Source organism: Papio anubis, chromosome 2, assembly GCF_008728515.1.
Source record: "Papio anubis isolate 15944 chromosome 2, Panubis1.0, whole genome shotgun sequence".
Taxonomy (NCBI): Eukaryota; Metazoa; Chordata; class Mammalia; order Primates; family Cercopithecidae; genus Papio; species Papio anubis.
The window spans coordinates 100281766-100353854 of NC_044977.1; the positions used below are offsets into that span (position 1 = coordinate 100281766).

Below are 72089 nucleotides of genomic sequence, written 5' to 3' on the forward strand. Positions count from 1 at the left end.
TAGAGGCGACTGAGTCACTTCATTCTGGCTGGTTCCCCATACACCTTCATCACCATCCTGGAGATTTCCTTCCCATTTTCTCCTCTATTGGATCTCCTTTTTTTCTGGAGTCCGTGCCTTTCGTTTTCTTGGGTTAGTCTCTTCTTTTGGTGGAACACACCCTCCAGTTAGCTCCCTGTAAAAGGAAGCTGTCAGAAAATGTCTCTTTTCTATTCTCACACCTAACTGATCATTTGGCTGGATACAGAACTCTAGCTCGGACATAATTTTCCCTCAGAATTTTGAAGGCATTACTCCATTGGCTTCTTGCTTCCAGAGTTATTGTTGAGAAAACTAAATCCATTCTCATCTTCATCATTTGTATGTGGCCTGTTTTTTTTTTTTTTTTTTCCCTCCCTCTCTGGAAATTTATAAGGGGTATTCTTTTTCTTTTAACGTTCTGAACTTTTATAGCATTGTACATTGGTGTAAAGTAATTTTTATTTATTGGACTGGGCCCTTTCAATCATGTCCATATCCTTCTGTTCAGGGTATAATTTTCCATGTATTTCATGGGTGATTCTTCTTTTTGAAATTTGTGTTATTCAGATGGGGGTTTCGGTGGGCTAGTCTTAGAATTTTGTTTTCTTACTCTTTTTCCCATTTCTTTGTGTTTTTTCTTTCCTCTCTGAGGGTTTGCCTCAATGCTATCTTTCAACCCTTCTAGCGAGTTCTTAACGTCTGCTATCATGTTTTAAATTTCCAAGAACTGTTTCTTTGTTCTGAATATCTAATCTTTCCTTTAAAAAATTGTTTCTGAGCTAGACGTGGTGGGGTGTGCCTGTAGTTCCAGCTACTTGGGAGGCTGAAGTGGGAGGCTTGGGCCCAGGTTTTCAAGGCCAGCATGAGCAACATAGCAAGACCCTGTCTTAAAAAAAAAAAAAAAAAAAGAGAAAAAGAAAAAAAATTGTTTCATTTCATTAATATAATGTCCCTTATTTTTCTCATAATATTAATGAGTTTCCTTTTATGTTTAAAATATTTTTTCCTTGCACAGTTTCTGTTTCTTCCAATTAATTTTTTTCTTTCAGTTTGTTGGGCTCTTTATCCATATACCCTTGCTGATGGGTTTTGGCAGGCTATTGAATATATAAATTTGGAGTCAAGGGGAGAGGTTGGAGAATAAAAATTTTATCCAACTCAGAAAGCTGTTATAAAAATTAAGTGATGTAATGCATATAATTTGCTTAGCACAGAGTCTGGAATATAGTAAGCATTCAAATGTTTGATGTTATATTTTATTTTATTATTTAATGGCTGTGTCATACTCTTTTAGCATACAGATGAACATAATTCACCTAGCCATCCCTCTACTGCTATTGAAGATCAGACTTACTTTTTACTTTCTACTATTACATAAATAGGGATGAGTATTTTTCTGAAAATGGCTTTAGTCACATATTTTAAAGCTTTCATTATGTAATATATATATTTTTTGAGACAGGATTTTGATCTGTCACCCAGGCTGGAGCACAGTGGCACAACCATAGCTTACTGCAGCCTTGAATTCCCAGGCTCAATGCATCCTCCCTCCTCAGCCTTCTGATTAAGCTGGGACTACAGGCATGTGACCCACACCTAGCTAATTAAATTTTTTATTTTTATTTTTATTTTTAGAGGTAGGGTTTCTTTATGTTGCCTAGGCTGGTCTCAAACTCCTAAGCTCAAGCAATTCTCCTGTCTTGGCCTCCCAAAGTACTGGTATTACAGGTGTGAGCTACTGTGCCCAGACTCATTATGGAATTTTCAATCATGTACAAAAGTAAAGAAAATGGTATAATAAACTCCCACATACCCATTATTTAGTTTCAACAATAGCCATTTTTGGTCAAGTATCCAAACATGTTCATGTTTAATGGACAATCTTGTTTTAACTATAGTATATGGATTCTATACCAGTGCTGTCCAATAAAAATATAATGTAACCTACAAATGAAAACCATGTTTGTAATTTAAAACATAACTTAATTGTAATCTAAAATTTTCTAGTAGCTACATTTGAAAAATATTAAAGAAGTGAAATTTATTTATTTATTTATTTAAGATAGGATCTCACTCTGTTGCCCAGGCTGGAGTGTAGGGGTGCAATCATAGTTCGTTGCAGCATCAAATTCCTGGACTCAACTGATCTTCCATCCTCAGCTTCATGAGTAGCTAGGACTACAGGCATGTGCCAAGAGGCCTGCTAAGTTTTAAATTTTTTATACAGACAGAGTCTCCCTGTGTTGCTCAAGCTGGTCTGGAACTCCTGGGCTTAAGTGATCCTCCCATCTCACCTCAGCTTCCCAAAGTGATGAGATTACAAGTGTGAGCCATTGTACCCCGCCTGTGAAATTAATTTTAATAATAGATTTTATTTTACTCAATATATCAAAATATTATTTTAATATATAACCAGTTTCCAAGTTATTAATGACATATTTTAATTTTTTTGGTACTAAGTCTTCAAAATCTAGTGTGTACTTTACATTTATAGCATATCTCAACTGGACTAGCTCAATAGCCGTATGTGCCTAGTGGTTCTCCTATAAGAAAGTGTGAATATGCTCACCAAACAGGATTAGTGTGAAGCAGATCCCAGACATTTTATCAGTGTGTCCATAAATACTTCAATATGTGTCTGTAATAACAATGTCCATATTTTTAAAAAAGGTTTCCTTAGAATTACTTTTTAGAAATACGGTTATTGGGTTGAAGAATATGCACTTTTAAAATCTTGCAGCATATTATAGCTACTTTTTCAGAACATTAGATTAATTTACACTCCCTTCAGGAGTGTGTGATGGAGCCCGTGTCACCCTCATAGTGTGTATTTGGATCACTGACCATGGTTCTGAAATCTAGAGAAAGGCAATAAGACTTCCCCTCTGTTGTGAGAGGTCAAATTTTGTTTTGTTTTAAAGGCTTAAAACAAGTTTTATTCTCTTACAGTTCTGAAGGTCAGAAGTCTGAATTCAGTTTTACTGGGCTAAAGTCAACGTTTTGGCTTTAGAGGTTCCTTTTGGGGGCTCTGAGGGGATAATTTGTTTCCTTGCTTTTTCAGCTTCTCATGGCCACCTGTGTTCCTTTACTTGCCCCTTCCTCCATCTTTCAAGTGCATCATCCAAATCTTTACTTGTATTCATCATACTGCCTTTTCATCTGTGAGAAGTCAAGTTCTAGTGATGATTCAGAGGTGACTTTTAAGCAGACAAGAGCAAAGAGACACAAGCAGGAACCCGCCAGGCATAGTGGTGTGCACCTGTTGTCCATGTGGGAGGCTTAGAAGGAAGGATTGCCTGAGCCCAGGGCTTCAAGTCCAGCCTCAGCAACATAGACCCCATCTCTAAAATAAATGAATGAATAAATAAATAAAGTAAAATAAAAACATGGGCTTCTTGGAACTCTACTTTTATTTAGAAAAGAAGAAAGCAGATGACAGAAGATAGAGGGAGGTAATAATAACAAGAGAGACAGACTTCTGGGTAAAAATGGCTGATAGAGCACAAACATCTAAGTGCATATCTTCCTGATGCCCAACTAGAACAACAATGGGGGCTGTCCTTAAATACTTGTTTGTTTTCTTCTTTCTTTCTTTTCTTTCTTTCTTTTTTTTTCTTTTTTTTTTTTTTTTTTGGGGTCTGCCTCTCTTTCCTTTGTTGGTTTGTTTTGGCGCAATCTCGGCTCACTGCAACCTCCGCCTCCTGGATTCAAGCAATTCTCCTGCCTCAGCCTCCCCAGAAGCTAGGATTATAGGCACCCGCCATCATGCCCAGCTAATGATTGTATTTTTAGTAGAGATGGAGTTTCACTATGTTGGTCAGGCTGGTCTCGAACTGCTGACCTCAGGTGATCCACCCGCCTCGGCCTCCCAAAGTGCTGGGATTTCAGGTGTGAGCGAGCCACCACTCCTGGCACCTCGTTTGTTTTCTATTTAAGGTGAGGGGATAAAAAGCTGATTGGAAGTTTGGAGTTATTGATTCAAGCTTCACTGTAGGATAATCTGACTAGTGAACTCCAAATGCCAGCACATTTGTGTCCTTTCTCCTGGACTACTTGGATTCCTCACAAAGGAAGAATCTTCTAAAGCCCTAACTAGAGGGTGGAGTTAACCTAGAACCTGGGAGTTGATGGAGTTAGAGGGCTTGGAGTCTATACACTGAATATGCCTTGGTTTCCTTAATCTTGTTGTTTTGGTATGACACCTCCACCCCTAACTGTGCCTTGTGCCTTCCAGTTCCTCTGCTTGAGTTGGGAAGAGGCAGTCATTCATCAGCAAGGAGTAGAACAGATCTCGGAATCACTATTTTTCTTCTTCTTCTTCTTTTTTTTTTTTCTTTTCAAGAAGGAGTCTTGCTCCATCACCCAGGCTGGAGTGCAGTGGTGCAATCTCGGCTCACTGCAACCTCTGCCTCCCGGGTTCAAGCGATTCTCCTGCCTCAGCCTCCTTAGTATCTGGGATAACAGGTGCTCCACCTTGCCTGGCTAATTTTTGTATTTTTAGTAGAGACGGGGTTTCATCATGTTGGCCAGGCTGGTCTCAAACTCCTGACCTCGTGAACCATCCACCACAGCCTCCCAAAGTGCTGGGATTACAGGCGTGAACCACTGCACCCAGCCAGAATAACTATTCTTAAACAGTTTAATTATCTTTATTTTGCGCTCACTAACCAACTTGCAGCTGTACCTGATGCCACAGATTCCTGAGCTTTTTGAGAACACTACTGTTTAAATTGGTTGATTTTTTATTTTCTCATTGATTTAGGACTGTACTTTCTTGCCTCTGCTAAGTCAGTTACCCCTGGTCCACCAGGCTTTCGAGTGCCAAAATGTTACTATTCTTTTCTTTTCTTCTTTTCTCTCCATGCTATGGATATGTGCTGGTATAAACAGTTTTTTTTTTTTTTTTTTTTTTTTTTTAGAAAATAGTCTGGATCTTAACCTTCCTCTTACTAAGCCCTCTCTCCCTGCTTTATTCACATATCATTTAATAGCAACTCTATCCTTTCAGTCACTCAAGCAAAACTATTGGAATAACTTTTAACCCCTCTTTTTCTCTCTCACTCCACATACATTCATCAGCAAATACTGTGGGCTCTACTTTCACATATATCCGGGGTCTGACCATTGCTCACAGCCTCTACTGCTACCAACCTGGTCCAAGCTATCAGCAGTTGTCATCTGGATTATTAAAATCACCCACCAACTGGTTTTCGTGTTTCTGCCCTTGTCTCCTTTATTTTTTATCACTGTAACAAGAAACAGAAGCCAGATACCCCTCCTTTGTTCAGAACTCTCAATGGGGTCCCCTTGCACAGTCTACTCCCTGTTAACTCCCTTACCCTATCTCCCCCATCTTCCAGTCATTTATTCTGCTCCAATCACAAGGGCCTTTGTATTTGTGGTCGCTTTTGCTTAGAATGCTCTTCCTCCAGATATTCAAATGGCCGACTCCTTCACATTCTCTAAGTGTTCGTTCAAATATCACCTTATCTGAAAAGACTTTTCTGACCTAATAGCAATCCCCATCTCATGCTCCTGGCACTTTCCTTTCCCCATACTCTTCTTTATTTCTCCAGATCACTTATAATCCCCTTGTACAGTGTGTATTTAGTTGGTTAGTGTATTTAGTTCTCCCTCACTAGAATGTTGGTTCCCTGAAGGCAAGGACTTTGTCTACATTGTTAATTGGTGGAGTTACACCACCTACACAGGATCTTACTCAGAGGATGAATTCAATCAACATTAGTTGAATGAACAAACGAACAAGCAGTTGAATTGAATGGCTATATTAAAGGAAACTGAGGCATAGAAAACCTAAGAATTTTAGATGAAGATCACACAACAATGAACAGCAGAACCAGGATGTGTGAACCAGGTTTTTGTGATGTCAAAGCCTGAGTTCTTAATCATTTTGTTTGACATTTGCGAATAATTTTTAATGAGATCTGAAAGTGCTAATAGTATAATGCTATGAAAGAATGAAATATAGCTTTGTAATTTCAGCATGATCTTAACTATGTACAAATGTGTAAAGAAAAAGATTTGGAAAGAAAAATATCAAATATACAGCGTGAGATTCTGAGTGTGTGTGTGTGTGTGTGTGTGTGTGTGTATATATATATATATATTTTTTTTTTGGTGACAGAGTTTCGCTCTTGTTACCCAGGCTGGAGTGCACTGGCATGATCTCAGCTTACCGCAACCTCCACCTTCTGGGTTCAAGCAGTTCTCCTGCCTCAGCCTCCTGAGTAGCTGGGATTACAGGCATGCACCACGATGCCCAGCTAATTTTGTATTTTTAGTAGAGACAGGGTTTCTCCAGGTTGGTCAGGCTGGTCTCAAACTCCTGATCTCAGGTGATCTGCCCGCCTCAGCCTCCCAAAATGCTGGGATTGTAGGCGTAAGCTACTACGCTCGGCCTCAAAATATACTTTTTAACTTTTATTTAGAAAATTGTAAACATACACAAAGCAGACAGAATACTATAATAAACCCCTATGTCTCATCACCCCAACCTCAAGGACCATCAAAGTATGGGCCAGTTCTACCCCTACATTCTCCCTCCTCTGTGATTTTGAATCAATTCACAGATGTAATGGTCAATTTTTTTTTTTTTTTTTTTTTTTGAGACGGAGTCTCGCTCTGTCGCCCAGGCTGGAGTGCAGTGGCCGGATCTCAGCTCACTGCAAGCTCCGCCTCCCGGGTTTACGCCATTCTCCTGCCTCAGCCTCCCGAGTAGCTGGGACTACAGGCGCCCGCCACCTCGCCTGGCTAAGTTTTTGTATTTTTTAGTAGAGACGGGGTTTCACCGTGTCAGCCAGGATGGTCTCGATCTCCTGACCTCGTGATCCGCCCGTCTCGGCCTCCCAAAGTGCTGGGATTACAGGCTTGAGCCACCGCGCCCCGCTGTAATGGTCAATTTTATGTGTCAACTTGGCTAGACTATAGCACCCAGTTATTCGTTAATCTAGGTGTAGCTGTGAAAGTATTTTGTGGATGTGATTACTGCCCATAATTAGTAGATTTTTAAGGGGACTTAACCTATATAATCTGGGTGAGCCTGATTAAATCAGTTGAAAGTTCATAAGAGCAGAACTGAGACTTCTCTGAGAAGGAAGAAATTCCATCTATGGACTGCAGCTTTAGTTCATGCCTGAGGGTTCCAGCCTGCTCTTCCTGACGGCCTGCCCTACGGATTTAGGACTTGCCTAGCCAGCCCCATAGTCTCACAAGCCAATTCCTTGCAATAGATCTCTTCATACTGGCTCTATTTCTCTGGTTGAACTTTGGCTGATATGCCAGACATATCATTTCATCTGGAAACAGTTCAGCAAGTATCTAAACCGGGGGTCCCCAACCCCCAGCCAGGCGGTAGACCAGTACTGGTCCGGGGCCTGTTTAGGAACCAGGCCGCACAGCAGGTGTTGAGCAGCGGGCAAACCAGCATTACCACCTGAACTCCACCTCCTGTCAGATCAGCAGCAACGCGAACCCTATTGTGAACTGCGTGTGTGAGGGATCTAGGTTGTTTGCTCCTTATGAGAATCTAATGCCTGATGATCTGAGGTGGAACAGTTTCATCCTGAAACCATCTGTGCCTCCCCACCCAGCTCCCCACCATCCATAGAAAAATTGTCTCCCACAAAACTGGTTTCTGGTGCCAAAAATGTTGGGGACCATTGATCTAAACAGCAAGGGTTCTTGAAAAAAAAATTCATGATACTATTATTATTATTATTATTTTATTTACTTATTTTGAGACAGAGTGTCGCTCTTCTGCTCAGGCTGGAGTGCAGTGGCATGATCTCTGCTCACTACAACCTCCACTGCCCAAGTTCAAGTGATTCTCTTGCCTCAGCCTCCTGAGCAGCTGGGATTACAGGCGCACACCACCACACCTGGCTAATTTTTGTATTTTTTGGTAGAGACGGGGTTTCACTAAGTTGGCCAGGCTGGTCTTGAACTCCTGACCTCAAGTAATCCATCCGCCTTGGCCTTTCAAAGTACTGAGATTACAGGCAAGAGCCACGGCGGTCGGCCGATTCCATTATTTTACCTAAACAAAAATTAACAGGAATTCCTTAATAATATTCAATGTTCAGATTTCCAATTATCTCCTTATTTTATACTATTAAAAGTATTTTTGAACTAATGATTTTTTTTTCTAATACATTTAGAGAGGTTAAAAAAAAAGGGCAGGAGGCTCAAGCTGGGAAGAATTTTTTCCATAGTTCCAACAGAGGGCATTCAAGTCTCATGTTTCAAGAGAAAAGACAGTTGTCTCATTTCTATTACACCCTTAGTCATTTAACTCATGGCTTGTCATACAGTAGACTTTTGGTGAAAGTGTGATGAGTGAATAATGAACAAGTAAATGAGTGAAAGAAATATGTTTTAAAACTTGTATTTATTGGCTACATCCATGCCGGGCACTGGCTAAGTGCTGTATTTTCTCTTAACTATCCCATGAGGTAGGTATTATGCCCGTTTTATATATGAGGAAGTCAAGATTCAAGGAGACTGAAAGACATGATGAAAACTGTAGAGGTAATAAGGAGAAAATTCTTGAGTTAACCCAGATCTGTGACTTTATATCGTAGTATAGGACATACAGATAATGTATAAATGGTTGAAAAAAGGAATATCTGTAGCCACTACCTAGTTGTAGAATAACGCTGTCATCCCAGAAGCCCTGTTGTTATGAACTGAATATTTGTGATCCCCCAAATTTATATGTTGAAGCCCTAACGCCCCAATATAGGATTTGGAGATAGAGCCTTTGGGAGGGGAGATAACTAGGGTTAGACAAGATTATGAAGGAGTGGCCCTCAAGATATCCCAGAGTGCGCTCGCTCTCTCTCTCGCTCTCTCTCTCTCTCTCTCTCTCTCTCTCTCTCTCGCTCTCGCTCTCCCTGCGAGCTCAGAGGAAAGGCCATGTGGACACAGCATAACGGCCGCCATCTGCAAGCCAGGAATTGAGCCCTCACCAGGAATTAGTCAGCTGATGCCTTGATGTTGGAATTCCCAGGCTCCAAAACTCTGAGAAGATTAATTGCTGTTGTTTAAGCCACTCAATTTATAGTATTTTATTATGGCAGTTCAAGCAGCCTAAGACACCCATTTATCCTTTTCCAGACACAGCCTCCATTTCCTCCCAAATTTCAGAGTAATAATTTTCTTGCTTTTCTTTAGCGTTTACCTGAACGTTTACTAAACAGTTTTGCCTGTTTTTAAACCTTGTATTAGGCCAGATGCAATGACTCATGCCTGTAATCCCAGCACTTTGGGAGGATGAGGTGGGCAGATCACGAGATCAGAAGTTCGAGACCAGCCTGGCCAACATGGTGAAACCCTGTCTCTACTAAAAATACAAAAATTAGCTGGGCATGGTGGCAGGTGCCTGTAATCCCAGGAGGCCAAGGCAGGAGACTCACTTCCACCCAGGAGGTGAAGTTTACAGTGAGCCAAGATCGAGCCACTGCACTCCAGCCTGGGCGACAGAGGGAGACTCCATCTCAAAACAAAAACAAAAACAAAACAAAAGACAAACAAAAAAAAACCTTTTTACTATGTAGTTCTTTTGTTTTCATTGATGTACAGTATTTTCTAGTATGGCTATATTGCTATTTATTTATTCATTTATTCCGTGGGATAGGCATCTTGGTTGCTGCTTAAAACATTCTTAGGCATGTATCCTGGTATATCTAAGACTATATATCACTAAGGTATATACTTTGGACTGGAATTTCCAGGTCATTTTATGTGCATATCTTCACCTTTATTAGACAATACCTCAGTTTTCCAGAGTGGTTGCATTAATTTACAGTCCCACAGCAGTATAGGAGAGTTCCAGTTCCACATCCTCACTAACACTTGGTATTGTCAGACTTTTAAGTTTTGCCAAACGAACGAGCATGTTGTACTATTTCTCTGTAGTTTGAATTTGCATTGTCCCAATAATGAGATTGCGCATCTTTTCATATGTTTATTGGACATTTAGATGTCTCCTTTTGAAAAGTGTATTTTCAAGATTATTGCCTGTTTAGAAAAATTAAATCATCTTCCTTTTTCTTACTGATTTGTAGGTGTTCTTCATATAATTTGGAAAGTAGTCCTTTATCAGTTATATGTGTTGTGAATACCTTCTTCCACTCTGTGGCTTGTCTTTTCACTCTTTTAATGATGTTTTTTGAGGAACAGAAGTTTTACATTTTAATGTATTAAGTATTTTCTTATGGTTAATGGTTTTTGTGTAGTGTTTAAGAAACCCTTCCCTTACCCAGGACCCTAAAACTGTTCTCCTACATTTTCTTCTAAACCTTTATAGGTTTTTCACACTTAGGTCTTTAAGCTACCTGGAAACAATTCTTGCAAGTGGAGTGAGGAAAGGGTCAAATTCATTTTTTCTCCATTAAGATATCCAACTGTCTTGCATTTTCCCACTGCTCTGATGTGACACCTCTGTTATAAATCAGGTGTCTGTATGTGAATGGGTATGTTAGACCACAGAAATCTAAAGCCAGATTCCTAACTACTATATGATACTGCCTTTCTGTGTGAAAGGAAAAGTTACGCAGTGGGTTTTAGACTCGTCCAGGCCCAAAGCTCAAGCCCCAATCCCTATCCCCCAAAGCACTCAGTGGCTGGGTAATGCTGGCATGTACTTTTACCTCTGAACCCATGCTTTTTTTTACATAGTTGTAGTTAGGAATAGACACTATTTGTGATACTCATCACTTTTATCTTCCCCACATATTTCACATCAAAAGACTCGCTTTGGTTGGAGCTTTGGGGTTTGGGGTTCCATAGTTGTATTAGTTCACTGTGACTGTGTAACAAATTACCACAAATTTAGTGGCTTTAAACATCATCTTTTTGTTACTTTATAGTTTTGTAGGTCAGAAGTCACGGTGGGCTCAACTGGGTTCTCCACTTAGGGTCTCAGTAGGCTGAAATCAAGATATGATCTGACCTGGACTCTTATCTGAAGGCTCTGGGTGAAAATATGCTTCCAAGTTCATTCAGGTTGTTGGCAGAATCCAGCTCCTTGCAGCTGCAGGACTGAGGTCTCTGATTTTTTGCTGATGCCAGCCAGGGATTGCTCTTAGTTTCTAGAGGCTGCACTTCGGGCCTTTGCACACGACGCCCTCCATCCTCAAGCTGGCAACTGCACGTGGAATTCTTCTCATGCTTTGAATCTCTGACTCCTTCTTCTGGAGAAAATGCTCTGCCTTTAAAGACCTCATGTGGTGAGGTTAGGCCTACCTGGATAAGCTCTCCATTTTAAGGTCAACTGATTTGTAATTACATCTGCAAAACCCTTTTGCCATGTGACAATGTAACCACATAATTGGAGTAACACCAGAGGGCGAAGGAGAATTCTGTTCACCACAGTAACAGTGCTAGATATGCTACTTGAACTACAGATTTCACAATGGTCTATCTATAAAAATTCTTGTGTGTGTGTGTGTGTGTGAGAGAGAGAGAGAGAGAGAGAGAGAGAATCAGAGAGAGAGAGAGAGAGAGTCTTGCAGTCTTGCTCTGTTACCCAGGCTAGAGTGCAGTGGCATGATCTCGGCTCACTGCAACCTCCACCTCCCAGGCTCAAGCACTCTTCCTACCTCAACCTCCCAAGTAGCTGGAACTCCAAGTGTGCCCACAACTTCTGGCTAATTTTTGTAATTTTTGGAGAGAAGAGGTTTTGCCACGTTTCCCAGGCTGCTCTCGAACTCCTGGGCTCAAACAATCCTGCCTGCCTCAGCTACTCCCAAAAGGCTGAGATTACAGGTGTGAGCTACTGCACCCAGTCAAAAATTCTTCGGTGTGTGTCAGAAAACCTAAAGTACCTCAGCTTATTCTAACTTCCTAAATGAGTTAGAAATGTTGACTAGGACTTGCCTTCTTGGAGCTTTGACTCTCTTTCTTGCACAGACAAGTTTTTTTTTCTTGCAAACTCTTGGTGATTTGGATGCTGTTTTTTCCCCGCTATCTCTATGGTTTATTGCCCATTCTTAGTCACTCATGGAAACAACCTCAATCAACAAATATGAATAAATACTATGTTCATATCATATGTCCAAATCCAAGATCACACCTAAAAGGCATCAGCCATAATAGGTGTTTTTAGATGTCTGTTGAATGAATGAGGAGTGATGCACAATAGGCTTTGCCCTTAAGAAGCCTACTGTCTCTTTTAGAAATAAGCTGTACACATACACCAAGATAAATGACAATATGAGGACTTATGTGGCTGGTTTTGAAAAAGTGGTCCAGGAGATACAGCATAGTATGTGTGTGCAAGGAAAGCTTTGTGGAAGACTTACAGGAAGGAACTGGATCTTGAGAAATATACATGATTGCTTCTCAATCATGTATTGGTGGGAGGATGGGAGGATGATCTAGCAATATAGTAGAGAGGATGGTGTGAGCAAAGGTACAGTTTGGGATAGGAGTAGCCATTCTGGATGAGAAATAAGATTTGAGTGTCAGGTTGTGGCCTCACAGAGGCTTAGAATTTCAAATAAGGTACAGAAATGCTTGACTCAATAATCTCAAGCGGTCAAAGGTTTATCGAAGTAAAAGCACTTTGAACTCTCTGGAATAAAGGTGATATTAATGAATGGGTTTCTTAATTCACTAGGGAAAACATTTTCTCTCATAAATATCACCTAGAGTCCTTAGGAGGAAGAGTACCATATGTAAGTTAACACACACACCCCCACTGCAAGTCAAAATAAAATAATAGTTCTTTATTCCATATTCAGCTAAGAAACAGCAATATGAAATAATGCTGATTTTTACTTTGTAGCCATTGGATTTGCTGGAGTTCTTTCTCATTCGACTTTGGAGATAAATATTCCTGCAGCTTCCTTTTCTTTCCCCAAAGTCAAGACCTATGACTACTATGCAGAGAGGTCTATGATCTAGGAAAGTAATTGGCTAGTAAATCATAAAGTAGGATGTTCTATGACAACATCAAGTATACTGTGGGAATGGTGACAAAAATATATACACCATGAAAACAATGGAAAGGCAGCCCTTTGCTAAACAAAAGCCTAGCAAAGGCAGTAAAATCTGGAATGCAACAATCTTGCTAGGGATAAATGTGTTTTTATGGGAGGGCATAGCAATACAGTGGTGAGATGAGGATGATGACAAACACAAAGGTTGCAATCTAGTGACCAGAGCCCTAAGTGGGAATTCCACTTGGAGAATGGCCTATAGTTTTCTGGGAGACCGTTTTTATGTTTCTGTGCTTCGGGATCCACCTGTATGACAGAAGCCTGGCTGTGGCCACTGCCCTGAGGGAAATAAGTCTTCTCCCCCAGATACTATATTCTACTGATCTGAGGGGTTCACTGCTTATGAGATTGCTACAAGAAAGTCTTAGTTAAAGACCAATGGGAAAAAAAAACTATAAAATGAGATATCTGATTGGGCCAAATGCTTAATGGGTATCCTGCCAGGAAGAATACTGAGGGAGGGAAATAGAAACTGAGCCCTGAGGTCAATTCTTCAACATTAAGCTGATACCCTCTCAACTTACTCTTCCTCTGGGGGACTTAAAATAAAGAGCCTGATCTTGGTGGCCTGTCTCTTCTCTGTTCCCCAATAGATCAGCACATGGGTAGTGAGGTCTCTGAAGAGCAATATGCACAGAATAGCCAAGGGACGCCCCAAGAGGTACTGTGACAGAAATCAGTATTTGAGAGGCACGTGACCTAGGTGTTTGATTTTAGTTAGTTGTATTTCCTGAAGGCAGCCACTTTACCTGTGTTGCCTGGTGCCACCCAGGCTGACTCTAAGCAGCCACTGGACTCCAGGAGCTGCTTTGAAGGCTCAGTCAGAATCCACTGCCTGGTCAAAGGCATGCTCGGAGTGCCTCTTTTTTCTGGATGCTGAACACAGGTATGCAAGAAATGCCAGACACAGCAAGGCTGCCGCTGTGAAGAAAGCAAGGGTGCCCACAAAGACAGGTGGTTCTATGGGCAGACGGATCAGAGGGCTTTCAGCTGGGATCTGGTTGGTCAGGCTGAGCATGTAGCCAAGAGACCAGGCTATGCTGCTATTCCCCACCTGTGGAGTAGAGGACAAGGCTCAAGGCTACAATTACATACCAGAGGCATACCACTATCAACCTCACAAAGCTCCCATGGGAAATTGTGGCCCAAAGAGGTCAAAGGACTTGCCCAAGTTAAGACACCACACTGTAGCCACAAAGACTTGGGGAATCTCACCTCCAGCACTGCAGAAGAAATAGTCAAAAGAACAAATCCTCACAATCTTGTCATAGCCAAGAGTGAAGAAGGCACAGTTAATAATAGTGAAAGTGTTCCTGTTGTCCAGGAGCACAAGAGTGTTTGTGGCTAGAGAAAGAGGCTAATGAGTGGTTTGCTGATCCCAGGACCAGTTTCTAAGAATAGGAAATCAGCCCAAATGGGAAGCTGACTGTCAATTTCTTCTGGTTGTTCTATCCATTTTTGCTTTACATGTTTTTAGGGTGTTTTATTTTTTTTTTATTTTTTATTTTTTTGAGACGGAGTCTCGCTCTGTCGCCCAGGCTAGAGTGCAGTGGCCGGATCTCAGCTCACTGCAAGCTCCGCCTCCCGGGTTCACGCCATTCTCTGGCCTCAGCCTCCCGAGTAGCTGGGACTACAGGCGCCCGCCACCTCGCCCGGCTAGTTTTTTGTATTTCTTAATAGAGACGGGGTTTCACCGTGTTAGCCAGGATGGTCTCGATCTCCTGACCTCGTGATCCGCCCGTCTCGGCCTCCCAAAGTGCTGGGATTACAGGCTTGAGCCACCGCACCCGGCCCCTTTAGGGTGTTTTATTAGGTGTATAAATGTTTCACCTTTACAATCTTCATAGTGATTGAACATTTTATCATTATGTTGTAACCCTTGCTGTCTAGAATGAGGCTCTTTGTCTTAAAGACAGCTTTGCCAGATATTAAATAGTTACACCAGCTTTCTTTTGGGTAGTGTTTGATAATTTAAAAAAGTTATCTTTCAATCTTTCCATGTCTTTATGCTTGAATCACGTTTCTCTTATAAATGGCACCTGCTTGATTTCTAAAAATTCAATCTGACATCTGTCTTTTAACTGGTAGGTTTAGTCCATTTATAATTATTGTGATTATTAATATATTTACACTTCTTTCTAATATCTTACTTTTAAATTTTCAATTAGTGCTTTTATAGATATATATATATATATATTTTCTTCTTTCCTGCCTTAAAAATGATATCTGTGGCCAGGCATGGTGGCTCACGCCTATAATCCCAGCACTCTGGGAGGCTGAGGCAGGCGGATCACCTGAGGTCAGGAGTTCAAGACCAGCCTGGCCAACGTGGTGAAACCCTGTCTCTATAAAAATACAAAAATTAGCCAGGCATGATGGTGGGTGCCTGTAATCCCAGTTACTCAGGAGGCTGAGGCAGGAGAATTGCTTGAGCCCAGGAGGCAGAGGCTGCAGTGAGCTGAGATCACGCCATTGCACTCCAGCCTAGGTGACAGAGCGAGACTCCGTTCTAAAAAAAAAAAAAAAAAGAAAGAAAGAAAAAGAAAAAGATATCTCTGTGTTCCCTTTGACAAGAAGAGAATTTGAATTTTAGGTTACTCTTATGTCCCTGTATCTTATAACTCCTTACCACACCCTTATCATGTTGGGTATTTTCTATACTTGAGTCATATGAATGGCGTTTATTTTTATAGTTTTCTTTAGTGTTTGTTTTCTGTTTTTTTAACATCTTTTTTTTTTTTTTTGAGACGGAGTCTTGTTCTGTTGCCCAGGCTGGAGTGAAATGGTGAGATCTCGGCTTACTGCAACCTCCACCTCCCAGTTTCAAGTGATTCTCCTGCCTCAGCCTCCTGAGTGGCTGGGAGTAAAGGCGCATGCCACCACATCCAGTTAATATTTTGTATTTTTAGTAGAGACATGGTTTTACTATGTTGGCCAGGCTGGTCTTGAACTCCTGACCTCAGGTGATCCATCTGCCTCAGCCTTCCAGAGTGCTGGAATTACAGGTGTGAGCCACAGCACCTGGCCTTTTTAATGTAAATTTTAAGCCACAACATCATTTATTCTTACTTCCAGTATTTTTGTAACATGTCCTGGATTTATTTCTCTTCTTATTTTATTACTTCCATCAAAAATATTTTCAATGTAAGTCTTTGTGCAGCAAATCTTCTTAAGTCTTTTTACACCTTAACATTTTTATTTTTATTTATTTATTTAGAGATGGAGTTTTGCTCTTGTTGCCCAGGCTGGAGTGCAATGGCATGATCTTGGCTCATGGCAACCTCCACCTCCCAGGTTCAAGTGATTCCCCTGCCTCAGCCTCCTGAGTAGCTGGGATTACACGCATGCACCGTCATGCCCGGCGAATTTCGTATTTTTAGTAGAGACAGTGTTTCTCCTTGTTGGTCAGGCTGGTCTCGAACTACCGACCTCAGGTGATCCACCTGCCTCGGCCTCCCAAAGTGCTGGGATTACAGGTGTGAGCCACCACACCCAGCCTACATCTTCACATTTAATTACTAATTTGGCTGGACATAACATTCTTTATAATTAGAAAAAAGGAACTTTTAACTTAGATACTATATCAACTCAAACTGGCATTCAAATGGAAAGTCATTCTCAATTCTTATAATATACTTTACTGGTAATTAGATTCATTAGAAGCAAAGCTTAGAGAGTACATGCTACCAACAGTCCTTGTGTCTCCAGACATCCTTATTTTTTTGTAGATGACTCAATTTTATTTATGTAAAAGTAGAGAGTCAGAGGCCTAATGCAGGATATTGATTGATTTAATCTAATTATTGCTGAAGCTGGTATTGAACAGGCTGACTCCAGACATCCTTCAGGCTTCATATCAGCTATTCCTGAAATGAGAAAATTCTCTGGAACCTGGGGAACATAGTGCTGGCTGAACATATTCGCAAGGCTGAGCCCTGCCTGAAACAAAGTATGGAGGTCCTTTCACCTGTCACCAGGTGACAGCTGTGATTCCAGCTTTGGACCATTCTGGTCACTTGACCATCATATATATATATGTATGTATTTATAGGTATCTATAAATATACATATTTTTAGATATATTAAACCCTGAGCTAAGAATATCTTCCCCATCCCCCAAATCTTTGTCAGTAAATGTAATGACTTCAGGTTCATTCAAAGAGAAAATGTTTATTTAATGCTAATGCAAATCCGTCAGGCTCTAAGGCCTGTATCTTACTCCGACATCTGCATAAAATGGAGAAGAATTAGTTGCTATCCTCTTTTGGGTTTTTTTTTTTTGTTTTTTTTGAGACGGAGTCTCGCTCTGTGGCCCAGGCTGGAGTGCAGTGGCCGGATCTCAGCTCACTGCAAGCTCCGCCTCCTGGGTTTACGCCATTCTCCTGCCTCAGCCTCCCGAGTAGCTGGGACTACAGGCGCCCGCCACCTCGCCCGGCTAGTTTTTTGTATTTTTTTTAGTAGAGACGGGGTTTCACTGTGTTAGCCAGGATGGTCTCGATCTCCTGACCTCGTGATCCGCCCGTCTCGGCCTCCCAAAGTGCTGGGATTACAGGCTTGAGCCACCGCGCCCGGCCGCTATCCTCTTTTAAAAATGGTTACATTTAAAGCTTCTTTTCAGGATGAAAAGTCTCATATCCTTAATTCATATTTATTTATGAATTCATATTTATTTACGAATTCAACAAACATTTACTAAGCACCTTCTAGGCTCTATCCCTTGTGCTGAGTGCTGGGAATATGAAGATACCAAGACAAGTCTCTGCCCTCCAGGACCTCCTAGTCCATTGGCCCTTGGCCTCCAGTCTTTTCCAGGAGAATGGACACCCATGAGCAACTCCACTAAATTCTCCACGACCTCTTCTGGGAAACTCACAAGGGATCAGTCTGATCAGCTTCCACCCAGTGAGTTTAACTCGTTAATACCCTTTTACCTTCTACATTTGTTCCACACACATACATACAAATCTCTCTGTTGGGAAAAAGAAGAGAAAATGATTTGTGCTTTGACTTACTTCTTTTTCAAAATGTATCTGGGGCCAAGTCTCCTCTGTGAATTTGTAACCATTCACAAACAAGTGGTAGATATAGTTGGCTGAGAAGCAGTAAGAGCGGGCGTATACCTCATCAAATTTGGGGAGCAGGAGTGGGAGCTGAAAGGAGGTTTAAAACATCTTAGAGGCAGGGCAGGCAGGTATGTTTTAAAATGAACACCTTGGATTAAAAGTCATGTTTTAAAGAATCTTATCATCCATAATTTCATAATAGAAAAGACTTTATAATACAATCATATAATTATTCAATATAATTATGAAGATATCACTATATAATTTCACAATATACTAATCTTTAAACTCATTGAGTGCTTATTATTATATGCCAAATATTGTTCTAACCATTGTGCATGTAGTTATAACATTAATTCACACCACAGGTGTGGGAGTAGATTCCCTTATTCTTTTTATTTTACAGATGTGATGGAAATAGAAGAGCATAAAGGCTAAATTCAGAATATACACACATAGAATAGATTCTACCATATATATATTTTTTTGTACTGACACTGATACTTTCTCTTTAAATACTGACCTGACTCCAATTCTGTGAGCAGAAATTCCAGGTGCTGGAGTTGAAGGTGTCCAGGGAAAAGCTACCTGAAAGATTTAAAGCACTGGCTGTGTAGTAGAATCCTGCAAAAGCCTGGAAATAAGTAATACAGAAGGAAATTAGTTCTCAGAATGGGTATAATAGAAAGGTTTATGGGTGAGGAATTAGAAGGTGGCTAACAGGTCAGCAGAGGAGAAACAGAAAAGTGAGAAATAAATATTCAACGGGGAAAGAAAGGAATCTTTCAGGTTTTGCTCTTACCACAAATGGCCCTTTAATCTTTGGCTGATAAACCCCATCAAAAGAACACGTTTCTTGATCATGGCAAGCTTTGAAGTCAAATAAGGAAGCCACCTTCTCCTTACACAGAGATGGGTCCCCAGTTCCCTCAAAAGTGATGATATCACTGGGGTTATAACTTTCTGGCCTCTGGTCCACAGTGCACAGGCTATCAAATACATGGCCCATGGTGAAGTTGATGCTATAATCCCGAGGGTAACAGGGATTGGTGAGATGGTTTTTGGTAGGAGAATTCTGTAGGTATAAGAGTAAGGTGTTAGAAACCACGTTTTTTGTGGATAGCCAAGTATCTCCCTTTTGCAAATTCTCTCTATCACTATCCTCCAATGCCAAGAGAAAAACAAAAAATACCATTCTATGTCAGCATGTCTTTGGTCATAGGTTGTCTAGATAATTCAAGTGGGGGTGGGGGGAAAGGGTGTGTGTGTGTGTGTGTGTGTGTGTGTGTGTGTGTGTGTGTGTGACAATTACCTTGTACCAGGCATAGCGCTAGGCTCTCTCTCACATTATCTGATCCAGCTCTTATGATAGCCCTGTGAACCAGGTTTTATGAACTTCACATGTTGAGAAAATGGATATATTTAATGTATCATTTTAAGTAGAATGTCATCTATCCACCTAGCAAAATAATCCAAAAGGTACAAATAAACATATGAAAGTGAAGTCTCCTTCTCATCCACTTGCAGCCATCAGGCCTCTCTCTGGAAACAATCACTATTGCCAATTTTTGTGTATCCTTCCAAAGATCTGGCATGCACAAGCAAATATATTTTTTTCTCCCACGCTTTTCTTTTTTTAAAGCCATAAATGGTAGCACTTTATATACCCCATTGTACCCGTTGCTTTTCTCACTTAAAAATGTATCCTTGAGATATTTCCATTCATTGTACTTACAGAGTGGCCTATTTATTTAGTAGCTGCATAGTATTCCACTGTACAAATAAATCATACTTTATTTAAGGAATATCATCTAGATGAACACTGAGGTCGTTCCCAATCATTTTGCCATTACAAACAAATAGCCTTGTCACATATAAATCTTTTATCCATTGCAATTTATTTGACTTAAAGATTCAGATAGAGACTTGGCTTTACTTTTTCCATATGACTATTCAATCTTTAATCTACTGGTGCAAAATACTCTATTTTATGCTAAAATCCTAAATGTTGTTGATTCAATTTATGAACTCTCTTTTTGAAGGAATTGGATTTGAACTATGTTCAACTTAAGCCACTAAGGCATACTGCTTCCCCTATAGTAAAATCTTTTCTTTTAGCTGGGTGTGATGGCTCACACCTGTAATCCCAGCACTTTAGGAGGCTGAGGCAGGCGGATCATTTGAGATCAGGAGTTTGAGACCAGCCTGGGCAGCATGGTGAAACCCCATCTTTCCTAAAAATACAAAAATTAGCCAGACGTGGTGGCATGCACCTGTAGTCCCAGCTACTCAGGAGGCTGAGGCAGGAGAATCACTTGAACCCGGGAAGTGGAGGTTGCAGCGAACTGAGATTGCACCGTTACACTCCAGCCTGGGTGACAGAGCAAGACTCTGTCTCAAAAAAATTAAAAAAAAATTTTTTTTTAATTAGTTTTTTTTTTTGGTAGAGGTAGGTTCTCCCTATGTTACCCAGGTTGGTCTCAAACTCCTGTGCACAAGAGATTCTCCTGCCTTAGCCTTCCAAAGTGCTAGGATTACAGGTGTGAGCCACTGCACCTGGCCACCCTACAGTAAAATCTTGACTCAGACATTTAGCCCAACCCTTTCATTTTACTAATGAGGAAACTGAGGTACATATTCAAGTAATGCAATTGTTTAACAAAGGTCAGTGACAAGATTCTGCAAAAATCCTATAAAAGCTTAACATTCATCAAATAGAACCCAAATGAGTGTTTTCCAGAAAGATCTTCATTTGACTGAGAAAGAGGCAAACAGGCCCCTTTCTGCCTCTATGGTATGAAAACAATTTATGATTTTCAAAAGCCGTTACATATAATTTATAGCATATCATACTTGGGTCACCCTATAGCTGAAATATTGGTTGAAAGAAAAAAATATCAAATCAATCAATTGGCTATTTAGTATCTACTTCCAAATCTGATTTATACTTTTTTTTCCTTTTCTAGTATAGTCTGAAGGGAGATTTATACTTTTTTTTTTTTTTTTTTTTTTTGAGACGGAGTCTCGCTCTGTCGCCCAGGCTGGAGTGCAGTGGCCGGATCTCAGCTCACTGCAAGCTCCGCCTCCCGGGTTCACGCCATTCTCCTGCCTCAGCCTCCCGAGTAGCTGGGACTACAGGCGCCCGCCACCTCGCCCGGCTAGTTTTTTTTTGTATTTTTTTAGTAGAGGCGGGGTTTCACCGTGTTAGCCAGGATGGTCTCGATCTCCCGACCTCGTGATCCGCCCGTCTCGGCCTCCCAAAGTGCTGGGATTACAGGCTTGAGCCACCGTGCCCGGCCGATTTATACTTTTAAAATGATTAAAACTATAAATTATTTCTGGCTTGGTCCAGAGAAGAAACAAGATAACATAAATTATTTCTGACTTAGTACATAGGAAAAACTTAGTAAATATTAGTTCTTTTCTTTTGTGTGTGTCTGAATTTTTGTTGTGGCATTCTTTACATATAATGGGCCAATGTGCCAAGTTCAGGCATTCAGCATTCAACAGTCTTCACCGAGCTTAGTGGCTGAAGGGCACTGTCATGAAAAAGTCAATCAGCGGGTTCGAGGGAGAAAAGTCCACTAGAAAACTATAGCATAATCTGATTTTAGAGTTAAACTGGTTAAAACTGGAAAAAACAGTGATAGAAACTATTCTCGTTAGTGACAGAAAGTTTAAAAAAATACACACAAAGAAAATACATTTAACAACAGAGGTACAGAACCAATGATGAAAACTATACATTTTATTGAAGGATACAAGCCAAGAATTAAATAAATGGAAATACACTGTATAATTCTGGATAGAAATTGTTGATGTCACTAATAAGCACATTTTAACCAAATTAATGTATGAATCAATGTAATTACAATCACAATCTCAACAAAAAACTTTCTTTTTTGTTACTGCTTCAAATGACTTTGAAGTTCAAGATAAACATCTGAGAGTAGAAAAATAGACTATTGCAGGTAGAACAACATGATATTGGTCCCAAAATAGAACAATGAATGTATCGAACAGAAAATCCAGAAACAGATCCTCATTATCTAAGTACTTATTATTAGAATGTTTTGGAATTCCTGAAGCTTATTTCAAAAAGTCATCACAACATGGGTGGTAATCTGCATGGTTTTAATTTTGTTGGAAGATTACCTATTTGTTCATTTATATAAAAAAAATACACCTGTCCTTTGAACCTATCCTACAGAAATAAAATCACTGGTTCATAAGGTTATATGGGTAAGAAGGCTTATTATATTATTGTCGTAGCAACAAAACAGGACACAGCCTGATGTCCATGAGGAAGGGAATGATTGATACATTATGGGATATTAAATAGTAAAGAAAATAAGTTAATATACTGACCTGGAAAGTGTAGAAGAACAACATATTAAGCTTTGACCAGTGATGGCATTCAGTAAATGGGATTGGAAGGAGGATCTTTCATTTTGACTTTAACACTCTTTGTATGGCTTTAAATTTTTACAATAAGAATGTACTTTCTTTCATAATCAAATGGTCAATTTCTTTTTCTTTTTAAGTTATGGTACTTGGAATACTATGCTCTCATAAAAATAATATTTTAAAAGGACATTAACAACACAGGAAATTGACCATAATATATGGTTAGGTAAAATAAAAGGTAAATATAAAATTATATATACCATATGAAGCCAAGTTTTCACACTTTCATACATTAAAAAAGTGGAAGAAAATGCAATAGTATGATTAATAGTGGTTAATTCTGTTTTTAAAGAAATCCTTTATAGTTTTTGGTGTGCATCTTCTAAATGTTTTTCACTGAACATATATTACATTAAAAACAGAAGACAAATTTCTTACTTAAAAATGGAAAGAAAGTGAATACATATTCCTAATATCCAACATGTTGTCAGAATGAGACTTCAGCTCCAAGGTGACTGGAGACTTATTAATATGAAAGTAATTTGCAAAGTACATATCCAGCTATCATTCTCACCACACTATGTAGTTCCTTATATTACAGATCAGGAAACAAGATCCAGACTGATGGAATTTACTCAGCAGTGTTTACGATGCAATAATTTGTGTGAACCTTCCAAGTGAAGGCTTGGCAATACATATTTGACCTATGAAACTGTTGGTCAGGCAGGTCTTGACATGAATTTGTCAGTAATCCTCATCTCATCTGAATCTCTCCTCTTGGATGAGTCAGAAGCCTCCGAGGGCAGAGTCACCCTATCAGGCATCTAGAGGTTACCAGGCAAATTGAAGACATGTGTCCCTGTTCCTGTGAGCTGACTGTGAGAGGATGGGTGCTCACTCCTCCACCCCCAGTGCTGGGCTCACATTTGGAGACTGGCATTCTCAAGCCTAAATCAGACCTCAGAAAGGTCTTAGTATTTACTTCTCTTCTGTGGACTGCTGGATATATAGATAATCATTCTTTAGTAAACATTGTATAAGTACAAAAACACACAGACACATGCAGACAGACAGAAACACACATTCCACAGGGCCAGCCAAATTTAGAAGATTAGCCTCTCTGATCCCCACTCACCCTGGAAAAAGGAGGATTTCACCTGAGCCTCCACATTCTACTCCTGCTAGAGTCAGAGCTGGAGCAAAGGACATTAAGCATTGCTAGAAGTAAAAGGAGCTGGAGAAAAGAGGATTTTCTAGAGCTTCTCTCCCAGAAAGAAAGAAGCATGTTGGTTGAACTACTTTGATGAGCAAGTGGGGATGAGTGATGAGTATTGAGACCCCTGATAGGGAGCATTGATTGAGTTACCTGTAGGGCTTGGTTTGGCTGACTGGGGAGGGAAGTGGAAGTTGGGGTGGGAGCCATGGAAGGTGACATAGTTTGGCTTTGCCTCATGTAAAATCGTAATCCCACTGTTGGAGGAGGGGCCTGGTGGGAGGTGATTAGGTCATGGGGGCAGATTTCCTCCTTGCTGTTCTCATGATAGTAAGTGAGTTGTCACAAGATCTGGTTGTTTAAAAGTGTGTGGCGTCTTCCCTCCTGTTCCCGCATGTGAGAAGTGCTTGCTTCCCCTTTGCCTTCTACTATGACTGTAAGTTTCCTGAGGCCTCCCTAGAAGCAGAAACCTGTACAGCCCACAGAACCATGAACCAATTAAACAAGCCTCTTTTCTTTATAAATTACCCAGTTTCAGGTATTTCTTTATAGCAGTGTGAGCACGGATTAGTACAGAAGGGTAGTTGAGGGCTGTCTGCAGGCTTCTCACATCTGTTCTTTCCAGGCAGTGCTCAGACACTCCTGACAATAAATGTCCCATGCGTGTGTCCCAGGGCCTCAGCTGTTTCAGGGAGGATTGGGGAGAGGTTTGGAGGAGGGGCCAGAAGTGGAAGCTGAGTTCCCACAACCCACCCTGCATGAACACTGGGTAAATGCAGGGGTCTGAAGTTGTGAGTCCTGCTGAAGATGCACTTTTGTGATCCCCCTCAACTCTTCTGCAGGATAGAGTCTGCTCCTGTCTTCAGTTATCAGAGTAGGTTGGAGGAATGTGGGTTAACCTACTGATGTTGTGTCCATTTTGTTCCTAGGCTAATTCCCCTGCCTTCGAGTCCCGTAAGAAGCCAGAATCTGTGGCTAAGATTGATGTCCCCAGAGCAGTAGCGTTTGGGTCTGGGGTCTCACCTATGGAGTTAGTGCCCTCATGAACACACACTACATAATGTTGAATTTAATATCAGCAACAACTTTCTAGCTGATGCCTGAATTAGCCTTCTGGGCTCTGAAACACTTACCAAATGAATTACTGATCAACATGATGGAATGTAGTTGCTCTAAAGTTCCACCGTATAAAGGGTATCAAGCCTGCCTAATATAGACCCATCTAAAAGGAGGCTAAGCCTGGGAAGGCTCTGCCCTCTCCCTCTTCAGCACACATTTCTCTTGTGACCACTAATATTATTTTGTCTACACCCAGGGGAGTCTCAAAATTCTCAGGCTTATTTAGCTCCCGGTTTAAAACAGTTTGTGTCCATAAAGGGATTCCAGGTCTTGAGTCATTTACAAAACATGTGAAGCTCTGGAAATTCCCTAGACTTCTTACTCAAATTCACTGGGAGTGGGCAACATGAGAGGGAGAGGGAGGGGAAGAAAGAGAGAGAGGGGGGAAAGGGACTTGGACCCCCAGGAGTAAATTGGAAAATGGGGTTATTTCCATCTACCTTTCAACTGAAGTGGAGAGGACAGACCCCAGAAGGCAGGGCATTCTCCCCTCAGCTCAAACCCTCAAGACAACACCTGCCACCCCCTACCGCCGACTCAAGTACCTGCAGGAGCATTGCCAGAAACTTCTTCTCAGCCTCATTCCGGCCATAGCACTGGAAGCTGTGTGTGTAGAGCGTGTACACGTAGCCATACAGGGACACCTGCATGATGTCGCTGGTGTTCAGATCCACCTTCTCTCCTGCCACGAAGGATATTTGGGTGGAGGCACCACCTAAGTCCAGGGCACCCGTGGTTTCCACTCCATGCGGGTGCACCCACATATGCCAAAGGTTCTTCTGCACAGTGGGAAAAGGAAGTGAGAAAGAAAGCCAAAGGCACCATCTCTGTTTGCCCAAAGTTCTCCACCCAAGCCTCGTCTCCTATTACTAAGAAGTAGGACAGAGAGAGCATGTGAGGCCAATTCTCTCCTTTTCTTTTTTTTTTTTTTTTTTTTTTGAGACGGAGTCTTGCTCTGCCGCCCAGGCTGGAGTACAGTGGCCGGATCTCAGCTCACTGCAAGCTCCGCCTACCGGGTTCACGCCATTCTCCTGCCTCAGCCTCCCGAGTAGCTGGGACTACAGGCGCCTGCCACCTCGCCCGGCTAGTTTTTTGTATTTTTAGTAGAGACGGGGTTTCACCGTGTTAGCCAGGATGGTCTCGATCTCCTGACCTCGTGATCCGCCCATCTCGGCCTCCCAAAGTGCTGGGATTACAGGCTTGAGCCACCGCGCCCGGCCAATTCTCTCCTTTTCTTTCAGAGGTGGTGAATTCACGTGCTTACAAGAGCTGGGCAAGTAACATAGGTAAGTAATAAATGAGTGAAGTAGATTAGGTGTATAACAGGGAGTGGTGGGGTCTGTGGCAAACTGGAGAGTCCACGAATTACACTCTGTTCCCATTACCATGCAGGAATGTGCGTCTACTGTGACCAGTTCCTCCGATTTTTGGGAGGAGTGAGGAGGTCAGAAGAAGCTAGAAGTATGGATTTTTATGTGAAATTTCCCAAACGTTAATTATTGGTAACTATTTAAAAATTTAAAATACATTTGAAGGGGAACAAAATAGGTCTTGGGCTGGATATGCTCTGAGTAACTCCCGTTTTGTGCCCCCTGTAACATGGCAGTTGTCTCTTGGAATCAACTTTCCTCTGCACCAAGGGAGCAGGGAGTGCAGGGACTGGACTGTGAGGAGACCTGGGAACACAGAGTGAAGACTTCCTCCTGTCTCTGGGGACTTAGGGATGCAGACTTCCTGAGGGCTTTGTAAATTTCAAATGGTCATGGAGCCTCTCTGAAGGATTATTCAACTGCCCTCCCAAAGACCCATAGCCTAGTGTTAAATTTAGATCCCACCCCCTTCAATTTCTTACAAGCTAGTAAAGTGATGAGATTCCCTCCCTCCCAAGCATTTAGTCCTATTTATGACCATGTTTTCTCCCCAGCTATATAGGTCTTTCTTAGCTATTGTCTCATAGGTATTTCCCTAATGCATTACATGATAGGAGTGATACAGGACAGATATCCCTAATGGTATGTACCTCTACTTAGGCTATCACTCACAAGAGATAGGATAAACAGTAAGATTAAAAACCATGCATTTGTTTCCACACACCTCCAGGAAATTTCCCATTAAATAGTTGGCCGTAATCCATCCATATACCCCTTCCTCTTGCCCAGAAATGATTTGAGCACCCCTAAAGTCAAAGGGCTGGGACTTGAAGTAGCTTTGGATGCTTTCAAGGACTTCATTAGCTGCTGTTTCATTTTGCAACCTATGCAAGGCACAAAACAAACAAGTCTGAGTGCCCAGACAATACAGTCTTAAAATATATAGTCTCACTCAGGTGAAAATGCAAACTTCCCCATCTCCCTGCTGGTGGGGATGAATGATTTTCCAGATGTGTGCTGTACACCACAATCCCTTTTGCAAGTTGAAGTCTTCTGGGGCAACTGTGAAGGCAGGATCCACTTGTTACCTGTCAAGCTGCCAAGTAGGAAAATTGCTTTCAGTAAAAGTACAATTTGTTCTCCCCACCTATATCATCTGTTCATGTATCAAAAGAGCCTCCTATTTAATGCCATTGCTCTCTCAGATCAGCAGAGGAAAGGAGATTGATGAAGGCATAAAAGTGGCATAAATAATCTCTTGAAGGCACCACACAAAGGAACCCTCATCTGACAAGAAGGAAGGGGAGCTTAGTAGGTAGGGAGAAAGGAAGAACATTGAGTTTTCAGCTGTTTCTGCTTCAGTCTTTGGGAGGGCTTTAGCATGAAGGGATATGACAGTCATCATGGCTGCCACTGGATTGAAAAACCACTGGTGTGCTGACTCTTAGACAAGTGGCAACACAGCATTCTATCCCTAGTGACAGAATGTTATGGCATCCATCGCTGCCATTTTACGCTATGAAAGAGCTCGCTTGGGAGATTATTTCCTCTTTCATCCGTGGGTTAAGAAAGCCAGGGGCACTGGCTGACAATCAGGAAGAAGAAAGAGCAAGGCTATAAGCAGGATCCATTCCAATTCAGTGGCCAGTTATCACTGCTTGGAAAATAATTCAGAGTTTTCCCAGTTTCATCAATTCTCATCCCAGCTAATTCTCATTAATTGTTTTCTTTTCTGTTTTACTTGTCTAGTAATTAAAATATCAGCTAGTTCCTCAGAAGAAATAGATCATCATCAGAAAACAGTTTTACAAGAAAAAGTTAGTACTTAATTTATTCAAAGGAGACATTCACTTTTTCCTAAGGGGTGAGTTTTCTGTTCCATGGTTTTTGTCATGAGCTGTAAATTGCAGAGCCTTTTAATTATTTCTCACTGAAAGACTGGGGGAGGGAGGGGAAGCAACCAAGAAAAAGTCAGGTTCTTAAGAGCTATTTGTTTGTTTGTTTGTTTTGTTTTTGTTTTTAGAGTAGTAGAAGTCTACTTAAGTCATAAGGTCAGAGCCAGTTCAACCAAGAAGTTTACATAGGTACAAACACTACTGGTAAAGCAAAGATATTTTAGAGTAACTTCTACAGACATTTAATGGAATTGGACCAGTATTTCTCCCTGACTATAGTCACTTATCCCATTCATATTGTTGGTATTGCTCAGGTCCTGTGCTGAAACTTGTTACCTGAAGTCAAATCCCAGGGAGGGTAAACAGCATCCTAATGTATTCTGAAATGGGAAATTCAGCCTGAAAATGTGAATTGAGTAGAGTGAAAGCAGAAGGATTTCACAAACTAAGCCCTAAGCATTCAGTCTCCAAGTTGAAAACTTCATGAGCACATCCTGCAGCTGACTTTTCTATAAGTAGCTCCACACGTGTCGTGTTAAGGAAGCATCCACTACAGCAGATGAGGATTTTAGGTCCATGGAATTAAGAGCCTGTAAAGGGGCTGCCTTGCTGTGTTCTCTGAGATTACAAGGTTTCAGTTCCACCCTTGTTGAAAGAACTGTTTTTATAAGAAAGAAAAGGCAAAAGGAAGGAGTTTTTAAGTCATTTCTATTACACGTAAATGAAATAATTTAGAAATACACTGCAGATTCCAAGAGTGAGCAAAGAAATCTGACTTCTTTCCACATTCAATGTGGTCAACCAGGAAATCAGATTAGAAATGAGAATTATGAGACTACAAGGAAAAGGCCCAGTCTAACGGAGAGCACGTCATGATTTCTTTTCATTATCATGTTAAAGGAGCTCTGTTTGTTCTTTTTTTATTTTCTTAATACTCCGACATAGATAATTTTGCATGCTTGGAATCATAAAGTGCCTTTGAAGCAGAATAAGTGATGTCTTCTTGTGATAAAACCTTATTCCAACACTTGGAGTAGCCTCTACTCTGAGTAGATTTAAGTTTGATGTTTATTTTTGGAAACTGTTTTTTTTTTAAAATTTCAAGGTCAAGGAAATGCTATAATGGAGAAAAAAGAGAAAAGACATTCAAAAACATGCAACTGGGCCAAAAGCCATGACTACAAATTTAGAAGTAACTAATTGAGTGAGTGAAATGAGATGCTTGTTTCATAACAACTCCAAAAGCTTTGACTGATTTGAGGTGCAGACATGCCATTGTTTTAAAGCAGATTTCAGTGGTATTTTGTACACAAGCAGAAGCTACATAGCTATGGGTTGTACTTACTACCAAACTTAGCTGGTTGTCCACAGGTGTCAAAATACCAAGTGTCAAAACAGCTACTTTTCCAAAGCAGTAGAGTTATATCCCATGAGCGGATTTCATATTACCTCTCTCTTTTTCAAAGTTCCCAGTAAAATCACCAAGTGAGAGGGAAACAATTTTAGAACTATTTCTTTCTGGGTATTAAAATAAAGACTAAAAGTTTCCCAATCTTTAAAGCCCAAATTTATGGCAGAATATGGCTTCTTTTTGGGGGGCGAGGGTTGTTCCCAGAAATAGACTTACATTCTTGGCAAGGTTCAACACATTCTTGGTTATTTTGGTCAAATGGGCCCCTTTGTGCCACTTAGCCTTTACCTCAGCAAGCGCATCCCAGCTGTGGCTCCCAGGTGAATGGGGGTGGAGCCGTGGAGGTGAAATGGAACCTGCCCCTTGACTTTTTCCATACAATCCTCAAAGGCTTTGGGGACATCTTGGGGGTTATTTCCATAGCTGGAGATTCCAGAGCCTGAAAAGCAAGCAGTCAGCATCTGTCAGCATTTCCAGGAACCAACAGCGGTAATACAACCTTTAAATAAAAAACAGACTGGCTTTGAAAATTATTGGGGTTTGGTAGGGGGTTGAAAACAGCTGGATGTGGTAAGTCCTATATGGTCACACTGATCAGTCTACTTGCAACCTCTAAAGGAATGAATTACAATTGTGAAAAAAGTAAGCCAGGGCCTACTTTTAAAAAATGTTTTCGGCCGGGCGCGGTGGCTCAAGCCTGTAATCCCAGCACTTTGGGAGGCCGAGACGGGCGGATCACGAGGTCAGGAGATCGAGACCATCCTGGCTAACACCGTGAAACACCGTCTCTACTAAAGAATACAAAAAACTAGCCGGGCGAGTTGGCGGGCGCCTGTAGTCCCAGCTACTCGGGAGGCTGAGGCAGGAGAATGGCATAAACCCGGGAGGCGGAGCTTGCAGTGAGCTGAGATCCGGCCACTGCACTCCAGCCTGGGCGACAGAGCCAGACTCCATTTCAGAAAAAAAAAAATGTTTTCATTATAAAAATTTCAAATATAAGTAAAAGTAGAGAGAATAGTATATTGAAACTCATGCATCTATCTCCCAGCTTCAACAATAATCGACTCTTATTTCATCTGTACAGTCTTCCACTTGTTCCCCACCAAGCAAACTGCAGATGTGTCATTTAATTCCCATATTTCAGTGTGTATCACAAAAAGTAAAAATTCTTTGAAAAAGCCCTAACTGCAGTTGAATTATTATACCTGTACAAATTAAAAATAATTTATTTTTCTTTTCTTTTTTTTTTCTTTTTTCTCTCTCTTTTTTTTTTTTTTTTTGAGGCAGTCTTGTTCTGTCGCCCAGGCTGGATTGCAGTGGCATGATCTCGGCTCACTACAACCTCCACCTCTCAGGTTCAAGTGATTCTCCTGCCTCAGTTTCCTGAGTACCTGGGATTACAGGTGTGCACCACCACACCTGGCTAATTTTTGTTTTTTTTTTTTGTAGAGACACGGTTTCACCATGTTGCCCAGGCTGGTCTTGAAGTCCTGACCTCAGGTGATCCACCTGCCTCGACCTCCCACAGTGCTGGGATTACAGGTTTGAGCCACTATGCCTGGCTAAAAAAATAATTTCTTAATATCATGAACTATCTAGTCATGGTTCACATTGCCTCCATATCCATTCTCATTCTCATCCTCTCTGTCTCTTTCTCTTCCTCCTCCTCCTCTTCCTCCCTCCTTCTTCCTCCATCCACCACCCTTTCCTCATTTGTATGAGTCAGGATCCCAATAAATTCCGTACAATGCAATCTTAAGTCTCTTTCTGTCTATTGGTTCTGCCTTCCCTTTCTATTTTTCCTCCTAATTATTAAAAGTTTTTATTGCAATTTCTCTGTCCTGAAGAATTTCCACAGTCTTGAGTTTGTCGATTGTACCCTCATAATTCAATGAACATCTTTCTTGGTTCTTTGTATTTCTATAAATTGTTAATTGACTGTAGAGGCTTGATCAGATCAGGTTTGAATTTTTTAAAAAATATATAGGGATTAGTGTGGACTTATAATAGGAGGCACAGTGTCTGGTTGTCTCTCTTTTTGTGCTGTTAGCATTATCAATGAAAATGGCTTAGATCCATTATTTCATTAGGGGTTGCAAATGGTGATATCTTTTTTTTTTTTTCTGAGATGGAGTCTCGCTCCGTCACCCAGGCTGGAGTGCAGTGGTGTGATCTTGGCTCACTACAACCTCCGTCTTCCAGATTCAAGTGATTCTTGTGCCTCAGCCTCCCAAGTAGTTGGGATTACAAGCGCATGCCACCTTGCCTGGCTAATTTTTGTATTTTTTGTAAAGACAGAGTTTCGCCATGTTGGCCAGGCTGGTCTCGAACTCCTGGCCTCAAGTGATCCACCCTCCTCGGCCTTCCAAATTGCTGGGATTACGGGTGTGAGACACCATGCCTGGCCTGTTGCATTTTACTTTTGAGTTTTAGGAATTACTTTTTAAAAAGCGATATTGTTTTATAGTTATTAAAATAATTACATAGTTCTAACATCAGATCTACAAAACTAGGTATATTCAGAGACATCTAGATTCTCTCCTTGTCTCCTCTTCCTGTAAGTAGTTTCTTTTTTTAAAAAAGTTTAACCAATGTTTGTTTAAAATAAGCAAGTACATATATTTTTAATCACCCCAGCTTCTAGATAAATGGTAATTTACTATATATACCTTTCTCCACTTTTTTTTTTTGCATTCAACAATACTTCCTAGTAGCCACTCCATAGCAGTATATAAATATTCTTCATTTCTTTTTACAGTTGCATTGCATGCCATTGCATGAACGTAACTTAATTTGTTCTCCCAGTCCAGGCTCTGAGTTTAAATAAGTCCTACTTGAAGGAAGACTAAGTATAGGACAGACAAGGAAGATGGAGGGAATATGGTCCCTCTGTAAACTTCCTTCTTTGGAATTGGTAGAGCCACTGCCTCCTTCAACGGCCCTTTCTTAACCTTTCCCACCCATCTTCTAACTACCACAAACCAATTAAAAAACCCTGAGCTCTCTAATTACAAGTTTTACTTGGATGTGTCCATTAAGATGCACAGACGTGGATTTCATCGACAGTGCCAGAGAAGCAAGGACAGGCTTTCCCAACCTTGGCCAAGGAGAGAGCCTCTAATGTAATCTTCTCTCCTGGGGGAATGACCTCCTACAACAGACAAATGACAGCACCATAAGCCCTGGGCTTGATGAGCTTGGTAGCTTGATCTCAGGAGTTCAGAACTGAAGTAGCTGTAAGAAACACTAATAACAACAATTAAATAAATATATATATATTTTTATGTGTGTGTGTGTGTGTGTGTGTGTGTATTTTTTTTTTTTGAGACGGAATTTTTTGCTCTTGTCACCCAGGCTAGAGTGCAATGGCATCATCTTGGCTCACTGCAACCTCCACCTCCCAGGTTCAAGTGATTCTCCTGCCTCAGCCTCCCAAGTAGCTGGCACTACAGGTATGCAGCAACAGACCCGGCTAATTTTGTATTTTTAGGAGAGACGGAGTTTCACCATGTTGGCCAGGCTGGTCTCAAACTCCTGACTTCAGTTGATCTGCTTGGCCTCCTGAAGTGCTGGGATTATAGGAGTGAGCCATTGCACCCAGCCTGTATGAATAATTTTTAATACAAAAATATATTAATCCTAAAAAAAGAATTATTTTCCCCTCTGGTGTGAAGGATTATGGATGATCTTACTTCCTTTTCTACTTTTAGATGAGGACGAGGTCTTGCTATGTTGCCCAGGCTGGTCTCAAACTCCTAAGCTCAAGTGATCCTTCTGCCTCAGCCTCCTGAGTAGCTGGGAATATAGGTGCACACCATTGTGCCTGGTTCCATTTTATTTACCTATGTTTTCTGATTTTCACACAATGAAAATATATTATTTTGTAATTAGAAAGTTATTTTTAAAAAGACACAACTCTCTCAGTAAATAAAATGTCAGATTAAGCTCTCAGGCATATTCTTATGTGACAGGTTATTTAACAGGGTTTTCTTTCCACAATGCCAATAAAAACAACAAAACTGTGCTGAACATCACAGGTAAGTGTTCACGTTCCTCATAATTCTTTTCTGTGAAACTAGTAAAATGAATCCCCATACACTGATCATTCAGCTTCAACAGTTAATCAATACACAGCCCACCTTATTTTCATCTATATGCTTTCTTTTTTCCATCTCTATGAATTATTGTAAAGAAAATGCCAGGCATTATATTAATTCATCTGCAAACACGTTAGTATATGTTTTGAAGAGGGAAGGACTCTGAAAAGTATAACCATGATACCTAAGAAAAAAATCACTCCTAAAAAAGTTCTTAATATTAAAGACACATCAGTGTTCAAATTTCCCAGAATAACTAACATTTTCTTTATAGTGTGATGCAGAAACCGAAGTCCATACCTTGTATGTGCATTTGGATGTTTTTTAAGATTCTTTATTCTGTAACAGTTTTCATGACCCATTTTTTCTTGCCATTTATTTATTAAAGAAATAATTTTAATGGAGTAGCTCTCTCATTTTGGATTTCGCTGATTGGATCTGTGAGGTGTCATTGAACATGTTCCTTTATCTCCTGTGTTTTTTATAAACTGGGAGTTAATTTCTAGAAATGTGATCAGATTCAGGTTTGATTTTTTGGCAAGAGCACTTCCTAGGTGTGCTAGGTTTTTCTTGCTGTACATCACCACACTGGGGGCATATCATGTCTGTCTAACTTCTTAGGTTATAAGCTCCCCATCACTTTTTACCTAATTGTGCACTTCCTCTTTCTTCAAATACCTTGGATTTGGGTTCTGAACTTCTTCTCCCCTTACTGGCTGCCATTCCTCCTAAGTTCATTTGCTGGATCCTCCTCCTCTTCCCAGTCTCTCAGTACTGGAGTGTGTAAGGCTAAGTCCTCAGATCTCTTTTCTTTAGTATCTACTCACTCCCTAGATGAGCTGGGGCTGGATATCATCTGTATTATGATGACCCTCAGCTTTATTTCTTCAACCTCCTCCTCCCCTGACTCCTGACTTGCCTATCTGACAACCACACAGCACTATATAGATCAGGAGTGAGCAATGTATTTGACTCAATACCTGTTTTTGTATGGATTGCGAGTGAAGAATAATTTTTACATTTTCAAGTAGTTGGAAAAAAATCAAATGAAGAACAGCATTTCATGACATGAAAATTATAAGAAATTAAAATGTCAGTGTCCATAAGTAAAGTTTTTTTTTTTTTTTGAAATACAAACATGCTAATTCATCTACACATTGTCTATGGCTGTTTTCATGCTAAAGGGGCAGAGTTGAGCAGTTATGACAGAGACCATATGGCTCACAAGTCTAAAATATTTATCGTCTAACTCTTTACAGAAAAAAGTTTGCTGTCCCCTGACTCACATGATTTATAGCCATCTCCAACTTAATATGCCCAAAACCAAACTCTTTAAGTCTTGCCCTGCCCCTAGTATGCTCCATTCCCAGTGTTCCCCAATCTCAGTAAATGGTGTTGTGATGCACACAGTTGCTCATATCCAAACTCTTGCTCATGTATTATCAACTCAGATGCCTCACATCAAGTCCATCATAAAATCATGTTGGTCCTACCTTCAAAATACCTTGCAAATCTAAGCACTTCTCACCCCCTTCCCCAGAACCTCGTAAACCAAGGTTTCTCAACCTTGGTGCTACTGACATTTTGGGGTAGATAATTCTTTGTTGTGGAGGCTGTTCTGTGCATTGTACAATGCTTAGAACATTGTAGAATGGCAAGGAAAAAGGCCAAGCATGGAAGCTGCTCAGTATTTTCTAGGAAAAGCCAAGGGGCCAGTGTGGCTGGAAGAAAGATGAGAAATGTCCTCTATGCACTAGATGCTAGCAGCACCACGGACCCAGTCATGACAATCAGAAAGATCTCCAGACATTGCAAAATGTTTCCTGGGAGACAAATTCACCTTGTGTTGAGAAGCACTAGTCAAGGACAAATTGACCATCACCTAATCTCTCACCCATACTGATTTAACAGCACTTAACTGGTGTCCTTGCTTCCAATCTTAGCCCCTGACTACGTGTTCTATATCAACTGAGCGATCCGTTAAAAACCCAGAAGTCATATCATATTAGTTCCCTGGTTAGAATCTTCTAATGGCTTCCCAATATACTTTGAAGAAACTTCATCTGAGTCACAGTCAAACCCTTATGACACCTCAAGGCCCTCCAAGGAGCTGGCCTTGGTATAGCTTCAGTCTCATTTCTCATCTTTCTTCCAGCCACACTGGCCCCTTGGCTTTTCCTAGAAAATGCTGAGCAGCTTCCACGCTTGGCCTTTTCCCTTACCACGCCTCTGCTCAGCATGTTCTTCCCCCAGACATTTACATGGCTCACTGTCTCGTCTCACTTTTGTCTCTGCTTAGCTGTCATATTCTTCATACTTCCCTGACAGTCCTGTTCAAAACAGCATGATCACTTTCTATTTCCCACCCTGCCTGATTTCTCTTCACATCATGTCTCCCTGACACTCGTTATATGCCCTTTTTTTTTTTTTGGTCTATCTTCTTCATTGGAATGCAAGTCTCATAACACATAACCACAGATTTTGTATATATTGCTTATTTCTGAATTCCTGGTGCCAAGAACAGTTCGTATCAAACAGCAGGCACCTAATACATATTTATTAAATCAACCAATCAATGAGACTTTCAAACCACCATACATCTCTATAGTAAGGAGATTGGCTAGTCCAATCTGGGCTAAACAAAATATAATCTGCAACAGCTGGTCTCTGGATAGCGGCTAGCGAGAGGCAAGATAGAATGGTGAAACCTTGGGAGTATGTCACCAGAAAGCCTGTTTGCATAAGGTCCATTAAGCCTCCCAGAGGGAAAAGGAGATAGGATTCACAGGCTCCTAGGATACTTGGACTTGGATACTTGGTCCCATGAGAGTAGCATGGAAATTGCTATTTCAATATGGGGAGAGAGGGTTAAACAGATGGCACAAAACTTACTTGAGGGGAAACAGAAGCCAAAGACACGCGCCTCAGCTTGAGCTCCGGCCAACTATTGGCAAAGGATTTTTTTTTTTTTTTTTTGAAATGGAGTCTTGCTCTGTCACCCAGGCTGCAGTACAGTGGTGTGATTTCCACTCACTGCAACCTCTGCCTTCTGGGTTCAAGCAATTCTCCTGCTTCAGCCTCCCGAGTAGCTGGGATTACAGGCGCCCACCACCATGCCTGGCTAATTTTTGTATTTTTAGTAGAGATAGAGTTTCATCATGTTGGCCAGGCTGGTCTCAAACTCCCGACCTCAGGTGATCCACCCACCTCAGCCTCCCAAAGTGCTGGGATTACAGGCATGAGCCACTGCACCCAGCGGCAAAGGATGTTTTTTAATGCTATGGTGACCTGGTTTCTGATGCAACTCTTTGAGGGATTTTAATGTAGGAGATAGTTAAGTTTAGGCTCTAGTGGAGCTTAAGTAATTTTTAGTTACTGGTTTAAAGGAAAGACATTGTGAATGTCCCTTGTGGGGAAAGGCAGCAGCAGGCATGAGTACTGCAGATGAGATGAGACACATGCAGAGAACCCAGCACCTCCAGGGGGTGGCTTCGCCACAAGCAGCCAGAGGCACAGACACCAGCACAGAAACCGCCAGCAAAGGCAATGAACTCATGGAAAACAGTAGCAACTGGGGGTTGATACCTACCAGAAAGAAATTTCTGAGGGCCTAGGCATCTGGGAATCCCTGCTGGGTGAGCAAGCATTCATCACCCGCTTCTGTTTGGCCAAGACAGGGGAGTCCTGGGAAGTTTGCAACAGAGGAACCAGAAACCCAAATTATCCTTGGAGAAGCCACAAGTCTTGGAGGGGATGACACTTGCTGAACTTCAACTCGTAATTTAAGCTTTAGTTTGTGGTCTTCTGTTCACTCAGAGTATATATGGATCCCTGAGGCTACTGTGATCAAAGAAGGGAAGATCATGATGTGCTGTGGCCTCCATGACTCTGTGCCTCCTTAAATCACATATGCCATCTAGGGTGGGCCAAGGAACCCTTCCCCTGAGGGACTGCTGTAACACCTCCCCACGTAAGTCTTATTTTTCCCCACAGTCGTAAGGCTGTCAGGACTAACTTGATTGAATTGCCCTCCTGGGTCTAAAAACAGAGATCTTGTAACTGTGGGACAGAGTAACAAGTGGCAAGAGGATCCACCAGGAGCTCTGGATTGTGGTGCCCCATGAATAACAGCTAATGCTTATTGAGCACTTACTGTATGCCAGGCATTTCTTTGACATATATTATGTCATTTAATCTTCAAATCACTCCTATGGGGTAGGTATAACTACTATTACGTTTTTTACTTTAAAGATGAGGAAGTCGAGACTCAGAGAGGTTAGATAACTTTCCAAGGTTCACACAGTAGGGATGAGGTGAAGTCTTAATCTCGATCTTACACTCTCTTCTCTTTACTCAGAGCACATAGTCTCTTTGAAAGGAGCAGCCTGCTGTCCTATTTCATGGTTGAAGGTGAGGAAATGGCTCAGGAGTTACCCGAGCAGATAGAGGATTGCTGGTTGAGGTCACAGCAGGGCTACAGCTGCCTGTGTCTTGTGGATAACAGTGCAAGCAACACTCAGAAAATATCTGCTGTGTGCAGTGGCTCACACCTGTAATCTCAGCACTTTGGGAGGCTGAGGCAGGAGGATGGCTTGAGCCCAGAAATTCAAGACCAGCCTGGGCAACATAGTGAGACCCCATCTCTACAAAAAATAAAATTAGCCAGATGTGGTGGCACTGTCTGTAGTCCCAGCTACTCAGGAGGCTGAGATAGGAGGACTGCTTGAACCCAGGAAGTCTAGGCTGCAGCAAGCCATGATTGTGCCACTGCACTCCAGCCTGGAAGACAGAGTGAGACCCTATCTCAAAAAGAAAAAAAAAGAAGGGAAAATATCCAAGTCCCCTGTGTGGTGAACCCAAAAACATGCCGTGCAAATACCCCTTCAAATAGACTTATTGTTCCAGCTGTCAGCTTCTTCAGGGTCTGCCTGAGCTGCAGAGAGCTGCCTTGCTCAAGATCTTGCTCTTTCCAGGGTGGCAAACATCCGATGAGTGGCAGCAACAGGGGTATTACAGCCAAGCCACTTCACATCATTTCAACCCAGTGCAGCATAACAGATCAGTTGAAGCTTCATCAGGCCTGAGTTGAAGTTTGACTTCTTTTTTTGTCCAATCCTTCTCTCTGCCTGCTTTCTGCTATAATGGTGCATCTCTAATAACCACCTTGCATTCCATAATCTGTCTCTACATCTGCTTCTGGAGAGCCTAACCTGGAACACCTGTGCATCAGGGTAGGCAAGCTCCTGGCTGCCCTCCTCAGAGGGCGGATGATCAGAATTCACTCTGATTATCCAAATAAGACTCTTGGTCTCCCGGTGAGAAAGACTAACTCTGCTCCCCAAGTTTTTCAATGCCATGATCCCCATGAACTTACAATGTTTTGGCAGCTCACTGAGGGAAACAAAGGAGGTTGCTGGGCTGGGAGGACAGGTCTGGAGTCTCTAACTTGTTGTCCTGTGGGCTCAAGGATACACTGGGCACATTCAGAACACCCTGGTTGGGAGGCTACAGGCCAACTCAAAAATCCTAATGCTCAAATGAGGAAGATAAGTGGCTTTGAAAAAGACTTACACATATACACACTCCCTAACTAGGCTCGATTACTTGGACTAATTATACACACTCCTAATTATACACACTCCCTAACTAGGCTCGATTACTTCGACTAATTACTTAATTGTAAAAGGCAAAATTATAACACTTTTCATAGAAAAATATCTGTATGACCTCAAGATAGGAAAGGATTTCTTAAATAAAACATACAAAAAAGCAAGCCACAAAAGGGAATATTGATGGTTGTATTTACATAAGAATCAAGAACCTCTATTCATCAAGAGACATCACAAACTAAAAAGACAAACTACAAACTGTGAGAAGATATTAGCAATAATATGATAATATTAATGGCAAAGAATTCATATTTAGAATATTTATAAAGAATTTCAATGAATTAGTAAGAAAAATTCAATAATTCAATAGAAAAATGAACAAAAGACATGAACATGCATTTCACAGAAAACAGAAATTGCTATAAATATATGTAAAGATATTAAGTAACCAAGAAAATACAAATGCCTATCAACAAGGAAAAATGAGGCTGGGCGCAGTGGCTCATGCCTGTAATCCCAGGGCTTTGGGAGGCCAAGGCAGGTGGATCACTTGAGGTCAGGAGTTCGAGGCCAGCCTGGCCAACATGGTGAAGCCCCATCTCTACTAAAAATACAAAAATTAGCCAGGTGTGGTGGCAGGCACCTGTAATCCCGGCTACTTGGGAGGCTGAGGCAGGAGAATCGCTTGAACTCAGGAGGCAGAGATTGCAGTGAGCCAAGACTGTGCCACTGCACTCTAGCCTGGGCAACAGAGGGAGACTCTGTCTCAAAAAAAAAAAAAAAATGAGCAAGATAGTTACTCATATCAACACAGATGAATCTTAAAAATCCAATGTTGTTAGTGAACAAAGCAAATACAGCATAAAATATGTTGATTACATTTATATGAATACATGTTTGATTTTGTTTTAAAAAATAGAAACACTACATACATAAGACGAAACTATAAAGAACAAGGAAACAGTTAATATAAAACTCAGAATATGCTGTGGAAAAGGCAGGGAGCTGCATGGAGGATCATTTATTATCATTGCTGCTAATACTCCGTTTCAAGGGCTGGCACCCCATGGGCCAAATCCAGTATACCACCTTTTTTTTGTACAGCCTGTGAGCTAAGAGAGTTTTTACATTTTTTAATGTTGGGAAAAAATTTACAAGAAGAATTACATTTCATGATGTGAGAATTATATGAAATTCAAAATTTCAGTGTCCATAAATAAAGCTTTACTGGAACAGAGCCATGTCCATTTGTTTATATATTGTCATTCTCTCTCTGCCTGCCCGTCAGTACACACGACTACTCCTTATCACTGTTGGAAGACAGCTTTCCATGTGTTCCTTGTGTTTCCCTCCACAGCAAAAGGCAGACATGCTCACTGCCCATTATAAATGCTTCTCTAAAATCCCAGACTTCCTTTCCTATGACAGAACCTATTGCATGAGTGCATACTCTCTGTCCCTCTTTCCATCATCCTGGGCAAATTGGGAATCAGTACCAGTGTAAGAAAATGCTGATACTCTGGGCTACTCCTGTGAGTAACAAATTATCCTTTGTTTCTGAACCAGGAGTCTTATGTCTTCCAGCACCCATGAAAATATGGCAGGGTAAAATCTCAGACCATCCACAGTTCTTGACGCCACCCCTTCCCATGTATACAGATTAAAAAACTGAGGCCCAGAGAAGGGAAGTGACTAGAGCAAGTTTATTCCACTGATGAGTAGCAGCACTAGCACAAGATCTGCTATTTCCTGACTCCCAGTCCAATGCTCATTCCCTGCCTCCCAGCAACATCTAAGGACCTCTCCAGGCCTCCAAGACACTTAGAACTTCACCTTGCTTCCCATTGCAACTCCCAGACACACTTCAGTCCTTACCTTTCACACTACATTTGAAGGTTTGACTGACCACTCCGGTATTATTCTCTTTCTCTGCTGGCCATTGATACACGTAGACTGTGGTTCTAGAAGACCCGGCATCCAGCACAATACCATACTGAATAAAAAGGGAAAGGGAGAGTCAGAAATGGGCGGGACTCCTCTGATCACTGCTTTCTCGGTGGGCCACTGAAAACCCTGAGTACCTTAATCCGCACTGCTTCACTTAGGGAAGGACTGATCAATAAGAAAAACTATTTCCTCCAAACCAATTTTGTCTCCTTGGATTGTGGAGGAAGAGGATGAAGAAAGGTAGGGCAGGTTCCAGGAAATAATTATCACTTTGCCATGCATTAGAATCACCTGGAGAGCTTAAAAAATCCCCCAGTGCCAAGGCTACACCCCATACCAATTAAATCAGAATCTCTGAGAGTGGACTCAGGCATCAACAGGTTATAAAAGTCCCAGGTGAGTCCAACACTCAGCCAAGGCTGAGAATTGTACTTCATAGATCTTGTATACAATCGGGTTGCCTGGTTCTTCCTCATTTAGACCTCTGGGGGGAGGTACAAAAGCCATCTTCATCTCAGAAGGAAAATGAATAGTCACCTGGATGCCCTATATTTCCAAACTTCTAGGTTTATCAGTCTAAAAATAAACAACCAAAATGAAAGCGTAGGAAGAAGCTATAGGAAGTTTTTCACATGGTAGAGGCATTTCTTTTTTTCTTTTTTTGAGATGGAATTTTACTCTCGTCACCCAGGCTGGAGTGCAATGGCACGATCTCAGCTCACTGCAACCTCTGCCTCCCAGGTTCAAGAGATTCTCCTGCCTCAGCCTCCCAAGTAGCTGGGATTACAGGTGTCTGCCACCATCCCTGGCTAATTTTTGTATTTTTAGTAGAGATGGGGTTTCACCATGTTGGGCAGGCTGGTCTCAAACTCCCGACCTCAGGTGATCCACCCGCCTTGGCCTCCCAAAGTGCTGGGATTACAGATGTGAGCCACTGTGCCCGGCTGAGGCATGTTAATACCTGCATCAATGCTCAGAATTAAAGTATTCATAATTAAGGAGAAAAAAAGCAAAATAAAATAATATTGACATATTGATCCCACTTTGGCAATGTGTATGTCAACAAACGAACAGGCAGGTGTTGCTGGGCAGTGCTGGGGCTGCCTGTGTGCAGGAGAGTAGGCTGAGAGTCCTGGACCGATTTGCCCAACTTGAGCAGGCACTAGAAAGCTTCACCTGCAGGTTTGGCCCAGCCCAGGCTCTGGACCAAACCTGACCAGGAAAGAGCATGTATTAGTAGCCTATAGAGTTTGGAATTAGCAATGCATACCTAAGCCGAGTATCTGCTTGTGCTCACAGTCATCCCAGGGCATCCAGAGGCCTTCAGGGTGGCCTGAAGTCCCCCACTCCACCACCTTTGGGTTAACCTAGCCTGTCCCACAGAAGATGATGAAGCTGGGTCTGGAGGCAGGCTGACTCAGATAGATTCTTGATTTTATGATGCTGGCCTGGGTAAGTTGCCTGACCTTTCCGGGTTCCCTCATTTTTAGAGGACTTATTTGCAGAAGTAAATAGAAGGCTGTATGCCTGATGCTTAGTGGCTACTCATAAATACAGGCTATTAGCATATATAGAAAAGCCAGTCAAACAAAATAAACAAATAAAATCACAAAACAAGAAAAACAGAAAAGAAAACAAAGTATCCCTCAAATCCAGATATTGCGTTAGCCCTTGTTATATCTTTTCTAATGATATATGTATATATGTATCTGGATATATACATATATCATTGTATATATGCAGTGGTGCCATCATGACTCACTGCAGCCTCAACTTCTCAGGCTCAATCGATTCTCAGCCCCGGCTTCTCGAGTGGCTGGGATTACAGGCGTGCACCATCACACCTGGCTAATTTTTGTATTTTTTGTAAAGACAGTTAAGTCATGTTTCCCAGCCTGGTCTCGAACTCCTGGGCTCAAGTGATTCACCCACCTCGGCCTCCCAAAATGCTGCTGGTATTACAGGCATGAGCCGCCGCATCTGACCATGCAATGCTCTTTTCTTAAAAGTATATCATGAACATGTCTTCCTGACAGTAGAAACAGATTCATATCACCATTTTCATACATTCATTGTATTCACTGTTAGATACAGAGTAATTTAACCAATTTCCTGATCCTATACATTTAGGAGGTTTCCAACTTTTTATTATCTATATTACAAATGCTTGTTTTGTTTGAAATGGGACCAATTTTTTAAAAAGTTGCTCCAGCTCCTGAATCATAGCCTCTCCATTATTTTGAAATAGAACATCTGTGCCCACTGGTATGCGAATTTGGACAGTCTCTTAATCTCAGCCCTTCAGAATGATGAACGTTGATCGGGATCCTGACCTGACATCCCTCATGGGGAACAAGGGTGGCATTGTTCATAATCTGTCACAGGCAGCAACTCACAATGAGATTAAAGCACAGGTTGAAACTGAAGGCAAGAAGGAAACCAGGCACTAAATTAAAGAGGTCCGGGCCTCTATATTCTTGGTCTGCTTTCTTTCCTCCCTCCTGATCACCACCACTCCAACTGGCCCTGCCACGCCTGGTGCTGACCCATAAAACAAGAGGAGAGAGAGAATAAGTGAAAAACTATCACCTTCCTTTCCTCATATCTTTATTCCAACCCTTCTAAAAGGGTGCATGTCTTCCCTGTGTGTGAAGCTCAGGGCTGCTGGGCCAAGATCAGAGAAGAAGCGTATCCATTATCATTTGTAACTCCAGCTGGGATCCAGCTTTCACCAGGATCTGCAGCACCCAGACTTTGCTCTGTGAGACTGGAGAAACAACTGTCCCTCTGGCACCTGCTGATGTAGGCCCACCTCTACTGACTCACACTCTTCTAGCCCTACCATCATTCACTCACATTTTTGAAAGTGGGAAAAATGGTCTTTAACCAGTTTTCAGAGCTCTTTTGCCTAAACAGTGAAACTCAGTGTGATTCTTTTGGGGGAGAGGGGATGGGAATCAATTTCAGTTCAGCTAGCCAGTTGATGTTTGGATAAAAAGTAATAAGTAATCTTCTGTCTAATGCAGTGTCAGAAAAAATCATGGCTTGAATGTGGATCTGAAGCAGTGGGTTAACTAAAAGGAAACAGTCTTTCAGTTTAGAAAGGTATAGAATCAGGAAATTGGCTAAATTACTCTCTATCTAACAGTGAATGCAATTAATGTTAACTGAAAGGGCCAGTCTCCGTGGTCCAACACCTAAGGATTGGGTGGTCTGTCTAAAGCAATAGCAAAAGCAGAGTCATAAGGTCAACTTTCTTAGATTTGTTTATTATTATTATCATTATTACTATGATAATAAGAATAGTAGTAGTAATAAATCTTGTCCGGCACTTATTCTAGGCACTGCAGAAAGTGCTTTGTGTTATTGCCTGTATAAGACATATGTCATGTCATGTCATATCATATCATATCATTCGACACATGGGCAAACTGAGGCTTACAGTAGTACATAAATGCCCAAGATCATAGACCTCGGATCAAGCCTGAGTCTAACGGACTCTAAAACTTGTACTCAGAGCCATGATGTTTTCACTGAGCTCCAAGGAAACCAAGTCTAATGGTGTGACTGTTCAGTAATCAGGCGCTTTGCAGACTTTCTTATTTAAACAAAAAGTCCCTTGAAAGTAAACTCTTAGTTAAGGGGTGTGCAGATCTGGCTGGAAAAGAGGACCCATTTTTATAAGGAGCCCGAGTTTTTCTGAAAAAAAAAAGAAAAGAAAAAAGAAACTAAGTATTCAACTCTTGCTCTCCAAGAAATAGACCAGGGTGGGCTACAAGGCACCAGAAATCCACGCTGATGAGCAAGGCTCAATGAGGGAATGATTTCAACACAGACTGGGCCAGTGGTTGTGCTTTGGAGAGTAATGGCTGAGCATGGGAGTGTAGACTAAAATGGCTTATGATCTTGAACCTAGTGTGGGGAACTAATGTGGGCTGAGCAGGTCACAGTGGAAAAGCCCATCCTTAAAACTTTAAGACTGTGCAGAACCCATCTTCAGCAGTGACATCACATGGCTGCAAGAGACAGTTCAATAGTATTGATCACTGGGCTGAGAAGCTCTAAAGTTCTAAAGGGTAGGGAGGGCGAAGCCTCAAGAGGGAGGTGTTGGACTTCATGATGATAAAGCGCGGGAGTGGGGGCTGAGTGAAAATTACAAGTGATGGCATCATGTTTACTCTTCAAGCTTGTGGAGCAAGTCAGACCAGTAACACAAGAGACTTGGACATTTTTGCCCCTTGACTGCGTTTTAATAGTTCTGCCCATAACCTCACATAAGCCAAGGTTAGATTTAATAGCCAGGTATGACCTTGCATGAGAATCCCCTGTAACATTTCAGAGCCCTCCAGATAGGCTGTTGTAGAGCTGGCCCTTTAGAACCAACTGTCAGCTGCACACAAAAGCAAAACAGGGCTCATGGTATAAAAAAATAAACATAACAAATAATGTAAAATCCCTCGTATTTGCTCAACTTCATCACCTGCAATGCTCTTCAAAACAAAAAAAGACAGATCTCTCCATATCCTGAGAAAAACTGCATGTGGAGCGCTCTCTTCCAAAGCTGTCATTCTGTTTCTGGTTCAACTGGCCCAGAACATCTGTCTTTTCTTACATTTAATCCACCCAATTAAGCAGAATGGACCTTCCGAGCTCATCTTCCCATGTTTTACAATTTCCTGCCCCTCGCAATGGTGGCTAGGGTCTGTTAGCAAGATTCAGAAGAGATTTAAAATCCCCTCTTTGAACTGCCTGCTAATTGGTGGAGGGTGTGTCTCCTGGTTCCTCCAAACCCTTGTTTAAGACCACTGTTGTCTGTTCTCTTTTCTTTCCTTTACACCAGTTCTGCTGTTTTCAATCTGTGTAACTACGGGAAGCTATTTGCCCTTTCTTTTCCTGTTTTCTCATCTGCAATACAGGGATAGTAACAATATTATTTACATGGAGTAGTCACTGGCAATTCTCTGCCCACATCCCCTCAGACCTTACTACTGTGATGTACAACCATCCATCTTCCACCTGCCTGAAGGCTTTATCTAGTGGCCCGAGTCTACCTGATCACAAAATATGCCAGAAAGACTAGAGAGTTAACATCCAGGGAGCAGCCTCTCAGCTAATGACTGATGGAAGTTGGTAGATAAATATGCCCTTGAGTGGGATATCTGGGAGGTACATGCCTGTATGCCCCTTGATATGGGACAACTTTGAGGTCTCTGTACCATCTCACAGGGTCCCAAGCAGGACTGAGTCCCAGTTGCCCACAGTGCTGACCTGCTGCATAACAGGCCCTCTCTTGGCTGCCTGCCCATCTCAGCTCCCTAGTCCCACACCAGTGTTTCCCGGGATCATCCCCAGATGATCTACTTGCATGTATGTCTTTGACTTGGAGAGCCCAACCTAAGACACTAGCATTCAACGTGTGTAGTCTTCTCCTTCAACAGTGCCCTCTAGACTGCCCAGGGATCTATTTTTCTCTACTCATTTTACTAGTCTTCCATCTGATTTTCTCTACTCATTTTCTAGTCTTCCAGCAAGAACAGAGGGCTTGCCTGTTACTGTCCAGAACAAGTAGAAGCCATCAACTGGCAACTGCCTTAACCAGCCCATTTCTAACATTTGTAGGATTAGAGACAAAATTTTATGAATAGAGGTTTCTGCCCTGTCACTTTCCCAAACCTGTTCTCTTCCCACCCCTGGCAAATCTACAGAATAAAGAGCCCATGCATCTGTGTGGGAACAGTTCAGACCACACAGCTATGCTCTGTTTACACTCCCTGTAAGCAGCTGCCTCTTGGCCACCCCTCAGACCACTGGTGATGTCCACCTTCTGGAGGCCCATGAAGACCCTAGATTCTGAAGTCTTGGGCACCACAGTATGTTCTAGAAGGGGAAGTATGGGCTCTGGGTAAGCATATTCCTTTGGGTCATAGAGAGAGATAAGCCTGAAGTGCAGCTAGAGCTGGTCTTTCTGAAATGTGGGGCCCAGGGCAGGCAGCCCAGCTATCAGGGTCTAAGGGTGGTATTAGGCTTAACTCCTCGCCCTCAATTCAATAAACCTTCCTGCATCTGCATCCAGCCTCCCTACCTTCACTCCTGTGCAAAGCAAGAAGTGTTCTCCTATCTGAGGTCAATCCCTTCCCTCCACTTGGATCTCCATTCAGAACTCAGGGTCAGGGAGAAGTGGGAGGCAGTGAAGAGAGCCCTGGCCTTGGGAACAGAAAGGACCAGGTTTCAGTTCAGGACCTGTCATTCACTGACCAAACCCGGCCCACCTTCTATGGTTGGCATAAGACCTAAGTGACATAATCAGGGACAAGTGCTCACTTAACTGAATAGCACTATACGAAGTGTAAAGAGATATTACTCTTAGTTGCAGCTGGGCGCGGTGACGCATGCCTGTAATCCCAGCACTCTGGGAGGCCGAGGTGGGTGGATCACCTGAGGTCAGGCGTTCAACACTAGTTTGGCCAACACAGTGATGTACTAACATGGTCTGTACTAAAAATACAACAAAAAAAATAGCTGGGTGTGGTGGCGGGCACCTGTGATCCTAGCTACTTGGGAGGCTGAGGCAGTAGAATCACTTGAACTGAGGAGGTGGAGGTTGTGGTGAGCCAAGATCGCGCCACTGCTCTCCAGCCTAGGGGACGGAGCAAGACTCTGTCTCAAAAAATAATAATAATAAAATAAAAAACATATTACTCTTACTTGCAGTCCTTTTTTTTTTTTTTTTTTTGAGATGGAGTCTCGCTCTGTCACCCAGGCTGGAGTGCAGTGGCACCATCTTGGCTCACTGCAAGCTTCGCCTCCCAGGTTCATGCCGTTCTCTTGCCTCAGCCTCCTGAGTAGCTAACTGGGACTACAGGTGCCCACCACCAGGCCTGGCTAACTTTTTGTATTTTTAGTAGAGACAGGGTTTCACCATGTTAGCCAGGATGGTCTCAATCTCCTGACCTCATGATCCGTCTGCCTCGGCCTCCCAAAGTCCCAATTTTATATGCGGTAGTTTATAAAAGGCAGTGCCTGGAGCTTGGGAAAACAGCTTCTTTTAGGCCTTAGCTAGTATCTTTGGACAATCGGGTAATTTGCTTTCTTCTCATTATTGGGTGATTGCATAAGGTTGTTTTTTTTTTTCTCTTTTATTCATGTTATTAATGAGGGCTGAGATTCTTAAATAAAATATCTTATCAAGGAACTAAATGCTATTATATTATCTACTGGAGATTTTACTCTAATCTTTTAGAAAAGCCACCTTAGAATGTTAGCTCAAACCCATCCTTAGAGTCCAAAACAATATTAGTTTCTTTTCTTTTAAAAAGTCTATGTATTTCAAATATTACCTTTGAATAGTCACTAACAGTAGGAAGATATGGAAAAGACTTGCGAGGTCAAGTGTAAAGGTTAAATGAGATTCAAAGAACATGGCTGAATTACCTGGTCCCTACGGCACAACTAAGAAGGGTTTGTACAATTTTAATGAGTCAAAAAACAAAGAAGAGTTATAAAACAGAGACTATAAATGGACTTCAAAGCCTAAAATATGTACTATTTGACCCTTTGTGAGAAATGTTTGCTGACCCCTACCTAAAATGATTGAAGGACTCATCAACTCGCTTCACCTTTCCTTTATCAGCCTCTCATGGAATCACCTCCCGTCTCCAACGGCATCCTCAGAGCCAAGCTTGGGGGATGTATTATGATTCTGAGCCTAAAGATCATTTGGTGATGGACTTATTGAGAGCTAAGAGGGGCCTCTGGGATTAAGCACAAGGTCCTGAGTAATTTTTTTTTTGGTGGGGGCGGGGTTGTTGAGCGAAGTATTGGAAGGATCACAGCACATGTTCTAGACTCAAGAGTAGCAGCACAAATAGAGCTCAAGGAGACCTTCTCAAGTTCTTGATTTTTTTGTTCACTCAGCCTAGGCCAGAAGAGGTGCCTTGGTCTCCTGGTCTTGACTTGTTTTTTCCTTTTTTTGGAAATTTTTTTTTTTGGTAGAGATGGAGTCTCTCTAATTGCCCAGGTTGGTCTTGAACTCCTGGGCTTAAGCAATCCTTCTGCTTTGGCCTCCCAAAGTGCTGAAATTGCAGACATGAGCCACTGTGCTCAGCCTTGGTCTTTACTCATTATCAGGGTTGTGTGCTTGGGAGAACAAATAAACTGGTCAAAATGGAAACTGTACTAACCAGTAAATTTTTTTTATTTTTATTTTTATTTTTTATTTTTTTGGTAGAGACGGGTTTCACCATGTTGCCCAGGCAAGTCTCGAACTCCTGGGCTCAAGCGATCCACCTGCCTCAGCCTCCCAAAGTGCCAGGACTACAGGCATGAGCCACTGCACCTGGCTGAACTGGTAAATCTTTGATAGCCATCTGCAACTTTTGGTCACAAATTTTAGCTTTGGAGTCACAAGTCAAAGCAAGACAACACAGTCTTTGGAGAAGGTGTCACTACCCTCAATTTGTAGCCTCAAATATCACAAACCCAGCATGTCCAGACCTTCTCCCTTGAGTCTTACACTGCCTTCTCCTGGCTGAAGCCAGAAATGAGGGTGGGGGAAAGGATTTTCTGCTCTTCTAACTCATGGTTTTGGAATAATTGATTTCTTCCCCTTTGTGCCCATTTCTTCCCTTTGTTGCCAGTCCCTTCACACTTACCTTCAGTCCTGGAGGGAGGACCTCTTGTTTGTGGATCTGGATGACAGTGATACTCACAAGCACCACAATACTCACAAGCAAGACCACCAAGGCAATAATGGTTGGAGTTCGGTAGAGGGCCTTGAGGCCTAAAACGAGAAGACCCAGAAGGCACTTGAGGGGAAGGTAAAAACCAGGCACTGGTATTCTTTGTGGAATCGATGGACTGGCCCCATAATCACATGCATAAACCACTTTCTCTGGTGTTAGCGAGACCCACACTTCTAAGACGGAGTAGCAAATAAGCTCCCCTTCTCCCCAGTTTTGGGGGAAGGACAAACAGTACGCATTTGCCCTTCCTCACAAATTGTGTACTAAAACAGTGTTGCAGGGAAGGTATGCATGGTCTAGTTTTCTGATATTGTGGTTATCCCTGAGATGAATTACAATAACATTCGTTTTACTTTCTTTCTTTCTTCTCTTTCTTTCTTTCTTTCTTTCTTTCTTTCTTTCTTTCTTCTCTCTCTCTCTCTCTCTCTCTTTCTCTCTTTCTCTCTTTCTTCTCTCTCTCTCTCTCTCTGTCTCTTTCTCTCTTTCTCTCTTTCTTTCTTTCCTTCTTATGGAGTCTCACTCTATCGCCCAGCTTAGACTGCTGTGCTGTGATCTCGGCTCACTGCAGCTTCTGCCTCCCAGGTTCAAGCAATTCTCCTGCCTCTCCCTCCTGAATAGCTGAGATTACAGGTGCGTGCTACCACGTCAGTCAATTTTTGTATTTTTAGTAGAGACGGGGTTTCACCATGTTGGCCAGGCTGGTCTCGAACTCCTGAGCTCAAGTGATCTGCCTGTCTTGGTCTCCTAAAGTGCTGGGATTACAGGCATGAGCTACCATGCCCAGCTAACATTTGTTTTAATGGAGATTCAAAAAATCTATTTTTAAAAAATTAAACCAGGTGATAGAATATTTCATTTAAAAATAATCTCAGTTAAAGAAAAAGAAATTAGGCTGGGCTGATGGCTCACCCCTGTAATCCCAGCACTTTGGGAGGCCAAAGTCAGCACTTTGGGAGCACTTGAGGTCAGGAGTTCAAGACCAGCCTGGCCAATATGGTGAAACCCTGTCTCTACCAAGAAATACAAAAATTAGCCAGGTGTGGTGGCATGCGCCTGTAGTCCTAGCTACTCGGGAGACGGAGGTGGGAGAATTGCTTGAAGCCGATAGGTAGAGGTTGCAATGACTTGAGATCACACTACTACACACCAACCTGGGTGACAGAATGAGACCTTGCCTCAAAAATAAATAAATAAATAGATAAATAAACAACCAAAATAAAAAATTAGCACTATACTATACCGAGATGATTTCATTTATTTGAAGTTCTAAAGTAGGCAGGTAACAGGAATCAGAATAGTGATTGCCAGGGGGTGGAAGTTGGGGCAGGGATTCACTGGGAAGGAATATGTGGGTACCTTCTTGGGGTAATGGCAATGCGCTATACATTATAGCATTGTGGGGTATATGGATGTGTGTATTTGTCAAAACTCATCAAACCTTTCAAAGTCCTTTGGAGAAAACTTGAAAATGAAAGCAAATCAGTGTCTTAGGTATAATTTCCCTTAAAAAAAAAAAGATTCTTATAAATTGCCCTTACTATTCTAAAAACATACTTTTAGAAGGCAAGAAACCCAACTTAGGGGCACAAGTTAAGATCTATCCATTTCACTGAATAGAAGTTATATCTAATTTTTAAAAAAGATAAAAAGACATTCAATGAAAATATTGACTAAATAATAATCTTGGGCCAGGTATAGTGGCTCATGCCTGTAATCCAGGCTGAGGTGGGAACATACTTGAGGCCAGGCATTAGACACCAGCCTGAGCAACATAGTGAGACCCCATCTCTACAAAAAATGAAAAAATATCAACTGCGCATGTGGTGCACACCTGTAGTCCAAGCTACTTAGGAGGTTGAGGCTGGAGGATCCTTTGAGCCCAGGAGCTCAAGGCTGCAGTGAGCTGTACCACTACACTCCAGCCTGGCGACAGAGTGAGACCTTGTCTCTAAAAAAATAATAATAATAGTCTTGGTAGAACTACTGGGACATAAGCATAAATGACACCCAAATGGTTGAAATATGATGAACACTAATAGAAGGATCACTAGATTCATCGAATTCCAATATATATCTAATCAATTGGCTATCTAAATGTAAATTAATTAAAATAAAATAAAATAAAAACGCAGTCTCTCAATCTTACTAGCCACATTTCCAGTGTTCAATAACCACGTGTGGGCTAGTGACTACTATATTGGACAGTGCAGCCATATAACATTTTCATCATTATAGGAAGATCAACTGAACAGCAATTTGATAGATCCTGTCTTATTCCAGAACATTATTCCTAGATCATCATAACCTATGCTTTACCCTTTCATTATTTCTGTAAGACATTTGCCCAGAAGAAAAAAAGGGCGTGTCTATGCGCCCAGGATATAATTAGATTCAGCCCACAAATTCAGTCACATCACAACATTTGCTACAGGAGGGCAGTCACGCAGTAGGTCTTCGTGGCTCAGAACAACTAACTCTTTCCATCTCAACTGATTCCCCTGCAGTGTAGCTGCAGTCACAGACACTTCTTGGTGTCAAAGTTGGTCACTTAACACCTTAATCCTCCTACCTTGTCATTGAAAGTGTAAACTAGTACAGCATCAATGGAGGGCAGTTTGTCAATATTTATCAGAACTGCAAATAAGCATGCCATCTGACTCACAATCAAACTTTTGGAAAAATGTCCCACAGAACTAGCTCCACATGTGTAAAATGACTTAGACACAAGGTTACTCATTACAGAATTGTGGGTAATAGCAATGGAAAGGAGAGCCAACTGCCATGGAGTTGACCTGCAGAGCATATGAAGAGGTCCTATATCACTTTTCTGTGATTCCAAATAAAAGTACAAGAACCAGCCAGGAACCAGTTAATCCACAGAGGCGAACTTTTGCATCAGCTTTCAAAGAATGCATTTGTCAGTGTCAGCTATAGAAGTTTAAGGGATTTTTTTCCCCTAATAAAATGTGGTAGAAATTTAATCTGCCAAGTTAAACTTTTCCTTTGGAAGGAATGTAACAGGTTAGTCTATATGAGTGATGTTACAATCTCTGTGTTAGCATTTCAAAGTGTTTCGGGGGAAAACCTAAAAATCAAAGGAAAACAGCTCCTCACGTGCAATCTCCCTTTACAAAAATAAAAGTTCACATAGATTGCCCTTACTATCCTAAAATCATATCCTTTTGGAAGACAAGAATACCCAGTTCAGGGGCATGACTAAAGAATGTCTATCCATGGGGAAGGAGTGTGTGATATGTATGCAGTTTCCTGACCACAGCTACGTGGCTGGCCTCCTAAGTCTTCTGTGTTTCAGCAGTTTTCAAGTAAAAAGCTATGATTACCTTAAGCAAACCCTTGTCCCAGCAGAAAAGCTTATTACAAAGCAAAATGGACGAGACCAGGTCTTATTCATTTAGGAAATGCAGTCTAGAGCTGCGCTGTCATTAGGGCTGGACAAACATGGTAATTGCAAGGTACCTACCTGAGCGTGGAGAAGCCAGAGCCTTCTGGGCTTCCACATGAGCAACTCCAAAAAGTACTCTAGAGGCAGGCGGGGCAAGCTTAGAAGTGTGTGTGTCTGTGTGTGTGTGTGTGTGTGTCTGTGTGTGTGTGCGCGCGCGCTCGTGCCTGCGAGTTTGAGAAAATCCCGCACTCCTGCCTGCAGTATCAATCATAACAACACTGACCCACGGTGAGGGGTGGGGGTGTTGTAGGCACTGTGCCAGCAACATTTGGATGGGAATACGGGAAAGATCCAAGTACTTTACAATTGATCACAAAATCAACAATACAGTATTCTAAAGCAAACCTTACATACAGCTAGGTAAGGGAAACCACAAGGGCCAAATTAATGGATTATACAAACCGGAAAAACCTTTTAAGTGAAACATGCATGTTAGTCCTTGTTTTGTGTGGCTTTGATGAAGAGCATTACTTTTATTTGAGGAATGCCAGTGGCGAAACCCAGTTGAATACTGAGTCTCAAACCAACAAAGTTAAACAATAATTTGCAGGGGATATGGATGAAAAACTGTGGGCCGGACCTGGGATTCTCTTGCGATTTGGCAAAACCACGCTTGCTGCCTGCTGAGAGATACTAACCTGCTTGCTCACATGGTTGGCGGGTCAGCACAGTGAACATCTTTTCTCCCAGCTGCAGGTGAGAGAAGACAGGATGTCGGTAAGTCCACGGCCCCCGACCTCAGAAGTTTAAAGAACGAGCACAGGTTCAGACAAAACCCATTCTACTTCCTCCAAATCAAAACCTCATCCCTGGAAAGGTCAGCCCAACCCAGGACTTCAGAGACAGCCCCAAAGCTGGAGCTTAAATTCCATGTCATCTCCCCAAATGCAAGGAAATCAAACATAGATTTGCTGAAACTTCAAACTGAAAAGATTTTCCGAAAAAAAGGTCTTTTTCTGCAGATTGTTCCACCTGTACACACACCCAAGAAAGAATAAATCTTCCCCCTATTATTACCATTCATAGGGCTGAGGCGGGGCTTTTCTTCAGAACATCAGCAAGGAAGGTTTTTGTGTGTTCGTGGATCGCGAGCCTGGAGCCTCTCTTTAAAGCCCCGGGAGGGGAGTCTTTAGCTGCTGGCTGGAAATTGCAAAGGGATGTCGGGGCCCTGGGATCCAGCCCCCACCAGGATCTGGGGTCACCGCTCCGGACTGCGTCTCTGCATAGCCGCGGGCATCTAAGCGCCCAGCACATCTGCGGATCCGTGCAGGCAGTCGGTAAAGACGCGCCCACCCGTCGTGGGCATGGCAGGGACCACCTCCCCCCGCCCAAGGATTTAGGGCTCGAGTGCTTCAGTCTCTTACTCTGGCCCTCTGAGGAAATCCGATTTTGTTTCCTTGCCCCTCAACTCTCAGTCTCACGCAGCACCCCCGACTCCTTCCTTGGCAGCTCAGGCGCCGGGTGCCCTGACCTTACCTGTGCGGAGCCGATTCGGAGGAGGCGACTAGCGCTGCCGCAGAGGCTGCCGGCGGCCAGCGCTGAGGAGGTGTCAACCTAGAACACGGGAGGCGGCGCCGGGTGAGGCGGGGCGGCGGTGGGGGCGGGGCGGCCTCGGCCTGGGACCTCCTCCCGCGTCCGTGTCAAGGCCAAGGGCCTCTTCACCTTCTTTTCTGGTTGCTCTCACCTTCACACCCAGCCCTCGATGGAAGGGGAAGGGAGAGAGAGCGCGCCTCCTGCCGAAAGACCGACCCTGCCTGCCCCGAGAGCCTTCTGTCCCCCTCCAGGTCCAAGCCAAACAGCACTTCACCTTTCCTCTTTCAGTTTCCTCCACGCTCACCTCTACCTGAAGTCAGAGAGGACGGAGCCGCCAGGCCTTGCCCTGAGAACCCACTGGAGCCTATGTGGGTGAGGGGGAAGGGAGGTGTCTATTATCTGCCTCCCTCTTGCATCTGTGTCAAGACCAAGAACCTTTTGATCTGTCTTCTAGTTACCTCCATTGTCACCCCCACCCTCGGGGAAGGGAAAATGGGCACAAGGCCAGGCAAGGACTGGGCACTCTGTGGGTGTGCATGACCTCATGCGGTCCCCCGGTGGGTGGCTCCTGTGGTCTGTCTCTCCACGGGGTGGAGTGGAGTCAAACACCTGTAATGTTGGGAGTGAGACCAATAGGCAGGCTGGCCCCTAGGTCACTTGGGCCTAAAGCACAAAGTATGGCAGGCACATTCCCTTTCATACTTAGCAGAACCGCCTTGGCCATGCCCAGGGACATTCTTGTTGTTTATTGGGCAATGCTCTGCCCTACCCCATTTAACACGGGTGTCATAAGGCCAAAATTCAAGACAAGTACAGCCCGGAAGAGGCAAAACAGAAAAGATAACAAAAAGGCAGCATGCGGGCTGCATTGATCCAAACACCCCAGGAGTCTGTCTCAGTGTACAGCAGCAGGCAGCCGCCCTGCTCCTCTGAGTGACCCCAAAGACCCTTGGAGTGATCCCAGCAAGAGGCCTAAGCAGACCCTGTTTGACCATCCCTTCTTGTGGTTCCTGCATGTCTGGAAGGAAGAGCTGAGTCCCTGGTTATACCCTGCGATGGCCTGCTTTCTCCTAGAAATCCACTAATTTCCTGTCCTGTGCAGGTGGGGCCAAAGTCCCTGAGACAAGAAGTCCTTAAAATAGGAATGTCCCTGCTTTGAGACCTGTGAGCCCAGAGAGGTGGGCCCCAAGTCTGAGCTATGTGGATGTGCGTGCGTGTGTGTGTGTGTGTGCGTGTGTGTGCTTGCGCGCGCATGCGCAAGAGCACCATGGTCACTCACCCAGAGTTGGATGGAGGTGGACCCCGTTGGGGGATTGGGACAGGGTCTGCACTGGCGGTATCAGACATTCAGTGAATACTTGCTGAATTAAAAGACTTGTTTTCTTTGAAAGCTGTGGGCCAATGAAACGTAAGGCATATGGCTGGCAGCTGAAGTCTGTCTGCACCCAGGAGGCTGTAAGTACACAAACAGCTGCTGGCAGTGCACCCAGACCTGAGCTCAGTAAGATAGCCCCAGTGGGTGAATGACTAACCTTAGCATCCCCAGTGACTTCCCAGGGGCTGGGAAAAGGTTTCCAGGCCTAATGGGCCTTGAAATGCAGTTAGTGCTAGTATATAAAAATAACAGAGATCAGTCCATGCCAGCTTTCCTCTCTGCTTGCATCAACCTACAGACCTTGTAAGTGTGAGCATCAGCCTCCTTTGAGAGCCCTGTTGTCTCTAATTCTCCTTTTATTTTTCCAAGCTTTTCTGGAAACTCTCTGCTCCAGGCACTGTGTCAAACTCCTTTGCAGCTTCCAAAGTAGACCTAGTCATTCAAAGGCATTTCCTCATTGACCTTCCACATGCAAGAACACACACACACACAGACACACACACACACACCTTTGTGAGTTTTCCTGATTATCAAATAATACAGATTTGCCTTACCAGTTATCAAAACATATTGTAAAGTTACAGTAATAAAAACAGCCTGTCTTGGGCACAGGAATATACTGAGAGATCTAAAGAACAAAAAAGATAGGCCACAACAGACTATTGGATATAGGATTATAAGATAAAGAAGAGGTTGAAATAACATATTATTCAATAACTGGTATTGAAACTACTGGCTCATTTGGAAAAGGATTCTAATTACTCATCCTCCACAAAAATAGATTTTAGGTGGTTTAAAAATTTAAATATATAAAATAATTTAATGTGCTAAAAAATGTAGAAGAACATTTTTATCATCCTTGGAAAAGAACAGTCTCTTCTACTATGCGGTCAAAGCAGGAAGAGAAATAATGTCAACAAATTTGAATCCATTAAAATGAAAAACAACTGAATAGAAAAACACCACCCACCGCAATACCCCCCTGAAAAAAGATAAATTCTCAGGAAATGCCTAAGAATGTGACAGTAAAGAGTTTAAAACCATAAATATATACTAAAGTCTATAGAAAAATATGAATATCTGAAATAGAAAATGGGCAAGTCACATGCACTGGCCAATTTACAAAAGAAATATGAATGGCTGACTAACATGGCAAAGATGCTTAATCTCATTATTTACCAAAACTAAAACTTTGGTATATTTAAACAGGATTAAAAACAAACTGATTAGCTTAGCAAAGTTTGAAAAGATCTAGGCCAGACTCGGAGGCTCACGCCTGTAATCCTAGCACTCTGGGAGGCCAAGGTGGGCAGATCACCTGAGGTCATGAGTTCAAGGCCAGCCTGGCCAACATGGTGAAACTCCGTCTCTACCAAAAAATACAAAAATTAGCCAGGCGTGGTGGTGCATGCCTGTCCCAGCTACTCGGGAGGCTAAGGCACAAGGATGGCTTGAATCTGGGAGGTGGAGGCTACAATGAGCTGAGGAGCTGAGATTATGGCACTGCACTCCAACCTGGACTGGACTACACAGCAAGACCTTGTCTCCAAAGGGAAAAAAAAAAAAATCAGTGGTGCTTGTGTTGGAGAAGGTGCCAGGAAACAGGCCCTCTTGAAGCATCTGATGTGTGCCATGTCCTCCCACTTCTCTAGACACTTTCGCTGGTTCATGCTCCTTTCCTGGGAGTATCTCAAGACTCAGTCTTCAGGATTATTTTCTTCTCAGTCTGTATTCTCTTCCTAGGTAATCTCATCCATGCCTATGTCTTCTGTTTTATTCACAGAAGCTCTCAAATCCAGGGCTCAGGCTTCCGCTCTTGATCTGTAGACCTAGAGAATTGTGTTTTTCATCTTTCAAGTGTCATACAGGCACCTCACATTTACAGGGTTTCAAGCAGAGCTCCTTATCTTCCCCTACCAAACCATCAACTCCTCAAGCATTTCTCATCTCGGCACTCCCCACTCACCCAGGTGAGCAAGCCAGGAACCTGAGCGTTGCCTTTGATAGTCTTTTCCCCACTCCGCACGATCAATCAGTCACTAATTACTGCTGATTTTAACCTCTTAATCGTCTCTCCAATATGTACTTCCTTCTCTCTCTCGGCCACCATCATGGTCTGAGCCAGGATTTCTCAGTTGGAGCACTATTGATATTTCAGGTCAGATGATTGTTGAGGGAGCTGTCCTGTGTATTGTAGGATATTTAGTAGCATCCTTGACCTTTCCCTACTAGTTGCCAGTAACATCCTCCCACACATGGTGTGACAACCAAAAATGTCTCAAGACATTGCCAAGTGTCCTCAGAGGAGTAAAATTTCCCTGGTGAGAACCACTGGTCTAAGCTACCATGCTCTTTCTTCTGGATCTCGGCAACAGTCTCACAAATCTCTCTGTGTCCATTTTCTTCCTTTCTGATCCATTTTCCCAAGCCACCAGGCCCCGTCTCTTTAAAACCCAGATCTCTCTGTCAAAACTCTCTGTAAAACACTCTTCTGTGCTGTCCATTTCTTAGTGGAGTCACAATCAAATTCTCAACGTGATCTAGAAGGCCCTGCAAGGTATATTCTCTATCTCTCTTTCCAGTCTGTCAGCCCATACTACTTCTTACTTCATGCTCTGAAGACAAACCAGCCTTCTTTCAGTTTTTCAAGTATATCATGTTTACTCCTGCCATAGGACCTTTGTACATTATTTTCCTAATTAGCACCTGTTTATACTTTTATTCTCACCTCAGTCATTTCACTGATACTTCCCCGACATCCTCTAATCTGGATCATACATCCAACCTGGGTCAAGTCCCTCAACTATGTGCTTTTAAATCAGGCATTCCTTTCTTTCAGCTAGAGTTTCATTATCGCCATTCTTGAGCAAATGACCCCTGTTGCCTATCACCAAAGCAGCAGTCCCAGGATGTTAACTCACTGTATGGTTTGCAGATGTCCATGTCACCAAGAAAGATGATTCACACAGGCACTGGATGGAAAACACTTTACTCATATAGAGAAGAGACGGAACAAGATTAGCTTCAGTGATGACTGTGTGTCCCCATGGCTGCGGGTCTTACCCTCTAACTGATGCAGGGAGATGGACTGCATACACCACTCTGTTGCTGCAGGTGAAGATCCTCAACCCATCCCCCCTGGGGCCAGAACTATAGGAAGCTGGAGGTGCACTTGACGGCTGTTGACCCATGCGCTTGAGAACAAAGAAGTACACATGAAACCCGGAACAGGGAAAGTTATTACAAAGCAGAGATATGCCTAGCACAGGCTATGAGGACTCTTTATCTCTGTGCAAGAAAATGTTCCAGGTCCGAGGCTACTCTTATGTAACCATGCAGCGGGTGAGAAGCTGTGCACAACTGCATTTCATAACAGGAATTCTCTTGTTATTCTTTCTCAACTAGCTTTCGTAACAGGAATTCTCTCAGTATTTCTCTGTCCGCTAGACAGTAAACCATGTGCAAGCAGAAGTCATTCTTTCCTTACATCACTTTTGCATTCTCAGTGCCTAGCACTGTTAACTGTCTAGTGAGCACTCAGTAAATATGTGTTGAATGAATAGGATGCTCTTTTATAGATTAAGAATATTAACCCTTTTACTACCTTATATGATAAATACTTTTCTCCAGTTTTCTATTTAAGACTCAACATTTTACAAGTGACTGCTATCTCTCTGATTGTATGTTGAGGCTTGTAGTACTGGAGACAATTCATAGCTAACTACGGACCAGAGGGACAACCAAGTTATCAGAGAGTGTTATACCGGTAGTTAGGAAATCTGGCTCCTAGTCTCAACTCTGCTAATTACCAGCAGATGTGCTATCTGAGACATATCTGTAGACCTCTAGGATCCTCAGTTTTTTCATCTGTGAAATGAAGGCATTAAATGAATCAGACAGCCTGTGATTCCATTATTTGTGAAAGCACAAGGCTAGACATATATATCATTAACACAAAGGGAATAGTTGGAGTTTGCAGAGAAAGTAGAGATGAACAGGAGTAAAGGGCTAAGAGTGGAGCTTTGGGATGGAAGTTAGACTGCCAGAGTCATGAAGGGTAGATGAGGAGGAAGTGGAGCAGATGTGTGTGTGTGTGTGTGTGTGTGTGCATGCGTGCATGTTTGTGTGCCTATGTGTGCATGTGTCCCACACAACCCTCATTTTTGCCCCCCTCCAAGCAGACCTCCCCCTCCCCATTTTAGCCAGACTTCAGTTCTTCTGAAATTTATTACTTTCTTCATTTTTCTTGATGCACCTTGTTGGTCCAGCAAATCTAACAAGCACAAGGAACAAACAATTTTGCTCTAAATTTATGGTCTTGTAATGTTTTTGTGGATGGAGAGTTATAGACAAAGAAGATTGTGTCCAACTAAAATTTCCAAAATGAATTGTATAAATCTGAGTTCTCCAGAGAAAGTGAACCATATATATGTATATATATAAATAGATTTATTATAAGAAATTGGCTTATGTGGTTGCGGAAACTGAAAAGCCCCAGGATCTGAAGTAAGCAAACTGGAAACCCAGGAGAGCCCATGATATAGTTGTAATTTGAGGTCAAAGGCCTGAAAACCAGGAGAGCTGATGGCGTAAATTTCAGTTTTAGCCCAAGCCAAAAGGTAGGAGATAACCAATGTATTAGCTAGAAGACAGCAGGCAAAGACAGTGAATTCTCCCTTATTCCATCTTTTAAAAATTATTTATTTACTTTTAAAAACAGGGTCTCATGCTATTGCCCAGGCTGGAGTTCAGTGGCACAATCATAGCTCACCTTGAACTCCTGAGTTCAAACTCTTGGCCTCCTCCCTCAGCCTCCTGAGTAGCTGGGAACACGAGTGTCTACCACCATGCGCAGCTAATTAAAAAAAATTTTTTTTTGTGGTAGGGATGTTGTCTTGCTATGTTGCCCAGGCTGGCCTTGAACCTGTGGCCTCAAGCAACCCTCCTGCCTCAGTCTCCCAAAGCACCGGGATTATAGACATGAGCCACTGTACCTGGCCTATTCCGCCTTTTTGTTCTATTCAAACCCTCATAGGATTGGATGATGTGTACCCACATTGGGGAGGGTAAACTGCTTTACTCAAGCTACTGATTCAAATGTTAATCTCACAGAAACAACGTCACAGGCACACTCAGAATAATGTTTAACCAAATATCTTACCCCCTGCCTCAGTCTAGTCAACTTGATATGTAAAATTAACCATCATAAAATCCAATTGCTTTTGAAAAAAATTTGTGATTCTGGCCCTAGATTCAGGTCTTGCCTGGGTGGTATTATATAGGGCAAACTCTTCCTTGCAATAGAAGTTCTGGGTTAAGAAAAGCCTCATCCAAACTTGACTTTGTGGAAAACATCCAGGAGGACTGACAAATATGTTCAAGAGCCCCATCTATAAAGGAGAAAAAGCAAATCTGGAACAAGATCCAGTGAAATTAAAAACTAAGAGCATTGTGTGATAATGGGCTATCCAAAGGCTCAGAAGACAAATGAGCCCTTTATTTTTGGTAGGCACATTGCAAGTCTGCCATCCACTTGCACCTGCTCTAGCTTCAGACCTCACTGGAACATACCAGAGTTTGATGCAACAGCCTCTATGCCTTTTGTCCTTCCTTCTTCCTAACCTCATAAGCCCACTCGCTGGAGCAACCCAGTGTATTCCACTTCACACTTGCCTCTCATGCCAGTTTCATTTTCTATTCATTTAACAGACTTGACTTGGTGGCCTCTATATGCCAGGCACTGTGCTAGATACTGGGCCTGGGCAGGAAATGAGTCAGACACTCATGTATCAGAACTTCAGTCCTTTCCTTTTACTATACCCTTATCTGGGCCCTCTTGTCACGGAATCAGACTGCAGATTCCTGCAACAGCCTTCCAGGAATCTACCCCAACCTTCTCCCCTATTCTTTTTTCCTGTTTGTTTTTAATTAACACATAATAATTGTACATATTTATGGGATATAGTGTGATGTTTTGATACATGTACACATTGTGTAATAATTAAATCAGCATATTTAGCAAATCCATCACCTCAAACATTTATCATTTATTTGTGATAATAACACTGAAAGTCCTCCTTCTAGCTATTTTGAAATATACCATAATAATGTTGTTAACCATAGTCACCCTACTGTGCAATAGAATATTATAACTTATTCCTTCTATCTGACTGTAACTTTGTATCTGTTGACCAAACTTTTCCTATGCCCCACTCCTCCCTATCTTCCTTAGCCTCTGGTAACCACTATTCTATCTACTTCTATGAGATCAATTTTTTTAGGTTTCACATAGGCGTGAGATTATGCAGTATTTGTCTTTCTGTGCCTGGCTTATTTCATTTTACAAAATAGTCTCCAGGTTGATCCATGTTGTCACAAATGACGGGATTTCATTTCTTTTTATGGCTAAGTAGTATTCCCTAGTGTACACATACCACATTTTCTTTATCCATTCATCCATTGATAGTGATAGACACTTAGGTTGACAGACACTTAGGTTGATTCCATATCTTGGCTATTATGAATAGTGCTGCAATAAACATGAGAGTGTGGATATTTTTTGACATATTTATTTCATTTCCTTTGGATATATAACTAGCAGTGGAATGCTGAATCATATACTAGTTTCATTTTTAACTTTTTTGGGAGCCTCCAAACTGCTTTCCATAATGGCTATATTAATTTATGTTCCTATCAACAGTATATAAAGAGTTCCTCTTTCTTCACATCCATGACAGCATTTGTTATTTTTTTGTCCTTTTTATAGTAGCCATTCTAATTTGGGTGAAGTGATATCTCATTGTCGTTTTGATTTGCATTTCCCTGATGATTAATGATATTGAGCATTTCTTCATATATGTGTTGGCCATTTGTATGTCTTCTTTGGAGAAATATTGCTTCAGGTTTTTTGCTCACTTAAAAATTGTATTATTTGTGGGTTGTTTTTTTTTTTCTGAGTTGTTTGAGTTCCTTGCATGTTTTAAATAGTATCTCCTTGTCAAATGCATAGTTTGCAAATATTTTCTCCCTTCTGTGGATTATTTTTCACTTTGTTGACTATTTCCTTTGCTGTGCAAAAGCTTTTTAATTTGATGTGATCCCGTTTGTCTATTTTTGCTTTTGTTGCCTGTGCTTTTGAGGTCTGATCCAAAATTTCTTGCTCAGCTGATGTCATGAAACATTTCCCATATATTTTCTCTAGTAGTCTTTTTGTTTCAGATCTTACATTTAAGTCTTTAATCCACTTGATTTGATATTTGTATGTGGTGAGAGAAAGGGTTTAGCTTCATTCTTCTGCATGTGGATATCCAGTTTCCCAGGATCATTTATTTAAAAAGACTGTTTTTTTTCCCCCCTCCAGTATCTCTGTGTGTCTTCCTGGCATCTCTGTCAAAAATCAGTTGGCTATAAATTTGTAAGTGTGTGAATTTATTTCTGTGTTCTCTATTTCGTTTCATTGGCCTATGTGTCTATTTTTAATTCCAGTACCAGGCTGTTTTGATTATTATAGCTTTGTAGTATATTTTGAAGTCAGGTAGTGTGATGCCACCAGCTTTGTTCTTTTTGCTTAAAATTGTTTCTATTGTTCAAAGTCTTCAGAAGCCATACAAATATTTTTATTATTGTTTTTTCTATTTCTGTGAAGAGTATAATTGATATTTTGATAGGGATTGCATTGACTCTGTAGATTGTTTTGTATACTATGGACATTTTAACAATGTTACCTTTTCAAATCCATGAACATGTGATATCTTTCCATTTATTTGTGTCCTCTTCAATTTCTTTTACTAATGTTTTTCAGTTTTCAGTGTATAAAACTTTCACTTCCTTAAGATTATTCCTAGACTTCTCTTTCTTTCTTTCTTTTTTTTCTTTCTTTCTCTTTCTTCCTTCCTCTTCCTCTTCCTTCCTTCCTCCAAAAAAGTTTTATTCCGGAGTTTATTTGATGGATTTATGAGGACGGATCCCCGACCTTTGATCTGTCGACGGATTTTGCCCTCTTCCTCCTTTTCCTTCCTTTCTGCGCAAAGCGGACTGATTTGATTTTGCCGGATATCGCGATGACTGTATGTTTATTTTATGTCATGCAACTTTACTGAATTTGTTTATTAGTTTCAACAGTTTTTTGTGAAGCTTTTAGGGTTTTCTATGTATAAAATTATGTTGTCCACAAACAGGAATAATTTGACTTCCTCCTTTCCAATTTGGTTGCCCTTTATTTCTTTCTCTTGCCTAACTGATCTGTAGAACTTTCAGTACTATGTTGAATAAAATTGTTGTAAGTGAGCATTCTTGTCTTTTTCCAGATCTTAGAAGAAAAGCTTTCAACTTTTCCCTGTTCAGTATGATGTTAGTTGTGAGTTTGTCATATATGGCCTTTGTTGTGTTGAGGCACATTCCTTCTATATCTAGTTTGTAGAGAGTTTTTATCATGAAGGGATATCAAATTTTACAAAATGCTTTTTTGTGTGTTCATTGAAATGATCATATGGCTTATATATTTGATTCTGTTAGTGTGATGTATCATGCTTATTGATTTATATATGTTGAACCATCTTTGCATCCCTGGGATGAATCCTCCTCGATCATGGTGAATAATGTTTTAAATGTGATGCTGAATTGGTTTGCCAGCATTTATTTGAAAATTTTAACATCTATGTTCATCAGAGACATTGGCCTGTAGTTTTCTTTTTTTGTTGTTTCGCTCTGGTTTTCATATCAGGGTAATGATGGCCTCATAGAATGAGTTCGGAAGAATTCCCTCTTTAATTTTTTGAAACAGTTCGAAAATAATTGGTATTAGTTCTTTAAATGTTTGGTAGAATTCAGCAGTAAAACCATCAGGTCCTGGACTTTTTTTGATGAAAAACTTTTTATTATTCAATCTTGTTACTTGTTATTGGTCTGTTCAGGCTTCTTCATATTCTTAGCCATTTTACTTTGTTTTTACCACTTTTGTGCAATGAACCCCTTTGGCAGTCTGGTTAAGCTGATGGATGTTCTCAGAAACATGTTATTAAATATATAAAATGAAACAGAATTACAAATAAATTATTTATGTTAAATGCATTTCAAAATGTTTTAAAAATTGTATTAGTCTGTTCTCATTCTGCTAATAAAGACATACCCAAGACTGGGTAACTTATTTAAAAAAAGGGATTTAATGGACTCATAATTCCACATGGCTGGGAAGGCCTCACAATCATGACTGAAGGTGAATGAGGAGCAAAATCACGTCTTATATGGCAGCAGGCAAGAGAACATGTGCAGGGGAACTCCCCTTTATAAAACCATTAGATCTCATGAGATTTGTTCACTATCATAAGAACAGCATGGGAAAAACCCACCCCTGTGATTCAATTACTTCCCACTGGGTCCCTCCCATGACACATGGGGATTATGGGAACTATAATTCAAGATGAGATTTGGGTGGAGACACAGCCAAACCATATCAAAAATCAAATTTGTGGTTTAACATATATATATGTGCTTCTTTATTAACTCATCACATAATGAAATCCAGAAGCAGGTCTAACTTCCACTCTCATTTTAAAGTGTGATGAACATAAAGAATATTTAAAGACATCCATCACAACTATAATGTGACATGAAAATATGTGTGATTTCTATTGGGGACAATGTCAAGGTCTTGCTAATATTGTGCTTCATTACCTGTGTTCATAATTGAAGGAAACATTACATTTTCTATAAATAAAGATGTATATTTTCCCCATGTAAGGACACAACCCCCTGAATTCTCTATGTGGCTCCCAGGCTAAGAACCCTGCAGGACTGATCTCCTTATAGCAAAGGTCAAGTTACGTGGGTTTCCTGCTCAAACTCTTTTTATGACTCATTCACTCAACAGTGATCTCTTACTGCCTGCTGGAATAAATTCAAAGGCAACCTGGCATTTGGAGATCTGCTTCTACCAATTAATTTTTTCTGACTTAAAAATTTGCATACATGATATTGTATATTCCACTTTTTTGGCCACGTGTCTTTTTCACTCAAAATGTTTTTTCCCTGAGATTTATCCATGTTGATATTTATAGATTTAGTTTAAAATAGGCTGTATAGTATTCTACTATATAAATAAACTACAGTTCACTAATGGATTTCCCTACTTGTGGATATTTTGATTGTTCTCATTTTTGCATTGTTTGCAAATGATGTTGTATTGGTTTTATTATTTTTATTTTTAAATGAATAAAGTTTTTAACTCTAATGCATTAAATATTGAGAACTAAACCTCATGGAAATAAATGCTTTTGGGGTTCCTGAGAACTTCTGTATTAAGCCAATTTCTACCCAAGCAGAGATGGGCACACACTAAACCCTCTTTAAGAATTGGACTCTGCCTATGCCTGGGACCAAGCAGGCATGGACAGGTTCAGCCAAAGCCCTTCAGTGAGATCTAGTTTATAAACAAGTGCCTCACATGTTCCCTGGGCAGCAATTTTAATAGTAATCGCTTTCCAGTTTTTATCACCTGATTTGGGGAAATGAAATTCTATACTCCTAGCTGGAATACGCCTAGTTTCCTTCTCCACTTGACTGGCTTCAATTTATCTCTTTTCCACCTGATTGGATTCTGTATTTTTTCATAGTTTTTCTATTTGGCTCTCAGCCACAATTCTACTGTCATTTTATTAACAGTCCTCTTTATATGCCTTTGTTTGCAATTATGGCTAATTTTATTCTTATTTGTATTATTTTCTTCTTTCTATTTTTAAAAACATTTTTGTGTCCTTTTTCTAGCTTCTTAAGCAAAACACTTGGCTTATTATTTTTAAAATTTCTGTATTTCATATACTCATCTAAGACTATACTGTTTACTCCAAGTGCTGCTTTAGCTATGCTCAACACATTTTTATATTTGATACTTTTGTTATTATTCAGTTCTAAATATTTGATGATTTCTATTGTGATTTCTTCTTGAATTATTTTTTTCATTTTTAATATTTTTTTTAGACAGAGTTTCACTCTGTTGCCCAGGCTGGAGTGCAATGCTGCAATTTCTGCTCACTGCAACCTCCGCCTCCCAGGTTCAAGCGATTCTCCTACTTCAGCCTCTTGAGTAGCTGGGATTACAGGCGCCCACCACCACACCCAGCTAATTTTTTGTATTTTTAGTAGAGATGGGATTTCACCATGTTGACCAGGCTGGTCTCAAGCTCCTGACCTCAGGTGATCTGCCCACTTTGGCCTCTCAAAGTGCTAAGATTACAGGCATGAGCCACAGTGCCTGGCCTTGAATTATTTCAAAGTATTTTTTTGGTTTCCAAAAGTAGAAGATTTGGGAACTAAATTTTTATAACTGATTGGGAGTTTTATTGTGCCATAGTTAGAAAATTTGGGGTTTGAGGTGTTGACATTTGATAGTTCTTAAGACATTCTTTGTGATCATGTTCTGGGTCAATTTTGTAGTTATTTTATTGAGCTTGAAAAGACTTTTTAACATTTAATTTAAAAACATGTTTGTATGCAGAAAAATTCACTGTTTTTTGGTGTACAGTCCTGTGAGTTTTTGCAGATGCACAGAGTCATGTAACTACCACCCCACCACCACAATCAAGACATAGGACATTATTTTTCTTTCTTCCTTTTTTTTTTTTTTTTTTTGAAACAGGGTCTCACACCTGTCACCCAGGCTGGAGTGTAGTGGTATGATCTTAGCTCACTGTGGCCCTGACTTCCGGGACTCAGGTGATTCTCTCACCTCAGCCTCCAGAGTGGCTGGGACTACAGGTGCATGCTACCACAAGTGGCTAATTTTTTTGTTTTGTTTTGTATTTTTAGTAGAAGCAGGGTTTTGCCATGTTGTCTGGGCTGGCAGAACATTTTCAATGCCCCCCCACAGATTCCCTTGGACTGTTCTTTTGTAGTCAACCCCTTCCCTACCCTTCTGGAAACCAATGATCTGTTTTCTATTTCTTTAATTTTTACCTCCTTCAGATATTATATAAATGGAATCATATAACATGTGACCCTTTGAGTCTGGCTTCTTTCACTCGGCATAATGCATTTGAGATTCATTCATGTTGTTGCATGTATCAACAATTCATTTACTTTTTATTGCTGAATGGTACTCAGTTTGTTTATCCATTCACCAGCTGAAGGACATTTGAATGGTTTTCAGTTATACTGCGTGTTCTTAATTATTGGGAGGAGAATTCTAAATATGTTCACTATATGAAGCTTACTGGGTTGTTTATATTTCCTATAGACAGAAAATTCTTGTCATTTGGATCCATCACTTTCTGGGAGATTTTTGTTATAACCTCCTACTATGATAGTGTATTTGTGGATGTTTTCTTATAACTCCTGTGATGTTTTCTTTAAATATCAAAGCTTATTTTGTTAGATTTGTATAGGTCCAGTATTGTTATATCTTCTTGGTGAACTATTCCTTTTATCATTAGTAATGCTCCTTTTCACTACTGATAATGCTTTGATCTTAAAGTCCTTTCTATCAGACATAAATGCTGTTATGTCCTTTGTGCACTAAATACATTCTCCACCCTTCTCTCCCTGCTCTGGCCCACAAGCTGTGTCACCCACGCTCTCTTGCCAACCGCCTTGTGGTTGGATTGCCAATGGGAGGCAACTTGGCTAGACTGAACTACAATCTCCAGAATCTCCTTTACAGAATGTTTCCAGTTATGGTGGGCCACAAGGAATATTCTCCTCCAAGAGCTGGAGGATGGAAGAGAGATAGTAGCAATTTTCTAGTATACACACCTTCTCTCAACTATTCAAGTAAACTAATTTAGGTACTTCTGTGAAGACATCATTTGGAAGGCCTAGCCGTTCCCTGTGTGGGAGACTCCAAACAGTTATGGGTCTGCAATGGCTCTCCCTTCTCCCTGGATCTTGATTTCCTGATTGCCATCTGTGGACAATAAGCTTCAGCACCTGTCCATGAAATTCCAGCCTATTTGTGATCTTCCCAGCCCTCACAGTTGCATAAATCAATTATTTCTGACAAATCTCTCTCTCTCTCTCTCTCCCATCTCCTAATGGTTCTCCTAATCTGGTTCAACCCCAACTGGTACATTTTATTTTATTCTCACTCTTGACTAAGAATTTGGTTAGTATAGGATTCAACACTGGCAGTTATTTCCCTTCAGCACTTTGAAGATATTAAATTGTCTTTTGGCATTTATTTATTGCTGATAATAAGTGCTGTCAGCCAAATTGCAGTTCCACTTGAGATAATCTGTTTTCTTTTTGGATGTCTTTAAGGTTTTCTCATTGTTTTTGATCGCTCATTTCACTATAATGAATTAATAATTTGTTTTATTCTCGCTTTGGGTGTTGCATGATCCTTTTATCTGAAAATTTATACCTTAATTTTGAAAACTTCTCAGATTTTATCTCCAAAAATATTGCCTCTGTCACATAGGTGTGTCTTTTTGGTAAAATGATTTTTTGTTTTTGGATATATCCTCAGTAACGGGATTGCTGGGTCAAATGGTAATTCTATTTTTAGTGCTTCAAGAAATCTGCAAACAACTTTCCACAGTGGCTGAACTAATTTACATTCCCACCAACAGTGTAAAAGCATTCCTTTTTCTCCATAGTCTTTCCAGCATCTGTTGTTATTTGACTTTTGAATAATAGCTATCCTGACTGGTGTGAGATGGTATCTCGTTGTAATTTAGATTTGCATTTCTCTAATGATTAGTGATGATCAGCATTTTCTCATATGTTTTTGGTCATTGGTATGTCTTTTTTTGAGAAGTGTCTGCTCAGATCTTTGGTCCAGTTTAAGGTGGGGTTACTTGCTTTCTGCTTGTTCAATTGTTTAAGTTCCTTACAGATTCTGGATATTAGACCTTTGTCTGATGCATAGTTTGTGAATATTTTCTCCCATTCTATAAGTTGTCCATTTACTCTGTTGATAGTTTCTTTTGTTGTGCAGAAGCTCTTTAGTTAATTAGGTCCCACTTGTCAATTTTTGTTTTTGTTGCAATTGCTTTTGAGGGCTTAGTCATAAATTATTTCCCAAGGCCCATTTCCAGAATGGTGTTTCCTAGGTTTTCTTTTAGAATTCTTACAGTTTGAGGTCTTACATTTAAATCTTCAATCTGTTTTGAGTTAAGTTTTTATATAGTGAAAGGTAGGGGTCCAGTTTATTCTTTTGCATATGGCTAGAGAGCTATCCTAGCACCATTTGTTGAATAGGGAGCCCTTTCTCCATTGCTTATTTTTGCAACTTTGTCAAAAGATCAGATGGCTGTAGGTGTGTGGCTTTATTTCTGGATTCTCTATTCTGTTCCATTGGTCTATGTATCTGTTTTTGTACCAGCACCATGCTGCTTTGGTTACTGTAGTTTTATAGTATAGTTTGAAGTAGGGTAATGTGATGCCCCCAGCTTTGTTCTTTTTGCTTGGAATTGCTTTGGCTATTTGAGCTCTTTTTTGGTTCCATATGAATTTTAGCACAGTTTTTTTTTTTTTTTTTTCCAATTCTCCAAAATTGTCTTTGGTGAGATTTTTCATTTTTACCAAAAATGATGTTGGTAACTTGATAGGGATAGCATTAGATTTGTAGATTGCTTTCAGCAGTATGGCCATTTTAATGATATTGATTCTTCTAATCCACAAGCATGGAATGATTTTCCTATTTGTTGGTGTCATCCATAATTTCTTTAGCAGTGTTTTGTAGTTTTCCTTGTAGAGATCTTTCACCTCCTCGGTTAGGTGTATTCCTAGGTATTTTATGTTTTTGAGGCTATTGTAAATGGGATTGCATTCTTGATCTGACTCTCAGCTTGAATATTATTGTGTATAGAAATGCTATTGATTTTTGTACAGTGACTTTGTATCCTGGAAGTTTGCTAAAATTATCAGTTCTAGTAGCTTTCTGGTGGAGTCGTTAGAGTTTCTTAAGTATGGAATCATGCCATCAGTGAAGAGAAATAATTTGACTTCCTCTTTTCCTATGTGGATGCCTTTTATTTCTTTCTCTTGCCTGATTGCCTGGCTAGACTTCCAGAATTATGTTGAATAAGAGTAGTGAGAGTGGGCATCCTTGTCTTATTCCAGTTCTCAAGAGGAATGCTTCCAGTTAGTTGTGTGTTTGCTGTAGATGGTTCTTATTATTTTGAGGTATGTTCGTTCAATGCCTAGTTTTTATCATGAAGGGATACTTGATTTTATCAAAAACTTTTTCCGTGTCTATTGAGATGATCATATGGTGATGTGGTTTGGCTCTGTGTCCCCACTCATATTATCTTGAACTGTAATCCCCACATGTACAAGGAGGGGCGTGCTGGGAAGTGATTGGATTATGGGGGCGGGTTTCCCTCATGCTGTTCTCATGATAGTGAGTGAATTCTCACAAGATATGATGGTGTAAAGTGTGGCACTTCTTCCCTTGCTCACTCTCTGTCTCCTGCTTCACCTTGGAAAGATGTGCCTTGCTTCCCCATAGCCTTCTGCCATGATTGTAAGTTTCCTGAGGCCTCCCCAGCCATGCAGAACTGAGTCAATTAAACCGTTTTTCTTTATAAATTACCCAGTCTCAGGTAGTTCTTTACAGCAGTATGAAAATGAACTAACACATATGCCTTTTGTTTTTAATTCTGTTTATGTCACATCTATTGATTTGCATATGTTGAGCCAAACTTGTATCCTAGGAATGAAGCCTACTTGTTCATAGTGAATTAACTAACTTTTTGATATGCTGTTGAATTTGGTTTGCTAGTGTTTTGTTGAGGATTTTTGTGTCTACGTTCATCAGGGATATAGACCTGCAGTTTTTTGTTGTTGTTTTTGTGTCTTTGCCCAGTTTT

The 72089-nt window shown here is 41.3% G+C and overlaps 1 protein-coding gene across 10 annotated transcripts; it reads right to left on the reverse strand.

The window, feature by feature from the left end:
* Positions 1-12749: 12749 nt before the first annotated feature.
* Positions 12750-57632, reverse strand: ENTPD3 (ectonucleoside triphosphate diphosphohydrolase 3). Of its 10 annotated transcripts, none has more exons than XM_017955566.3 (13): positions 56191-57631; positions 54855-54932; positions 54396-54518; positions 54017-54068; positions 49826-49953; positions 41103-41220; positions 29810-29960; positions 26940-27099; positions 25391-25624; positions 18909-19181; positions 18630-18740; positions 18056-18193; positions 12750-14097 (listed from the first exon to the last, which is right to left on the reverse strand). In XM_017955566.3, exons 3-13 carry the CDS (start codon positions 54396-54398, stop codon positions 13861-13863), a joined length of 1605 nt encoding a protein of 534 aa, XP_017811055.2. In that variant the 5' UTR covers positions 54399-54518; positions 54855-54932; positions 56191-57631; the 3' UTR covers positions 12750-13860. The 10 variants fall into 10 exon arrangements, with proteins under 10 accessions (XP_017811055.2, XP_031518695.1, XP_031518694.1 ...); XM_031662835.1 differs by having other exon boundaries at positions 54396-54632; XM_031662834.1 differs by having other exon boundaries at positions 54855-57631.
* Between the last annotated feature and the right edge of the window lie 14457 nt (positions 57633-72089).

Excerpts from the sequence above, each read along its gene's own strand:
- ENTPD3 (XM_017955566.3), bottom strand. Across the intron at positions 29,961-41,102 it reads CTTCAAATGTAGTGTGAAAG|GCTCTGGAATCTCCAGCTAT; the intron begins GTAAGGACTGAA and ends CTTGCTTTTCAG. Across the intron at positions 14,098-18,055 it reads AGATACATTTTGAAAAAGAA|GTGGGGAATAGCAGCATAGC; the intron begins GTAAGTCAAAGC and ends TCTACTCCACAG.